Below are 72,089 nucleotides of genomic sequence, written 5' to 3'. Positions count from 1 at the left end.
TGGTTGGTATTGTATTTAATATACAAGGTGTTAATTAAATAACTGAAAACCTCAGACACCCCAAAAACTATTTTTTTATTTTAAGTAAGTTTATTGCATTTATTCTGGAATACTTTAATTATTTCAAAAAACATTCGTGTGCTAAATCAGTAATACTAACTACTTGATTTCTAACTCTACATTCATAATTTATATTTGTCAGTTGCGTTTTGACGTTTTTAGAAGAAAATCATGAGAAAATCAAATTGACAGCAAAACGGCCAGTATTAAATTATACACCTAATGGGTATGCAACCTCGTTAAACATTTAGGTGATTGAAGCGTGAGGTATTCGTAACTTTTAGAATGAGTACAATAAAAAAGGAATTTAAAAACACAATCACAACCTAATTTAAAACATAGTGCTGTCAATTCAGCTCATCCAAATCCGGCGAACTGTTTAAGCGTGAAATAGTAACAAACATACACACTATACTCACAATTAGTAGAATATAATTGTTACTACACGTTCTTGTACCTACGTATTTCTTTCTTCCAAATTTAAATATGCAATAGACTCAAAACCCAAGAGTGCCACATGATATATTGCTATTCTGACCAGCAATCCGTCAGGCCATTGCTTTGCAATTGAGGACGACATGAATTTGCATAATCCCTACATCGTTGATGTGGAATTCTGTTTAGGTATATTAGATACAAGGATTTGTGAGTCAGTTAAGTGAACACGGAGTTTGAAATGATATTCTAGACTTAATATACCATACTATAGGTAGTTGTTCGGTTGTGTCGGAGATTCGGAGACGAACAAAGCTCACCGATATAGCCAAGGTGGACACATATGCCGCAGGAGTGATGGAAGATGGGGGAAGGCCGTGATGGAGTGGAGACCCAGAACCGGGCGGAGAAACGTTTGTAGACAGGAGATGAGGTGGACCGACCACCTGGTCAAAGTGGCGGGAAGTAGTAATTTCAAATGCCTTTCACACCGCATTGCTGGAGTCCAGAGTTCGTAGTCAACAACAGAGAGTTGTACTGGCCAATCTCACATCTGCAGGGCTACTACAAAACTCGAAGTTCGTGTCGTGCGGTCCCTCTGTTTAATACGAGAGCGAAAGGGACAGCACGACACGAACTTCGAGTCTTTTAAATTAAACCACGCGGTTCCAGCGTGCCGTCTTCTCCTCGAGCGATACTTTGAAGAGAGACGGCACGCTAAAACCGCACGGCTAGCCGCTTAGTGTTCTTGCGCTTAGTCGTCTTTTACGATACCCACGGGAAGCCATGGGTCCTTCCTATTCTGAAACAGAGCACGGCACGTACAAACCCGTCATCATCATAATCAGCCATGGGACGTCTACTGTTAGACATAGGCCTCCCCCATTGATCTCCAGTTGCCTCGGTTGGAAGCGGCTTGCATCCACCGTGAAACAGCGACTTTAACCAGATCATCCGTCCATCACGTTGGTGGATGTCTAACGCTGCGTTTGCTGATCGGCGGTCTGCTCTGAGAAAACTAGTAATATTAACATTATAATCCTTTGTTACAGATGCCAAGTTGAAGAATGTGAAGCTTTAAACCACACCAATTGGCTAACTTACGCCATCCCCTTAGATAAAGGTGAACTCTCAAAATGTAAACGATATGGTGCACAAACAAATGCAAGCAACGCGGACACGTGCAATGTAGATGCATTTGATACAGCTGTCAAGTTGGATTGCGATGTGATAGTGTACAGTGGTGAAGACTCAGCAGTTAAAGACGTAAGTATACTTATCAAATTTCCTACTTATATTATAATTATAAATGCGAAAGTTTTTGTGTGTGTGTACGTGTGTGTGTGCTTGTTACTCCTTCATGTTAAAACGGCTGGACCGATTGGGATGAAATTTGGTATGTAGCTAGCTGGACATCTAGAATAACACATTGGCTACTTTTCATCCCATATTCTTGTGGGATAGGCATAAAATCTCGAATTAACAGCCGCTGGGCTTCATCATGATCATCATCAGCCGGAAGACGCCCACTGCTGAACAAAGGCCTCTCCCCCTTAGAACGCCACAATGAACGACAACTCGCCACTTGCATCCACCGGTTTCTCGCAACTCTCACGATGTCGTCAGTCCACCTGACAAAAAAGAAACATGAGAGGTAATGCGGATGAACGATGACCGACAATTGATTTGACAATTGAGCAATTGATTTGACAATTGACCGACAATTAATTTGACAATTGAGCAATTGACAATTGCGGATTCACGACCTCTCATATAGCACATTGACAAAAATTGTAAATGGATAAAATTAACAACAACAATAAATATAATAGCTTTATGTAACTGTCAGCTCTATCTTGTTTTCAATGGATTGACTTACATAGATAAGTTACAATCAGCATACGACCACGCCTTTGCAACACCCAAATATCATGCACGCCCTGGCTCATGAGCAATTCGGGTTTATAAAACATGCCCGGCTTTGTTCGTGTTAACCATTAAATCAGGCATTTGCATTGAACATTTTTCAGAAAGCTACCGTTAGAACGTTTCAACAATCACAAATTGTTAACCCTACCCATAATTTACCCTGATCTATACAAAGTAAACAAAGATATAGTTATGACTTTATGTATAAATTTGAGCTGTCTATCTATTAGGGTTCTTGAGGTACAGTCCTGTTACAGACACAGTATAGGGTTTCGTTTGTCACCCTTCGAGTACAGAAACCTAGAAAGAGTCAGTTTTATTTCACACACACACACACACACAAACATCACGCCTGTATTCCCAAATGGGGTAGGCAGACAGAACACACGAAACGTTACCGCTTCGGAGCGACTTTTAGCAATTTTAGATTTTAAGTTTGACAAAAACGGTACAATAGTGACAGGTTGCTAGCCTGTCGCCTACGGTATACTTTAACCTATATCCTCAGTCGCCTCTTACGACATCCACGGAAGAAATGGAGAGGTGTAAATCTAACCCGACACCACACAGGTACACAGTTTTATTTTAGATGTTCTTAATTAATTTTTAGACAACATGGTTACTGAACTAAACTGTCTAATAACTGGTAGCATGGTGTACGGGTGTGTTAATCTGAAGATGAGCTCTGGTTGAGTTCGAAACGCGTCAGTGTGGTGTGGTGGTAGTGATAGATGGGTTTGTGTGATTTGTGTGTGTTCTTACAGTGTGGAAGTGGAGGAACTGCATGAACACGCATATTTTGCATAAGCTTAGCTATCCTAAGGTCGCGGGTGAGCAAGGAAATTCTTTTAGTTCATTGATATGGACCTCCGCAAAGTAACGCCTGATTCAATAAACATGTTACTGTTTGTGGCTTAGGAGTGAAATCAAAAAAAGGCCGCAAAAAAGCTAGTGTTTAAAATTACATTTTTTCAAAAATCATCAATCTGTAATTAAAATGTGTAATAACGAAATGGAGAATCCATTTACAATATTTATTTTATTTTATATATATTCGCTCCTAGCCGATTCCGGCCACGGCGACTGCTTCACCTCCGTTCATGCGCCCTCATGTGGCTCACGTAGCCAATCTTCCTCAGGAAGGTACGCGCACACAGTGGGCACGTGAGGATACCAATGACCAATAAGGGCTTAACAAAGAGTACATGCAGGTCAAGGATCAATTAGATATGAAGCCGATGACTCCAATGTAAATCACGCTATTTCTCAACAAGTCATCACTGGAGCGATAATTCAATACGAATATGAATGAAAGGAACTTTGCCCTTTGGATTCCTAATAATGAAATTAAATCAGAGCGCAATATGTAGTACGGTCGCTATCAGATACTACGGAGCAACCAAGGTGATCAAAAATATCGAGACATGAACTCTGATGCCTTGAGAATATACTGCATGTTCCGATATTTTTGACCATCTTGGCAGCTCCGAAATATCTCATGGCGACTGTATTGTACCTACTCTGTTTCTACGGCAGGCGAAACAACGTACTATGGGTATTTTCGCATATATGCTCTCAATGTCATTCTGAAATATTTTACAAGTTTTACTGTCTTGGGTGATCACTAACAGCTCGCGCTTTGAAAATTTGTACTAAGAGCAAATGATAAAAAGTGCATCGGACAAAATATATACTTTTTTTTTTATTCGACTGAATGGCAAACGAGCAAGTGGGTCTCCAGATGGTAAGAGATCACCACCGCCCATAAACATCTACAACACCAGGGGTTTTGCAGATGCGTTGCCAACCTAGAGGGCTGAGATGGGATACCTCAAGTGCTAGTAATTTCACCGGCTGTCTTACTCTCCACGCCGAAACACAACAGTGCAAGCACCGCTGCTTCACGGCAGGATTAGCGAGCAAGATGGTGGGAGCAATCCGGGCGGACCTTGCACAAGGTCCTACCACCTGCAGAGATATACTTATTCAATGTTCCGTTTTTCGCCTGCCGAATAAACAGAGTATAGTGCTTACCCGCGTCTACGCACGCGTAGTACATTAAAACATGCAGTTTAATTGATATTGTGGGAATTGTCGAGAATTAATTGTAGAATTTTTGAGATTTTTTCCCGATCACGTATGTATAGGGGAGAGGCAGTAGCCTATAATAATATGTGTTTTACCAGATGTCCAGCTACTCTACATACCAAATTTTATGGAAATCTGTCCAGCTGTTCAATAAAGAGTCTTTGTAATATATTATGTATTTCAAAATTTGACCATTCATTAAAATTTATACCGTCTTGAAATCTTAATCCAAGTAATTTCGGATTTTAGTTTAAATTAGTAAATACAGTTCCAATTTTCACTTGATGTACGATATTCATCATGATATTAATATAAATAATAAATGTTAACATTATGTAATAAGAACAAGATTATAATCTTATTTCTCCTGGCCTTTTTTATGTCTTGAGATCGAGTTTATTTTGTTGCCTATTTATATTTACTAATACTTTAAATTAAGTCTTTGTTTGCCCATGTTCTACTTTATACTCGTAATAATTAACAGCTGCTAAAGTTTACAGTTGTCTAAATACAAACATAATATATAGGCATAAGCTGAGACATATTGCTTACATACTTGTTTAAAAAGGGGACACCAGCACATTGTAAAATTAGTACCTACTAAGTGAACGAATAAATCATTTTTTCATTTTCATTGTTCATTGCTCGCAGAACTTTACTGGTGTTAACTCTTTATACCTACTTACTACAAAAAATACACAAATATAATCGAAAAACATGAAAATACCTGTATAGAGGTGAACTTATGAACCTTTCATGGTGATAGATGGGTTTGTGTGATTTGTGTCTGTTCTTACAGTGTGGAGGTGGAGGAACTGCATGAACACACATTTCTTGCATAAACGTAGCTATCATAAAGTTTATTAATGTGGATCTCCGCAAAATAACGCATAAGTAATGTAATAAACTGATGATGATGAAAACAAGCACAAGAGCTTTTATTTTTATTCATTTATTTCTTATGTTAAATTTATTCCCAGTTCAACCAGTTATATAGTTATTTTTATCGATAAAAGGTCACTTGATTCTGTATTGCATGCCAACTGGGATCCACAAAATAATTAACATCAAGTCACCTTCTATGCAGAGGTATAATATTATGTGAATACGAAAGTTTTTGAGTATTGTATGTGTATGTTTGTTACTCCTTCAAGCTAAATCGGCGTTACAGATTTGGATAAAGTTTGGTATGTAAATTGCTAAATATCTGGAATTATACATAGGCTACTTTTTACCCCAATATTACCACGGGATCGGGATAAAACTGTTGTTTTACGTGTAACGTTAATTATCAAAAATTACACCGTAATTCCGAAACTGCCGGATTTAATGGATGGATTTGGAATAATGGAATAAAGTTTAGAATCCATACTAATATTATAAATGCGAAAGTGTGTTTGTGTATTTGTCCGTCTTTCACGCCGTAACGGAGCGATGGAGATGATTTTTGGCATAGAGATAGTTTATGGGCGCGAGAGTGACATAGGCAACTTTTTATCCCGGAAAAATGCACAGTTCCCGCGCGCCATAACCGAATAACACGCGGGCGGAGCCGCGGGCAAAAGCTAGAACTTTATAAAGTATTGTATGGTTACCGCAGAAGGTCATCGAGGTATCATTACACTACAAGAATGTGGTTTTTCTAGTTATTTGGTCGGGCTAGTATTATTTTTGAAATGTGGTGCTGGCGCCGCCTGTTAAGGATTCCATGGACAGCCCACCGCATTAACATATCGATCCTGGAGCAACTAAAAATAGAGAGTGCTCAGCGTCTGTCTACCACTTGCCTGCAGCGCGTTGAGGGTAAAAGACGGAGCCCAAGACGGTGGTTTGAGTAGATCTCAGAGCAGATCAACCTACCGATCAGCGCTGCACTCCGGCACCAGGCAGCTGATCGTAACCGATGGAGAATTGCTGTTGACAAGCTGAAACGGAGTCACGATACTCAGCAATGAGGGAGCGATTGAGAAGAAGTGTATTATTTACATATCGCGAGTTCGCGTACCTCCTACTTCTATTTAAGTGTAAGACAATCTGCAGTTTTTAATGAGTCACGTTTTGGCCTTGCTCTTGTATTGCTTGAATAAATTCTTAAACAGTTATGAAAATGAAATGATATATGAGTCAAACAAACGTACCTAACGTGCACATGTGTACCGGAGGACCATAGTCAACATATTTATTGATATGACCTCCGAATAATAGCGCCTTAATCAATCTATTTAAAAAAACTGCATCAAAATCGGTTCATCCGTTTCGAAGCTATAATAATAATAAATTCATTTATTTCGGGCAACTTGGCCCATACAATAAACACACAGATAGCGGCCAAACACCCGACTTTTGCGTCGTTAGACAACCAATATAAAATGACCCAACACTGCGTCATTTTGTTGATAAGCAGGGTTCTTCTGTCTGATACTAGATTTTTATAGATAGCTACAAATAGTCCGACACGCAGTTGGTCGGTTTTGTTCGTTAAACCACAAAGTCAGACAACTCATTAACTTGACAGAATAATACATTTTATTATTATCTTGCCTGGGTTGGTGTCCCACTGCTGGGCAAAGGCCTCCCCCCATGTCCTCCATTCCTCCTGATCCAAAGCAGTCAGAGGGAAGTTATCGAGAAACACATCCAGTATAATACAACAGTTTTTTTTTGTTTCAGTTCGATTTAGGATGCGAGAACTGGAAGCGAACCCTAATAGGCACGATACACAACTCGGGTTTGTTCGTATCGCTGCCTCTGACAGGGATAATATCAGACAGATTTGGGAGGAAGAAGGCCTTAGCTGTAGCATCACTCATGAACGGCATATTCGGTTTTGCCAGATCCTTCTCAGTCAGTTACGTGATGATGGTGGTATTGGAGTTCCTTGAAGCTGCTTTAGGTGCTGGAGCATATACAACCGCTTTTGTGATAGGTAAGGCCACTTTCTTCTTCTTCATTTGAAACGAGCTTTACGATGAGGGAAACTGGGTGAGGAAACCTGAACCTGCTAAGCAAATCTATGGCGTATGTGTAGTTCCCACTTGGCACACTTGGCTCGCATGGAAACTTCAGGCAAATCCCTCTTATTTTTGACAAGTCTATGCCCACTATGCATCGTTTCTAACAACTTTTTTTCTATGCAAGGGGGGCGTATGAGTATATTAGACCGAAATAAAAACTCTCTAAATATGTCTTATTATAATTTTTTAAATCAAGCACTGCATAATTTTGTTTGAAAGATTATTACAAAAGCCAGTTTAATATTTTTTTCTTACATTAGCAATAATGCAAACATGTACTTGTGCAATCAAGTAGCAATGTAAAATACTCTTTGTAGACGACATAATTTTGAAAAAAAAATGTATTTCTTTATTTCATTCATGTATTTATATTAATATATATTCATACTTGTTTTTCTTTCTAGCGGTTGAATTAGTGAGGCCAAAGGGCAGGGTGTTTGGAAACACTTTAATAAATTTCGTCTATACCACTGGCCTCATGAGCCTGCCTGGTCTGTCATGGTGGCTCCAGGACTGGCGGAAACAGTTGAGAATCATGTACATACCAGCAATGCTGGTATTCTCCTACATCTGGCTCTTGGATGAGAGTATAAGATGGCTCCTAAGCAAAGGAAGGACACATGAAGCAATAAAAATTCTCAAAAAAGCAGCCAAAATGAACAAAGTCGATATCACTGAGGAACTTAATCCGCTCTATGATCTACAAGTAAGAAGTAAAAGTGTAGAAGAAGAAAAAAGAGGTCAAGAGACGAAAGTTGAAGAGAAAGTAAAAATTGAAAAAACGTCAGTCTTTAAACAAGTGCTCAAGTCGAGTATAATAAGAACTAGAGTGTGCGTGTGTTCGTTTCTATGGATCACTTGTACTTTTGTTTACTACGGACTTTCCATAAATTCAGTCTCGCTAGGGGGTAATAAGTATGTTAATTTCATGCTAGTTGGGTTTGTGGAAATCCCAGCGAATTTTGTGTGTTTCATGGTCTTAGACAGATTTGGAAGGAAGAAGATTCTCGTTGTAACTTATATCTTGAGTGCCTGTCTGTGCATCAGCCTGTCGTTTTTGCCGAAAGGTGAGTTATTTGAGTGCATTTATCTATTGTCTAAGCTATCTAGCTATGTTATTATATTATATTGTTATTAAAGAGCAACATGGTTGACTAAATTACTGGTTAGAATTGTACCCAAATAATATATTTTGTTCGTCAGTCCATCTGTCCATCTGTCTATTACAGGACTGTATCTCTAGTACCACAACAGAAAAACACAACATTTTAAACATAAATCGCTAAACTCTTAATAGACGTCGTGGTTGTTGGATGAGGGTTAAAGCTGGGCGTCCACTGCATCGGAATCGGAGCGTACCTACGAAGCGGACGGATTTGTTGCTTTGTATGGATTTCTATAGTACTGCGTGCACTGAATCGGCATTTCTGCGCCATAGCAACAAATCCGTCCGCTTCGTACGGTGCGTATAGATGTAGTGAAAAAAGTTTATACACAGGCCAAGTCAAAATCAATCCTATGCCAATGTCATAAAGACTAACATGGAAAAACTTTTCTCACTTTAACTATACCCTCCGATTCCGCTGCAGTGGACGCGCAGCTTAATAGTGAAGTTTCATGACGACTTCCTTTGGAAAATAGTGTGATGGTTTCGGTTTGATTACATCATGGACATGTTTGGAAATAATACGGTATTTGACAACTCCTGATTTTGCTATATCTTAATATTATACCATCTTGCTCGCTGATCCTGGCGTGAAGCAGCAGTGCTTGCACTGTTGTGTTTCGGCGTAGAGAGTAAGACAGCCGGTGAAATCACTGGCACTTGAGGTATCCCATCTTAGGCCTCTAGGTTGGCAACGCATCTGCAATACCCCTGGTGTTGCAGATGTTTATGGGCGGTGGTGATCTCTTACCATCAGGAGACCCACTTACTCGTGTGCCATCCAGTCGAATAAAAAAAATATATATTATGAAAATATAGATATACAGATAGTGTTTACCGAAGAGAAAATTTAAATCGGTTGAAAATTGGACTTATAGTGATTTTTTGAAAAATCTATATACCTGTCTCTTTCTCAAACGCTTTTCTCTATGCAGTAAGTATGGCGGTACTGGCGTGTGACGTCACATGCCAGTATGTCTTTCTCTGTCTAATCTTGATTTTCAAACCTTTATAACTTTGTTATTTGTAAAGGTAGCTTAATTATTTTTTCTATTCGATAACAGGCATTGTGTAGTTTTAATTTATAAAACATATACAAAATAGTCAAATACCGTATTCCGATCCGTACCGAGCCTTGACTCTTGACCGGTTTTTTAAATAAATAATAATTAATATCATTTCTCAATATAAGTCCTACGCAGCATCTGTGAGTTCAGCAACAAATAACAAATTACCCTTAAGCACATTTCAAGTTTGTTTAGAACTTTACTAGTTTGTGTTTCCATATCGCTCATACTAAAGCAGTAGAAGGTAGAAGACGTCGTGACGGGGAATTTTGCTCAGTTTACTTAGCGATCGCTGTTTGTACAACAGCCTGAATTAATGGAATATTCAAGTTAAGCCGATTTGCAACCCCATAGCAGGGGTTCTCAAACTTTTTCAGGTTGCGACGCACCTACAGGTTTAATCTTCTGTCATGGCACCATTACAGCTAGGGAGCCTAGCTAAGTGAAATAGGGTGCAATAGCTAGCATTAACGTGCCACCGTAGCTACTAAGAGATGAGACGTACTAGGCCAAATGCATAACCAAATCTTCCGAGTATGCGTCCACAAAAAAACTAGATCCAAAGACTAGGTCTACGAGTATTTCCGAGCACTCTACCCAATAGATAAATTCGTATTTTCGTAAGAAAGCGTATTGAATGTTTAGGAACTTGTAATAAGTACCTAGGAGTATTGTATTTTAGTTAGGTGTAATTAAAATCATCCCTTCATACTCTATAAAGGTTTAGGACTGTCACCTCTTTGATCAAGAGTAAAAAAATATGTATTATAATATGTATATTAATTAATGTAACTGGTGTATATAGAAGTCACCAAGTTACGAGACTTGAGTTGCCCGTTAACATTTCGAATCACCGTACAATCGCCGGGAACGCGTCCTTTGGTGTCCATGATAAAACCTACTCAAATAACCTGTTCCAGTAAATACATCTCACCTCTACTCAACTTGATACCACCAGATGGCCTAAGTTTCTGGGTTAACACAGCACTACGTGGCGCCCTTGGGTTCTACTACGGCACCCGAGGGTGCCACGACGCACTGTTTGGGAACCCCCGCATATCTGTTTGGATGTGGCTTGGACGAGCAATAGATAACACATAAATAATTTAAGTGGCTTTTCGAACTTGCTTCTGTAGGAATTCAAGCTTGTTTAATAAACATTGGATGAATAAATGAATGAGGGATCGGGCGAAGATGTGTGCTTTGAGATTGTACAGTATTAAAGTCATATTTCGCGGACTTAATGAAGAGGAATGTTGCTGTTCTTAATTAATAAATACGTACATTATGGCCCATATCTTGAAGTAGGCAATTGTTGGCTGAATATTGGTTTAACTAAACAGACGAGTTAGCGAGTGTTTCGAATAATACAAGCAAATCCAGCATTTGCTCTTGCGGACGAGGTGAATATACATAGTGCTTTCCTCATCCATCAAAAAGAAATGAAAATCTGATTTAAAATTCTCGTGTCAGTGTTTGTGACCAAACTCCTCCGAAACGGCTTGACCGATTTTAATGATTTTTTTGTGCATATTCGGCAGGTCTGAGAATAGGGCGTAAACTATTTTTCATACTCTACGCGGACGGAGTCGCGGGCAACAGCTAGTATTATATTAAATTGGGAACTACGGCCCAAGCAGATTCATTCTGAGAGGAGGCCTGTGCCCAGCAGTGGGACGTATGTAGGCTAGGATGATAATTAAATTATATCAAAACACTGAAAGCTGGAGCAGCCACACGTTAAAAACGTTTTTGTGTTAGAAATTCGCGTCCTAGGTTGGCTATAAGGACCCGGGTTCGATTCCCAGCCCCAAAATTTCTTTTTTATTGTTTTAAATATACGTCGTCTGTTAGTCAGTCACGTTTCTCATTCATAAATATGGATTATTTTACTGTTTATTTTTTTCAATGAATTATTTTCCCGCAGATTTAAAATGGCTACCGCTCATCCTGTACCTGTCTGGAAAATTCTCGATCACAGTAGCCTACAGTTCTGTGTACATCTACGTTTCGGAGGTGTTCCCGACCAACGTCCGTCAGTCTTTACTCGCCATATGCTCTTCTTTGGGCAGAGTTGGCTCTACTCTGGCCCCGCTTACACCTTTGCTGGTAAGTGTTCTTACACGTAACCGGAAGACGAAAAGTTGGCAGGCCTCCCACGAGATAGGCTGGCGACATCGTGAGAGTTGCGGGCAACCGGTGGATGCAATTGACGAGCTGATGATGATGATGATGATGTAAATTTACATACACTGCATTTGTTTCAGGCGCTATACTACCACAACCTGCCAGCCATTTTCTTCGGCACCCTAGCACTGATAGCCAGTGGCGTGGTCCTCATTCTACCAGAGACTTTGAACGTGCCTCTACCTGACACCATTGAAGAGGCCGAGCAACTAACAAGGAGAAAAAAGAACGAAGAAGCGTAGACTATAAAGACTTACCGCCTGTTTCACCATCCATTGATTAAATTCCGTTAAAATTAATCAATGGGTGGTGAAACAGCCTCTTAGTATAAAAACCATGTCTGTATCTAACTAGAATATCGCTAGATGGCGTTAGTATTATCAGGTCGGTTTGACGTTACGGTCTTGCTGGCGATTGGTTCAATAAGTTAAGCCGGCTACTCACACACCTGCACGGCGGGCAGTTTCAGCTGTTCTCTACACACAAGCCTGCCGTTCAGTGTGTAAGTGATAGTCCCGCTGAACGCACGTCCATGAGAATGGCCCCAGTATTGTCGAAACACAATTTGTAATGTTGATATCGTTTGCGTGTTCGCGATATATTTCGAACATTAATTGGAAAGTTTGATTTCGCATGTCTCTGTTAAATATTGATTGTTTTTTTATCCCACATGTGAGGCCGATCTTTGTACACGTCTATTACCCGTGTCCAAACTTCACGCTGTTTATTGTCCATTGTGACACGTGCGCTCCGCTCAGTTGTATCCAATGAACTCACTGGAATTGCCCCAATTACTACACATGCGGCAACCTAGCAGGGCGGTAGATACAACCTCCCTAGGTTGGGAGCTAGGAAGGTCTTGCGCCCCTGCCGCCCTGCCGTAGGCCCAATGAAATAATTGCCCCTGCTTACCTATCTACACACATCACAATTAAGGAAGCAATTAAGGGTCCAATTCCAATATTGCCCCTGCGGCAGGTGTGTGAGTAGCCGGCTTTAGAAAATCAATGCCAAACGTAACACAAAGTCAAAGGTTGTCAAACGGAGCTCACTTTACTTAGACCTTGTCCAGAAGGGGCGAAGGGGCGAAGTTGTCGAACTAGACGTCGCGTCGCGTCCACAAGCGCGCGAGCGCGTCGCGTGCACTACGCCACTCTCGACTCGCGCTTGTATGAATTCGCGCGATCGCGACAATTCGCCCCTTCTGGACAAGGTCTTAGCGTCAACTGACCCATCACAGAAATCTTCATTGAGGTCATTGACAACAACAACATAGATGTCGATTTTTGATTATTTTTCTTTAATGCAAAAAAAACAGTTTGTGTGTTTAAAAAAGACTTGGTTTTTATCGAGATAAATTGTTTTCTTTCTTCCATCATGTTATTGTAAATGTCAATAGTACATTCCGATGTTTGCTCACTAAAAATTAAGAGTATTTACTCTAAGTCAATTAAGTACATAATGTAAAGAGGAACTGTTTGAACTTGTATGCATTCTAGCGTATGTTATATTCTTATAATGTTAAGTTAATAATTATTTTAGTATTCATAGAATGCCCAAGGCGTTCCAACTCAATGAGACAGAGGAAAAATACCATAAGTAGGGTATTTTGCTTTAAATCATCAACAACAAGTACCTTTTGTTTGAACACTGAACCGTTTTAATTAACTTTTAAGGCACTGAAGTTGGTGAAACAGAAGATAAGAATCAAACAAATAGAAAACTAATTGCAGCCGTGTATTTATTATGATTATGAGCACGCACGGAAAAAGGAAAAAATGTTGCCAAATATATAAATATCGATTTTTAATCTTATGTTGCAATTATTACAAGCTTTGCTTAGTTTGGGGCTGGGTCAATTGGTGTAATTTGTCCCAACATTATATTACAAGCTTTTATTTAGTTTCACTTGTCCCGTTGTCTGTCTGTTTGTCTGTCTGTCTGCATATCAATCTTGCAAGTTAAATTTGACCAACTTTCAGTAGTCAGATCGACTTGAAATTTGGAATATATGTAAATCTGGTGACAATACAATAATCTAGTAGTGACATCCTGGTAGTCCAGCCAGGATCTTCTCCGCAGGACGGAACTCTTCAACGGTTAATAGCATCGACTTGAAATTTGGTATGCAACTGTAGTTTGGGTGACAATGCAAGTACAGTCAACAAAAAGTACAGTCAGCAAAAAATGTTGTATTAAAAACGAAAATTTTATGGTTAGGTTATTAAATCGATAGAATCGATTCAGTTCGCAACAATGTTATCAAACGGTTTCTGTCAAAACATCTGGTTACAATTTTAATTTTTAACTAAACTAGAAGCCGTGGTGGCCGAGTGGTTTGACCTATGGCCTCTCAAGCAGAGGATCGTGGTTCAAACCCCGGCTCGCACCTCTGAGTTTTTCGAAATTCATGTGCGGAAACATTTGAAATTACCACGAGCTTTACGGTGAAGGAAAACGTGAGGAAACCTGCACAAGCCTGCGAAGCAATTCAATGGTGTGTGTGAAGTTCCCAATCCGCACTGAGTCCGCGTGGGAACTACTGCCCAAGCTCTCATTCTGAGGGGAGGCCTGTGCCCTGCAGTGGGACGTATATAGGCTGGGATGATGAACTAAACTTAGGTATTTAGAAATAAACTAAAATCATTATATAATTAATAAGCTTTCCCCTCTTTGTCCCATAGCAATGGCACGTCTTGTATAAAAAAAAAACCTTCTGTGGTTACCGATGATTGTGATTATCTTTAAGCTAAATATCATAAATCTTATTATTTAATGTAAAGGAGGATACTTACTGTCAACATTCGTAACAATTTGAGGTCGGCCATCCTTTTCACGCACATAGTGATTTTTCTTTGCGAGAAAAAGATAGCAAGCCTTCGTTATCCTTTCAAAAGGTGGTCCACAAAATATTTAGAGTTAAATGAATACACGATAGGTATGAAAATCGTGTGAAAAACAAATGCCAAAATTTAATATGTTGTACTTGAGCAGTATTAAAGTAGAAGCTGACTTCTGAAACGTAATTTGAAACAATATTAATAACGCTGTATTATAATATCAATGTATCCGGTCGGTGTCGCCGGTTACCCAAAGCAGTCTTTTATTCAGAAATGGCTCAGGGTAAACGAAAGCACGGCGGTCAGCATCTACGCTACAAGGACGTGCTCAAGACGCACCCTAACGTTGGGAATTGACCACATTGGGAGGCTTGCTTCGAACAGTACCCTTAGTGTAAGTTTTCGGTTACAAAATACGTCTCGATCGCGTTCGCGTTAAAATCTCAATTTGTATGGAAACACGAACATCGCAAACGTTCCGCTAGAGGCGCTGTTCGTGTTTCCATACAAATTGAGATTTTAACGCGAACCCGATCGAGACGTATTTTGTAACCGAAAACTTACACTAAGGGCACAAGTCTTCGTGGCACTCTACCATCTTCAGATCGATTGGCACTTTTAAAAAGAACCGCTTGACAGCACTCGATCTCGAACGCCAAATTTTAAAAGACAGACCCAAGCCCTCCTATACATAAATGTATGATTCACAAGGCCAACTCTATTGTGCTTTCAAAACTAAGTTCGGTCTAGCCATATTAGAGCGCACGCTAGAAAATAAGCTTTTTCTTTGTTCTTATAATTTTTTATAAAATTTTATACAATAAATATATGAAACTATCGTGAGACTTATTCATTAAATGATATTGTAACGGATAACTCACGTCTTAACTCGAGTTTAGCTCGACATGTTTCGGGCTATTTCGTAGCCCTTCTTCTCAGGAGCACGCGACTCGGCGGCTGCCGCAACACGCACGCATGCGAAGGGCTACGAAATAGCCCGGAACATGTCGAGCTAAACTAGATTTAAGACGTGAGTTATCCGTTACAATATCAATTAATACAATAAATATATTTAGTCAGGGTCGCCGTCATCGAAACCGATGTAGAGGACTTAAGGTATGTATCATGGACGCATACACAAGTTAGCAATGAAAATTTGATAGCCTAGATAGACTCTTGCGGCACAAAATTTGGCCCGTTTTACATACAAAATTACCTATTACTTACATCTACATCTGAGTGAGGGCCCAGTTTTCCCAGAGATAAATAAAAAAAAAAAATTAAAAAAAAAAAACACAAACTGAAATATAGATGCACAGAATAACCAGAAAAATAAGACCAGCGCTGGGTTGTCCAGCGGTGGTGTAGCGGTATAGCACACGGCACGGAATGCCGAGGACCTGGGTTCGATTCCCAGCGCTGGTCTTATTTTTCTGGTTTTTCTGTGCATCTATATTTCAGTTTGTGTTTTCGATATAGGTTTTACGGGATGACCGTAAAAGTAACAAAAAAATTGGAATTGAATTAAGAGTTATGACAGTGGACCTTATGTACTACCAATGTCAAATTTAAATTCAAATGTATTTAAACCGCACGATCGTATCGATTGGGTTCGAAAGGGCTACATCCATATATTAAATTCTCTATCATGTGTTCCGCGAACCATTGAGAATGACCTGCATTAACGAGAACTGACCCGTAATGAGGACTCCATGGAACGGCTTGTGGTGCAGGGGAAAGTCGAGGGCAAAAGATCTCGCGGACGCTCTCCGACACGGTGGACAGACCTCATCAAATCTGTGACGCACTCTAATATAAACGATTGCTCCCACTCTGCCAGACATCGGGCTACTTGGCGACGCGTCGCGAGAGCAGCAGTGGCACAGGAATCGATCGACCAAAGCATGACCACGACCACTCTGTCAAGAGTGAACGACTAAGAAGAAGAAGAACGAGAACTAGATGGGTACGTCTGCTCCACGAGCTGCGCCCGCTGCGCGCGCGACGACGTGCTGCTGCTCGTGCGCGCGGCACGGCGCGCCCCGGTGCTGTAATGATGTATGAAATCTCATTACGATACAGATTTCTACGATACAGCCGTGTTCATAACAGAATGCAATGTCGTAATGCTGGTCATTATATATGGTTTTTGAACGCATAATGGAGGATTTACTATATGGGTGTAGATAATAGTATTATATATGGAGGATTTACTATATTGGGTGTAGATAACGTAAATGAAGGCCTGTACGAGTATTCACTAATTTGGGTAAAACAGTGCAAACAAAGTCATGGGAAGCAACCAGTTATTTATATCGGATCGATCGACTTTTGCAATAAATACAACATAGCTTATCTCTTCATAAATCATTTTTAGGGTTCCGTACCCAAAGGGTGCCAACGGGACCCTATTACTGAGACTCCGCTGTCGGTCTGTCTGTCCGTCTGTCACAGGGCTCTATCTCTTAAGCCTTAAAAGTTAGACACTTGAAATTTTCACAGATTATGTATTACTGTGGCCGCTATAACAACAAATACTAAAAATAAAGTAAAGTTACAAATTAAAGGGGGTCGTTATACAAGAAACGTGTTTTTTTCAGCGTTTTTTGGTTGCTAGACGTTATTAGCCGTTGCTAAGGCGACCGAGTCGCCTAGCAACGACTAGCTATTTCGGTTGAATATTTACCTTTTAAGTTTGCGATTTTAATGATGTTTTATAAAAGCTTCGATAATATAATATAGTGACTATCTGATAGTGTAGTTCATTCGTTTTTGTGCAAAATTAATAAAGCAATTTATGAACCACAAAACTCAATGAAGCCAACTTTGATAACGCGCTCGCCAAATCCACACCGTGTAATCACTATGTTTACCTATTCTATAGCTATTCAGCCTCCGAGAGGGCGACAGCCAAAGATGAGATTTTAAAATTATTTTTTATTCAAAATACTTGCACCTAGTGCTTACATTTTGGTGATATGTTTGTATTAACTTGTAATGTATAGTTATGTTTGTTCGGGTGGAATTAATATTTTAACTTAAAGTTGAAGTGGATATCTTCAACCGATTGAGCTGAAATTTTGCATACATGTATAAATCCGATGACAATGCAATATTATTATGACGTAGAGCTGATCTGATGATGAAGTTAGATGTTGGCCATAGGAACTCTGTAATAAAACGACACGACTGCATCGATTTTGGTCTCATTTGATTCGTCTTGACGACTACCTACTTAGGTAACCAGGGGCAAATAGTACCGCCAGCAAAAAAGCTTGTATTAGAATTAAAAAAAACTATTACGGAACTATTTGTTTTTAAAATATTGTACGGAGGTGCGGAACCCTTCATGCGCGAGTCGCTCGCACTCCCATTTGACCGAATTTTTATTTAACTATCATGTCCATATCGCCACGTTAGCCACTGACGTGGCAATGACTTATCATCAACAACAATAACGCTCATCCTGTAAAAACAACATTATTATGTGTGAAGTGAAGTGCTATGACTTACATTGTTGATAGTTCTTACGGGACAGTTTTAGTATCGCTATTCGCTACTGTTGTCTTCAGTTTTATCCTCAGTAGCATTGGCTACTATTACTACCACAACTAATATTACATATATTACCGCTGTAGTTGTCTTTTATAAACGGTGTTTTAAATTTGTTTCGTGTATATTATATAACTGCAGTGTTAATTGTGTCAATGTGGTAGCAGTGGTGTTTTTTTAAATGGGTTCACGTTAAATGTTTGATTCAAAATGACAAAAGAAGGGCCTCCCATTGAATTAGACGTGATACTAAAGCAGCTTGGAGCTTTTGGAAAATTTAATATAATCAATTATGGGTTAATGCTAATTCCAATTTTTTTGGCGGGAATGTATGGATCTGTATTCGTCTTCGAGGCAACTGATATAAATTACAGGTACCGGTGTTACTATGAGAATAGTAAGAGTGATCCCACAGTTGAAAGAAGTTTTGTAAAAGTAATAATTAATGTTGTGTGTTATGGTTGAATTAAAGCACTTAAATACGTTAAAAGTGAAAATAAGTAGATACTTAATAACAAAACAAAAGAAAACTGAAAATTCTTTAGATCTTTTCAAAAATCAACGGTTACTAACTTAATGAAAAATGTGTTCCAGATGTAAAATAAAAGAATGTGAAGGTCTTAACAACAGCGAATGGCTAGTCAATGCCATTCCGGTTAAAAATGATGAATTGGCAAAGTGTAGTAGATATTCTCTAAAAGATAATGCAAGCAGTGATGAATCGTGCAATGCAGATGCATTTGATAGAACAAATCAATTGAAATGTGATGAGTTAGTGTACAGTGATGAAGATTCAGCTGTCAGAGACGTAAGTAAAAATATGTTTTAATTACTAGTACAAAGCGGCGAAGAAGTCATAATTCACAATAAAAGACTTCACGAATATTACAATACTTGATATATTCTAAATCAAACTAAACAGTAATGTTTCAATAAATATCTTATTCATTAATAACTCAAAACCTGTAACAGCAATATTGTATCAAGAGCCTTTTTAAGTGTCAGATAACAGACCAATCGAAATAATTGTCTCTAGGCTATTGGCAATCCTTATGGTGACAAACAAGACCTAAATTGTTTTCTTTGTTGTCTGCTTCAAGTAGTAATTTAATGTAACTATTATAGAGAAGATATCGGTTAGAGAAATTGAGCATGAATTTGTTTGACATCTTTTTTGGTTTCAGTTCAATCTAGGATGCCAAGATTGGAAGAGAACTTTAATTGGGACTGTTCGAAATTCAGGACTATTTATCTCCTTGCCACTAACTGGAATTATATCTGACAGGTTTGGAAGAAAACGAGCTCTGGTCATGGCTGCTCTTATGAGTGGCATCTTTGGTTTAGCCAGATCATTTTCTGTCAGTTACGTGATGATGCTCATATTGGAGTTCTTTGAATCTGCTTTAGGGGGTGGTATCAATAGCACATCTTTCGTATTGGGTATGTTACCAGGCCATGCATTTTTTTTTATCCGGATACTGAAAACTAATGTATAATCATTTAACTCTTTTTCATGTCATCATGATCCACTTACATAGAGCGTAAGGTTCTTTCTAGAAAAACTACCTCCTTTACATGCCTAAATATAGTATAAATATTTTTAATTCATTATGTGCGAAACACATGTTCAACTGGTGTCTACATTTTTATCAAAAACTTTTACGTTTAAGGGAGGGACAGAATTCTTAGTTCACGATAATACAAGTACATCCATACATCCATAAAAGCTTAGTGGTTTGACTAAGGCCTCTCAAGCAGAGGATCGTGGGTTCAAAACCAGGCTCGCATTCTCCGTTTTTTTTAATTCATGTATGATACAATATTCGAAATTTACCACGGTGAAGAAAAACGTTGCGAGGATAACGTAGGCAGGTGGAGAAACTGACCACCTGGCGGTATACAGCCTAGTCCCTACAGTACACTCGCACCTAAGCAGTTCAATGGTGTATGTGAAGTTCCCAATCCACATTGGACCCGCGTGGGAACTCCGAGCTCTATAAAAAGGCCTGATAATGATGATTGAACGCTTTTTTGTTGGAATAACCATACATTACATTACATTTTTTTCAGCTGTCGAACTAGTCGCACCAAAGGGCCGGGTGCTTGGTACTACCGTACTCAATTTGATATCGACTCTGGGCATGATGTCTCTACCTGCATTCTCTTGGTGGTTCCAAGATTGGAGAAAACTTCTGAGAATCATATATACGCCAGCAATTCTAGTTTTTTCTTACCTTTGGTTGCTCAACGAAAGCGTTAGGTGGCTCCTAAGTAAAGGAAGAAATGTAGAAGCTGCAGAAATACTTCTAAAAGCAGCTAAGATGAACAATGTTGATATAAGTGAAGAGCTTAATCCCCTTTACAAACTTGAAGTTAAAAGCGATACTCAAGAAGTAAAAAAAGAAGAAATCGATGATGACAAAGCAAAAGTGTCAACGTTTAAGCAAGTGATCAGATCAAGAGTGATAAGAACTAGAGTGTGTATGTGTTCATTCCTGTGGATTACATGTACATTTGTTTATTACGGTCTTTCTATAAACTCAGTGTCTCTAGGGGGTAATAAGTACATGAACTTTATGCTGGTATCCTTTATGGATATACCGGGTAGTATTTTGTGTTTGATAGTGTTAGATAGATTTGGGAGAAAGAAGATTTTGTCCATATTTTATATAATGAGTGCTTGCTTGTGTATCTGCCAGTCGTTTGTACCGGAAGGTGAGTAATATACTTTGTTGACTTTCTAACAAAATTATATTTGCCAGTATGTACAGCAAAGTAAATTAACAAGGAGGTGTAAATGAAATGACAGCCGACAAATACTTTGATTGTTATTGTCAATTTACTTTGCTCTTCATTGCTGGCAATTATAATTTTGTTAGAAAGTCAACAAAGTCGGAATTTTAGTTTAGAAAAACGTTACTTTAACCTCCCTTAAAAAAAACCTTGCTGCCAATACTGTATTATAATTTGTCACATATTATAATTACTTACCCTGTCTCCACAGATCCAAAATGGCTGTCTCTCGCCCTTTATCTGTCTGGAAAGCTATGTATTGTCGTAGCCTACAGCTCTCTGTACATCTACGTATCTGAAGTGTTCCCGACCAGCGTCCGTCAGTCTTTGCTGGCGACGTGTTCATCGCTGGGCAGAGTTGGCTCTACTCTAGCCCCGCTTACACCTTTACTGGTGAGTACTAAGTAAAATAAACCCTCTTGTTCTGAGAGGAGGCCTGTGCCCAGCAGTGGGACGTATATAGGCTGGGATGATGATGATGATGATGAACCTTATCAAAACCACAATAAGCATTTTATTTATAAAAAAAAAAAAAATTGTCATGCACACCTAGATTTTCAACACAGTAATACCTAGTTACCTAAGTGCAGTGCAAAATAAAGGAAACTCGACGTCGAGTAAAAAACCGATTTGAAACGACCTAATTAGTGCTCGTGTTAGGTTAAACGTAGTCAAAAGTGGAATGGAACTAACTTCTTTAGTAGGGGCCCGCAGTCCTAACAAAGAACCCTTATATTTATAGAATATTTTCGTCATGTCTGTTCGTCTGCCCTTAAAATATTGCAAACTGTACGACGGGCGTCGCTTATCACCACGTGAGCCTAGTTTTGTGGTACCAGGCATTCAGTTCTTGTCAAACGCGTGACCCGTTGAGTTAGCTAACGCGACTTTATATTGCCATTTCGTTGGGGAATGGACTTCCAATGTGTCGATTACTTGAAATTTTTGTTTATATCGGTAAAAACATTCAAAATATCGAACCTAACCTAACCTATGTACTTTAGATATTTTGACCGTCGACTTTTTAACTTTAGATATATTTATTTTCGATATTCAGATACGTCCTCAACCTAACCAACAAAACCCCGACTTTGTCACTTCACTTAAAAGTTCAATATCTCAAAAACAGCTAAACCGATTTTGATGAGACATGTCTAAGAACCATTGCTGCATCGCTGGAAAACTTGATTACAAATAAAAAACCGCATTAATATCGGTCCACCCGTTAAAGAGCTACGGTGCCACAGACAAACACAGACAGACAGACATAGCGATCAAACTTATAACACCCTTTTTTGCATCGGGGGTTAAAAATAGCACGCCGCACCAAGCCAAGCCGTGCATTTGCGACTTGCGGAGCCCCGTAGATTCTATAACTGGTTTCGACACCTCAGCTACATTTCTTTTTTTTTTCAGGCCTTGTACTCTAACAACCTGCCAGCAATACTTTTCGGCACACTGGCCCTAGTGGCCAGTGGCATGGTCCTCATTCTGCCAGAGACCATCAACATGCCGCTGCCTGACACCATTGAAGCAGCCGAACAGTTGGCAACCAGGAGTTGATGGTTACTTTGCGGAGGTCGACAAAAACCTTTTAGGTACAGACACCAGCACCAATATCTGTCACAACAAAATCTGCAAAATTGTTGTAGGACCAGTAGGACGTGTCAGATATTTTTGCACGCTCCGCCGTGGCAGATATTTATGCAGGTCATGTACCTACACTATTTCTTTGCAACCACGTGTCGTGGTTGATAGCTACGATAAGAATTTTTTTAGAACAGAAGTACCGGTTTTGGCCTCCTTAAGCCCGTTTTTGGCCAGTTGACATTTGCAGTCATTTATAAAAAGTTATAATATTAAAATAATATGTTTAGTGAGTTTTCAAAAGTGTATACTGAAACGAATAAAGTTTATAATGATTTATTAATATAAATTTATTTCAAACGTATATTTAAACAATAAATGGCCATAAACGGTACTTCTGCCCTATATAAAAAGTGACGACAAGCACATCAAGTGCTACTTTTTCAGTGATTGAATTATAAGTAATAAAGTAATTAGGTAAGTGCATTGTTTGATGGAATTTGATTCAATTATAAATTCAAAGAGGAAACACTGCCAGCATCTTCGGGACCTTGCCTAAGGGTGGTACTTTAAGCATTTTGTTTTAGTTTTAGGTTTATTTATTATTATTCTTTTTTAATTTATGTAAGTAGTCAAAGATATAAAAGTAGTAGGTACTTAGTAATATCATACCTTGCAAAAACCAACTAATATATATGTTTTACTAAAAATATAAGCACTCAACCAGACAGTAATTTCGATTTAAAAATGCATACCTGTAGCATGAATAACCACTGTAACTGTATCCAAATTGCAAAAGTGACATCAATAAATACCTTGGCATCATGTTGACAAAGACTTTCGTGGCATACATATTAGAGTATGTTAACAACAGAATCAGCTCACGTTGTTATTCAAAAAGTTACGACATATCACACAAATCACTGTTAAATCACTATACACAGTATTAGCTCAACCTATAATGACTTATTGTATTACTGTCTGGGCGGAGCTACAAAGACTAAGTTCCTGGAGGTAGAGAGAGGTCAAAGATTTAATTAAGGTCATGTACTTTAAACCGTATAGTATTTCGACCAATGAACTTTACAATATTTCGGGACTTCTTTCTGAGAAATTATTTTTTCTGTTAACTGCTCTAAGTACACAATCGTTTGGCATTTAAGCCACAGTTATAACTGGTAGAAGAAAGCACAATTTGTCAGTGTCCACCCTGTAAATCCGTTTTGCTAGAACCCAATTTAGATATTGCAGCACGCCTTTATAATAAAATAATAAAGTTAAAAAACATATTTCTTTAATGCTACCTTGTAAAAAGCTTTAATAAAGTGGTTAAAAACTCTAAGTTATGAAGTTGTTGAAAACTATTATTAAATTAGAACTTTTTAAGCACTAATACATTGTGTAAATTAAAAGCTATCATATCAAGTGCACTATCACATAATTATAAGTACTTACTTATTCACAAACACAGCGCGGCAGCACGCACGCCTAAAATCACCACACACACAAGACTTGGGAGAACAATATACAGACACACAACATACTACTGCTTTCCCTTTTTTTGTTAATTGTTAAGTTATAAAATATTTAGTATGTACAAAATAGTATTAGTTTTATTGTTTTGATTCAATTATAAATTCAAAGAGGAAACACTGCCAGCATCTTCGGGACCTTGTCTAAGGGTGGTACTTTAAGCAATTTGTTTTAGTTTTAGGTTATTATTATATTTTTAATTTAATAAATATTTTCATATTTTAATATCATGTTATTTTGTTACCATTAAATATAAATTAAATAACATCAAAAAAGTTTTATACGTGCAAAAATGCAACTAACATGCAATTAGAGGTTATTTATAGTTATTTAACGAAATGTGACTTGTTAAAATATTGTGATTGTGTTTGAGGGGTGACCTGTCGTTTTGCCGAGTTTAATTACGCAGATTTTCGTTTCGCAGACAACTATTGGCAGATTTTTCTTTTAGCCGAGCGACGTTTGATATAATTTCGTTACGCCTATTATTCGTTTCGCCGAGTAGTCGATAGGAAAAATAGCGATATGCAGATTTACTTTTAGCCGATTGTTCGCTTCGTAATTGTTTCAGTTAACCGAACAACTGTTCGCCGAAACACGATAAGCAGAGTTATCACATTGCATCAAAATGTGTAGTGTAGTTAGGCGACAACGAGCGATAGCGAGGAGGAGTGTTAGGTAGAATTGTGACCAACAGAACCGAACTGCTGGCGTTGTGATTTAGTTTGTTTTGACTTCAATATAAAAAAAACACGAATTCGAAAGCGAAAAGTTGTTCGAGCAAACGTTGAAAATGTGTAGTGATTAATCAGCTAAACGAATATCTGTTAATAGTTGTTCGGCTTACTGACTTACAAGCCAACTGAATAGTCTACTAAAAGTTGAGTTACGAAACGTTAGTCTGCGAAACAATACATCTGCGTACAAATTCATCGGCGTACCATTACTCGGCGAAACGTGGTCTGCCAATCAATAATCTGCGTAAAAATGGTCGGCGAATCATTAGGTAACCGTTTTGAGGGTTAGGTATTATAGTATTACCTATATTGTATGCCAGATCTTGGCAGTTGTAATGAGATACTAGTGTCTTAGGTTTAATATCTTTGCACTTACTCATCCTTGCAATAAATGATTCATTAATTGTACTAAGTATATTGTACTTCTATAAAATTTATGGGGTGTTTTCATGTTATAATCAAAGCATATACGATCGAAATTTGACCAATTTAATTGAAATCCCCACCCCGTCCCTCAACCCCCTGCGCTATGGCAATGCATCATGGAGTTCAACTATTGTTTCGCATTTATGAAAGCGCACCCTATACTTCGTTTTTAATTAACATTAGAAAGAAGGTAGCGATCTTGACGTGTTTTTATTGAAAAACACTTTGCAAAAGAAGTCACAGCAAATATGGTAACAATAAGCAAGGATATATGATCATTTGCATGCTTTTGGTATCATAAATAATAGTTACCGTTTTTTTAAAAACGTTTTTCTACAAAAAGACTCGTCAAGATTGTTTACCCTTTGTCTGATGCTAAAAAAAAACTAAGTATACCTATAACTTTGTGAAACCGCTGTAGAGACGCCTAGTGAAATTTTATAGCAGAAATATTTAAGAGAGTGAGTTATTCCTAAATAATAAATATAATGTAAATTACTTTTATAAAGAACTATAGACACGCAATAACTCATTGCTTATAACGGTGCTAATAATCTACAGAACTGTCTACAGACAGCAGTGTCCTTTTCCTTTGACAATAAAAATGCATAAGATTTTGTCCGTAAAATTTCTCTGTTTGATTTAATTTCTCCAAATTGCAAAAGAAGATTTAGAAATTCGATTGGAAACGAAAATTACTTACAACCAAGTTTCTTGCAGAGCATTTCTCTTGACAATTACTTATTTTAAAAAATGCCCCTCGCAATTTTATTTACAAGATTGACTATGACTATTTAGTCTAGGTACCTACTTATATAAACGAAACTCTTACCTACCTACTCATCAACGAATTTCAACACAAGGTTTTCGATAAACGGTTGCAATTTAAACACCATGCAAAAATTCACCACGATCTCGCACAACTATCGCCACGACATAAATTTTTCTGTTCATTGCACGGTCAAAATGCCTATCAAACAATAGTATATTGGTAACGCACGCAATGATTACAAAATCACCCTCGTCGTCGATATGCATAGACGTGCTCGTTTCTTTACACCGCCTTTGAACAACTACAAAGCAAGCATCTTGATCCCAGGAATTGCTAATCAAGAGTGCCAGACACTTTTATTGGTTCTTTGATGTGCAACGTCTGCGTATAAATTAAATAAATAAAATTATACAGTTTTAAGAGGAGCAGTGCAATAATTTATTGAATCAGGCGTTACTTTGGGGAGGTCCATTATCAATGAACTAAAATAATTTATTTGCTCACCCGCGACCTTATGATAGCTAAGTTTATGCAAGATATGCGTGTTCATGCAGTTCCACCACCTCCACACTGTAAGAACACACATAAATCACATAAACCCATCTATCACCACCACCACAATAAACTGACGCGTTTCGAACTCAACCAGAGCTCATTTACAGAGCAACACAACCGTACACCATACTACCAGATGTTAGACTCATTTTACCAGATGTTAGGGTCTAACATCTGGTAGTATGATGTACGGTTGTGTTGCTCTGAAGATGAGCTCTGGTTGAGTTAGAAACGCGTCAGCGTATTGTGATGGTGGAGGAAATGCATGAACACTCTCTTCTTCTATAAACTTAGCTTAGCTTCTTCTATTAACGTAACTTGCATAAACTAAGCTATCATAAGGTCGCGGGTGGGCAAATAAATTATTTTAGTTCATTGAGCAGTGTAATCTTTTGTTTATCACGTACTTTCTCTAACACATTAATTTCTACGCCTCTAAAACAATACATCATCATTAACATCCTCATATCAGCCATATTCAGTCAGCAGGTCATCCACTGGACCTAGGCTCCCTTCATACCTCCAGTTGCTTCGGTTAGGAAGCTTGCATTCACCGTGAACTTGAACCCGCGGCTTTAACCAGAGGGGCTACTATGATATTCGAAAATCGAAGTTCGTATCGTACCGTCCCTCGAGTACTGCCTTTCCGCAACGTAACGTTTGGCATCCTGTTTCATTTCGCAAACTCTTAAACTGTAAATATTTCATGATTTATTTCAGGGCCATCGTGTAGAACCCCTTAGGTTAGATTAGGTTAGTTTTATAAAAATCCTGAAATATTTACAGTTTCAGAAATATTAAACAGTTGGGAAATGAAAAGTTGCCAACCGCCAAACGTTATTCGCCGAAACATTAGTAAACCCGTCCCTCTCACTCTCGTATTAAATGATAGCGTCAGCGGGACAACAAGATACGAATTACGAATTTTGTACTTCGAAGTGTAGGGCCAGGTCATCCGTTTCTCGTCGGTGAATGTCCTGCGCTACACTTGCTGTGGTCTCCAATCGAGATCTTATGTGCCATAATGGCCATCTGTTGTCCGTACTAAATGGCTGAAGCTGTTCTGTTCTCCGTACTAAAGGCTCTAAGGCTTCATAGGAAAATAGTAAAGAGGTAAGTCGACGTTAAAAAGGAAGGTAGGTACAGCTGAAAGCTTCTTCTGACAAAAAATTAGCTTAGCTGTTGAATGTAAATAATTTGATTTACTTGCTAGTTCCTGTTTAATGCATTGATTCTAACGCCAATTTAAATTTGTATTTGAAATCGGGCTTAAATTTTAATTATTTACGAATAGCATTTTATCCAGGCTTGATTGCAAAATAAGTCCCGAAAAATTATAATGTTTCGGCCCACTTCCGTGTAGGGCCCTAGATCGCCTTTTATGACATTCTCGGGAAGAAATTAATCCTCCCTGCTTTTAAACATGGCACAGCACGAGCTTAGGTAACAAACAACGGGCTTCTGTTTGACCAATATTCTAACATCCTCCAATCACTCAATAAAAAGAGTACTACAAAAATTGAGCAAATAAACAATCCAATAATAATGTTAATCACAATCCTCTGTAACACCACTCCAATTTGACCTTTATTCCGAATTCAAATCCGAGCCAGTAATCTCCTACAGTTGCTGAAAGCCGGGTCCACACCGACCAGACAGGTTCGCCAAAGTCATCAAACAATTAATTAAATCTCATGCTCTTAATCGCAAGCACTCGAGCACTGCTTGCACCAAAGCATTGATAAACCTGGTGAAGTTAATCGAATTAGACTTTACTTTGAAGAACTATCTATATTGCCTACCTTCCTCTGTGAACAGAGTGGAGTCTGTACGGACTTAGCTTAACGTATGTATTTATAGGCTGCAAGGAAGGCTTCAAGCAAAATTATTAAATAAAAAAAAGATGGAGAGACATGCACACGGTTTTTTTTGCGTGATAGAATCTGGAATGTAAAAATTTAGTGAGGAATATCTAAGTGGAAATGACAATGGGTAAGCCACATCTCTCGAAGAACAGATAACCGTTGGAGAGAAAGTATCTCAAGTGACGACCACAAACTGGAAGACGCAGTTTTGGTAGGATCGACATCGTGAAAGTGACGGGATACTAGTATGTTCAAGTACCAAGTTGTCATGCATTCATAGTGGCGATCTAAGTGATCTTTTTTCAAAAGCGGACATCTTCCAACTGACGATGATGTTACTTATATATTTAACGACCGCATAGCTCCTCCTGGCCTCTATTTAGAGCGTATACTGTCAGAGCTTCTATACGTGTGGCCTGTGGGCTAGTTTCAGGCTGAAGACAGATAATACCCTGCGTATTCAGTACAATAACATTTTCAGGATGCCGTTTGGGCTTCCTCAATTCTGCAGCTCTTCTGGAATTGGAGCTTTGAGTGTTTAATATGTATTTAAGTATGTTTATTCTTATTAAGTTTGTTTATATGATTAGCTCAGTTGGTGTCAAGTGTATGATATTTTGTTGAGAATATATATCTCAACATCTCAAATCACCACGGTTAACATAGACCCGGTTAAAGAGAAATGAATGTTGTCGGACAAATAGGTACGACCGACAGCCGGACTAATCAATCACTGTCCGCAAACACACGTTAAAAACAACCAGCCGGATAAAAACAACCGGATTTGCATAAGGTCGCGTTGAGAATCCGAATTGAATTAACAATCGAAATTATTGATGTATTGAGAACTTTTGGTAACATTTTCGTCAGAAATTTCCGCTTTGTACATGATGTGACATAGATGGAAAAGTATGCAAGTTGAAGTGGCAACGGGCGAGCCACATCGCTCGAAGAACAGATAATCGTTTGGGGGAGAACAGTCAAGTGGCTACCTCGAACCGAAAGACGAAGCGTTAGTAAGTCTCTAACTAGGTAGATTGACGACATAGTGAAAGTTGCAGGCCGATGGATGCAAGTGGAGAGTTGTCATTCATTGTGGCGTTCTGAGCACTTTTAAGAAGTTCCATCACCGACACCCAACACTAACAACGTCCGATCGTCCCTTCGAACATTCACCCCGACGCCGACACTTATTTATAACAGGATTCCACGAAGATGAAAGCTTATATTCATCGTCCCGGTTGAAATTTTTATGCTTTTTTATTTCAACCGCTTCACGTACCATTCTTGAGTATTGAGTGGGGTGACAAATAAAAATGAACATGTGCGGTCGAAGGACTCGCGCTGCTAGGCAGACTTGACACCCCACATTTCAGTCTACTCTTGACCACGGCCACTTTAATGTGGTCGAAACGTCGAGATAAATTTTACTCGTGTGTGTTAGCGTGGTAAGTCCCGTTTGTGATATTTTGAAATATGGATTTATCATCGCCATATGATAGTTATAGAAGAGCCTATAAAATCACAAAGAAACAAGAAAAAGCTTTGTTTACCTTATAGTCTTAGCTTATAGTCTCGCTATGCTGGAGGGGAGTTGGGCCTCCGGTCTCCCACTCACCGCACGAAAAAGTGCTGCTATCTGGCCGAAAGACGTCGTGTTCCGCGGTTCAGGGGCACCATGGCGCAGATGACAGCGACGTCGGGGACGGTGACTCAACGGGGTCACGCCGTTTTGTCACCAAATTAGTTTTAAATATTATTGATTATAAATATGTATGTTAGTCTGTAAGGTATTTATTGTATGGGCCAAGTTGCCCGAAATAAATGAATTTATTATTATTATTTCGAGACTTTATCCCTACCCCGTGGGAATATGGGGATAAAAAGTTGCCTATGTGCTATTCCAGAAGTCCAGCTATATACGTACCAAATTTCATGATTCTAAGCCCAGCGTTTGTTATTTCGAGATTTTATCCCTATCCCGTGGGAATATCGGGATAAAAAGTAACCTATGTGTTATTCCAGATGTCCAGCTATATACGTACTTACCAAATTTCATGACTCTAGCGCAGCAGTTATTATTTCGAGATTTTATCCTTATCCCGTGAGATTATTGGGATAAAAATTAGCCTATGTGTTATTTCAGATGTCCAGCTATCCACATACCACATACCAAATTTCATGACCTTTAGCCCAGCTGTTGTTATTTCAAGACTTTATGCCTATCCCGTGAGAATATCGGGATAAAAAGTATCCTTTGTTTTAATCCAGGCTTTAAACTAACTTTTTACCAAATGTCATCCAAATCCGTTAAGCCGTTTCAGCGTGAAGAAGTAACAAACATACTCACTCACTCACTCACAAACTTTCACATTTATAATATTATATACTTAAGTAGGATTAACATCAAACAAAATACAATGCTCAACAATAAGTCGCCGTACTTCTAAATACTCATACGCAAAAGACGCCCGGGCGGGAACGCGTACTTTAGCGTCCATGAACGCGTACTTTAGCGTCCATGATAAAACCTGTTCCAAAATATTCCATTAAGTAAGTCTCATCTCTACTTGTTCGGTATAAAAACAAAAGGCGATCGGCGGGTACGCCGAAATTTGGCCGAATAACAATATATCGTTGAGCAAAACCTGTCCTCTGGGTGCTATCGATCGTTGACCCTGCCAATGCTTGTCCGATACCACCTTGATGGCAAGGCGTGAGCGATAGAGATAAGGATGCCTTCCAGCTCAAAATTTATAACACTGGTCAGTTTTTAGATAAAAATATTGAAAAAGAAAGAAGGTCCCGTAAGCTGCTTCAACTTTGCCCTCTGGCCCCAACCCAACATTGCTTGATTTGATTTAGAGTCGATAACTTAGCACCCGTGTATCGGTTTTTAAACTTTTATCTATACGGGAATTATTATTACGGGGGGGATAAAAGTTTAGAAACCTATACGGGTGCTAACTATAAATCAAATCAGGCAATGTTGGGTTGGGGCAAGAGGGCAAAGTTAAAGCAGTTTACGGTCCTAAAGAAAAAAAAAACAGGCGAGTACACTGAGGGTTGCGTGGAGTCTGCGGTCCCTTGCAATCGTGATAAAAATAAGTTTTTTTTTTTAGGTTTAAGATTCTTTATTCCCATTAAGAATTTAACAATTCACTTACATGAGAACTTAAAGTTATTTAATACATTACTATTTTATGGAATGAGCGAAAAAAGAAAAAACAAAACGAAAAAAAACAGCCGATAACTTCAACATAAACAAGGTAATAATTAGTGAGGTGATTCCGGTTCTGCCAGTACTCCTAGTGGTACTAGTGGTTTAAAATTAGGGTCGTTATGATCGCTTCTTTATCAATCACTGTATATATGTAAAGTACAAGTAACTCACCGAGTTAAGATGATTAGAAGCGACAACACGTTTAGAAAGGACGTAGATGGAGGCTTTCTCCAACTTGCTCGGAAATGTTCTCATTAATGTTGGAAAAATCGATCGGGAAGTCCATCGTTATATGCGTTGATGCGATAATAAATTTAAAAAAAAGTAGCATTACCTCCCGGACATGTCAGGGAAATGATTATTATTGTGCAGGTTTTTTACTTTTAATTCCAAGACCGAAAATTCACCAAACAGCCAGCCAGTTTCATAAATAAATTAATATTTTACGCAATAAATTAGTGTTTTATAGAATTAATTGTTTTATTTCGTAGTTATAATTATTTTAGTATGTGACGAGAAAAATTTGGTTATCAGATATTTGATAATTACTAATTAAATTCACAGATATTGAATTTCATTCATATTTATTTCATCAGATATGCTATTTTATGCTTAACTATCAGTGTAAAACTTATATTATTATAAAACATTGAAATAGTTTTTTTTTCGTGATATTTTTTATGAAATCCGGGAATTCGCCAAATTAATTCGCGGGCGGCCATGACACTCAACGGTATTTTGAGATAGACCCGGGAGCCGGTGCTTCGGTACTTCGCGGGCTTTTCGCGGGACGCCGGGAGCCGGTCGCTTGACACCCGAATGGCTAAGTTTTCTTTTAATTTATTTTGATTACTATATTTTATGTGGAACCAAATATAGGATTCGGACCCAAATCTTTAATATCGAAATTGAGGCGGGAAAGTGAATTTCATTTTTTCAAAGATTTTCTGTCGTTTTATACACCACAAACTCTTAATTCGTAGCGCAGCATCTTTTATCAGTAAGGTTTATTTCTATTAATATTAAAGTGTTAATTTTGTTTAGATTGTAGGTAGATTGTTATATAAACATATTGTGTCGAATAAATTATAATGTTTTCATTTTATTTCCTCGCATATTTGGAGACAAGCAGTATACAGGCCTCGGCAGGAATGTAATTTCGTGGATGAGTGAGTATGGTATACGAATCCACGAAATGACTTTTCTCACCCTCTGCAGTACCTAATAAGTATACTATTGTCTACAGAAGATACCTACAAATTTTTAAATGAGTTTTGAAACAAATACTATGCTAATCAAAATCCGAGTATTTCCAATTGTCTTTTTTTAAGAAGTTAGTATGATTTCCCCGTGATTATCCCCGTGTGGTGTCGGGTTGGAGTTACACCTCTCCATTTCTTCCCTGGATGTCGTAAGAGGCGATAGTATAGTAAGATAGTATAGCGTAGGCGACAGGTCTGCAACCTGTCACTATTGAGCCGTTTTTGTCAAACTTAAAACCTAATATTGCTATTAAAAAGTGGCTCCGAAGCTGGGAATACAGTACCCTTAGTGTAAGTTTTCGGTTTCAAAATACGTTTCGATCGCGTTCGCGTTAAAACCTCAACTTGTATGGAAATACGAACATCGCAAACGTTCCGCTAGAGGCGCTGTTCGTGTTTCCATACCAATTGAGATTTTAATGCGAACGCGATCGAGACGTATTTTGTAACCGAAAACTTACACTAAGGGTACTGGCGTGATATTTGTGTGTGTGTGTGGTATGATGTCACAAAGATAAAGATAAAGATAAAAATATTTATTTGCACAGCACAAGTAATGGAGATTATTCTAAAATAACACTTTTATTTACGTAAATTACTATGTGGAATACTACGAAATATAACTTTCGGGAAACCTTAAATTAAACAAACAAAGAAACACACAAATAAAAAGGCTTACTGTAATTCGTACCAAACTTAAAGAAAAACATATAGTATGTAATGTGGCAAAAAGGTAACTTCAAAAGAAATGTTTTAAAGTCGGGTATTTCAAATAGAATCACACCAAGCGAAGTAAATTTTCCAGAAGTAAAACACATTTTTGAATAAATGCCAAGTGCGAGTCGGACTCGCGCACGAAGAGATCCGTTCCATCTATACAGCATTCATTAGACATTATTAGCAAAAAAACGTCATAAAATCATGCTGGTTGTATATGGGAGCCCTTAAATATTTATTTTATTCTGTTTTTAGTATTTGTTTTTTAGCGGTAAAATTTTCATAGTTATCCATAGGTACTTAATATTATAAATGCGAAAGTGTGTGTGTTTGTGTATTTGTATGTTTGTCCGTCTTTCACGTCTAAACGGAGCGACGGATCGACGTGATTTTTGGCGCAGAGATAGTTTGTGGGCCAGAGAGTGACATAGGCTTCTTTTTATCCGGAAAAATAAAGAGTTCCCGAGGGAACAGCGCGCGATAATCGAATTCTACGCGGGTGAAGCCGCGGGCAAAAGCTAGTAGGTACATAATCTGTGAAAATTTCAACTGTCTAACTATCACGGTTCATGAGATACAGCCTGGTTTCAGACGGACAGACGGGCGGACAGCGAAGTCTTAGTAATAGGGTTTCCGTTTTTACCCTTTGGGTACGGAACCCTAAAACATAAAATCGTAAAAATCAATTTAGGACAGATATTACTTATGAGGTTTCTGTAATACCCGATTCGATCAATGTCAATAGTTACCGATCCATTATTAGTTTATAGACAAACTTACATTGATCTTTGTACGACTTCTTTGACATTCAAACACTTACGTTAGAGCCCCACCACACGACGACTTTTACGGTGATGCAAATGCGCGTAGAGCATGCGATTGTCGCGTTTGACATTCAACTTAAAAGTATCGACGGAATGATGGATAGCGAAGTGAATCTGTAAAGCAGTCTTTATTAGTCAATAAAGACTGCTTTATAGAGCCCTCCCAGTTCTGTTCATGATCTAGGTAGGGTGACTGGGAGAGCTCGACATACCCTAAAAAAATATTTGAAGTCGAATAAATACATTGCATAAAAGATACATGCAAAAAATACTTAATATTTGGTAAGTAGGGGCGCTTTAAATCAAAAACAGCTAGGGGTCTAAGATACCATCAACAAATCATGATCCCTGGTGGAAGCTTTTAATAGTCAAAATCTCACTATAATTTCCTTGTCAAATGTATGATATGGCAACATGACATTAGTTGTAGCGCAAAGGTTCCATCCTGGGTCATGTAACAATTTGTTCGACTGTACCTTTGCTATCATCATGGGTTCTTAAATTTCGGGTGTACCGCCTTAGGGATCGTAGCGTGATTCCAGAGGGACGTGCCCTTAGTAAGTTTTCGGTACAAAATACGTGTCGATCGCGTTCGCGTTAAAATCTCAATTTGTATGGAAACACGAGCATCGCAAACGTTCCGCTAGAGGCGCTGTTCGTGTTTGCATACAAATTGAGATTTTAACGCGAACGCGATCGAGACGTATTTTGTAACCGAAAACTTACACTAAGGGCACTGGGGCATAAAGAAATGTTTTTCAAACAGGCAAAGTGACCCCTTGTATTATGCAATTAATTGTAAGCGCATTATTATGAAAGGCTAGCCTGTTACCCGTGACTCCGTCCGCGTAGAGTTCGGTTTTCACTATCACGCGGAAACTACTATTTTCCGGAATAAAAACTATCCAATGTCGTTCGCAGTGACGCAAACTATCTGTATACCGAATTTCATTTAAATCGTATCAGCAGTTTAGACATGATGAAGTAACAAACAAACAAACGAACAAAAACTTTCGCATTTATAATATAAGTGGGAGGGATCGGTACTAAACCCGGGTTTTTTTAATGAACTAAAACAATTACTTTGCCCACCCGCGACCTTATGACAGCTACGTTCATGCAAGAAATGCGAAAGAAATGTGAAGAAATTAGTTTTTGACAGAGTTCCGTATCTGAAGGGTAACAAGCACCCTATTGATGTGGCTACACGGTCTGTCCGTCTGTCCTCGGGCTGTATCTCAAGAAGTGTAATAGATAGACAGCTGTTTATCACAAATGTTTTGATATATCTACATATTTGTACAGAACCCTCTGCGCTCGTGCGCAACTCGCACTTGGCCGGTCTGATTATGATACGGGACGTTAAATAAAATTGCGATTTTTTTTTAAAGTCGACGTGTGTACACTTCTTTTAACGAGACGGATATATTTTTTTTATAATGAAATGTTATAAACACGTTAAAAATAAACTAAAACTCTTTATCATTAACCGCTTTGACCCTAATAAGATAAAACCTCTGATACATGTAAGAGATACGAGGTTATGACTCAGTTCTACAGTCTGTCTTTACTCAATGGTAGACTATACTAAAACTAATAGGTATTATAACAGCAAATGTATTTTGTGTTTGTTGGTTACGCTTTTACGCCTAAAATACTTAATCGATTGTGATAAAAAATTATATGGAGAAAGTGTCAGACCCTGAAAAGGACATAGAATATTTTTATCTCGGAAGGTTGTACTTTCCGCGGGCACGCGATAAAATGAATTTTTCGCAAGCAGAGTCGCGTGCAACGTTAGTTGACTAAAGGTAGCGAGCGACTTTAGTAACAAGTGAAGCTAACAAAAAAACCGTGTTAAATTCAACAAATGAAAATGAAACTACAAAACTGTTTACATTTTGGCAAGTTCAGTTGGCTACTACTTCACTTGATTATCATGGGTCAAAATACCTTGAATGTGCATTGATTACCGACACGCCTTGGTTCAGTCAGCCATATATTATTAATATTTGCATTTGTCTAATTCCAAGCCGACGAAAAATTTAGATTTACTCAACGCTAGCCGTTACCCGTGACTCCGTCTGCATAGAATTCGTTTATTGCTATCCCTCGGGAACTATGCAATTTTCCGAGATAAAAACTATTATGTCCTGCCTCAGGACTCAAACTATTATATAACATAATATACCTACTAATTTTACTTTGATTTTTTATTTTTTATTTATCTAATCAAATACACTCATCAAAAGTGCCTAGGGGTAGGTATTTTTTCCTTGACAGTTTTGAACACTTCAATATAGGCATCTTACATAGATCTATCCAGTCATCTATTCTTCATTGATTGCGGTGATTGCTTCCCATCTGGTGATTTGTATGCTCGTTTGCCTCTTCTTATACAAAAAAAAACCTTTTCATAAGATATTTTGTGATATTGTTGAGAAGTTGGGACTTTGTCACTATTTTTTATATCTTTTTATAAGACTATATACAAAAATAAGTTAATTTCCATAAAGCTTTTCATTAGTGTGCTATTTATAAAACATTGGTTAGTTGAATAACCGACGTGATTTACATACCAACGAGGAAAATATCCATAATTATGTTATTTTTGCACCTACATTTATTTATTACACCGAAACTAAAAATTCATAGCAAAAACAATATTTATATTGTATGTAAGAATGAATCTCTCTAGAATGGATGTACAATTTAACAACTACAAATTAAATAGCATGAAACACATGAAATTAATAGTTAAAAAATAAGACAAAAGAAGTAACCTAAGATACATTAACTAAATATACGTACATTGTACTATAAATAAATATATTGTGCAAACTAAAAATATTTTTATATAGTGCAGTCAAGCACAAAATTATGAAACTTAAGTAATAACCAAGATTTCAAAATTTAATGTATACTTACGTATATTTGACTCTATGGTTGCATAATTATTCGTGCCCCCAATTGTACGTAATACTTAAATAACTAAGTAAGTTACCTACCTAAGCATTTTGTTTTGTTACTAAATGATTTTATTACAGTAGAGTTAATATTAATTGCTCTACTTTTCAGAAACTTACTTAGTGCTTATTTATATAACAATAAACAGCTGTTTATTGTGTCCATTACGATACGCATGACGCATTTCAATTATTAAAAAAGCAACACAACACCGTGTGAAACTTCAACGCATCAGCTTCCTAAATAAATAAAAAACCTCCAGTTTATCTCAAAAAATTACTCGCACATGTGGTGCATTCCTTTACCGTTCATCATGCAAAACTGTCATAATTAATATTCGCAATCCAAAGCTCTTTCGAACAGAGGAGCTACAATAGCAGTTGATTCGTAAGCAGTAGCGTACATCGTGCGCTTTATAACCTCAATTCGTTTGGAAAGCGGCGTGTACGCAGTCGCACGATGGCGTGATAAAATATGACATTTCACTGCGCGCTACATCGTGGTCGAGAGCCAATCCGGTGCGCTCATACGCGCAGAGACCGAACACCGGCCGGCCGTCTACCACGCGAATAACCCATTTAAAAAACTACGAACATTCGTAAATCGAACTCGTATCCTTACGAATATTGACTGAGAATCTATCAACCGTTAATAAGTGAGCACGTGTAAATAATTGTGGTTAGAAATTGAATTCTTCTTTGGACTGATATGAGTGATTCCATGAAATAGGTCATGGCATAAAATGATGAATTAGTGTTGCATTGTGCTGTAAGTATTGTTTGAATATAACTTTATTTTATAAGATTAACGTAGGTTTTAATTTTAGGTTATGTTTTAATATAGTCGTTTTAACGCTAGGTTAATTTCATCCTTAGACGGCGCTTAATAAAATTCAGTATTAGTGATTGAGTTGCGCTGTCGGAGCTCGGTCATGGACGCATATTTAAGTCCGTTTTGTAAGTCTTCTAAGTCAATTATAACTTTAATTCTTATACCTAGCAAATTATTATAAATATGCCTCACTTGCAATTTATTTTACGTTTATTAAATATAAAGTGCTCGAAAGTCAGTTTATGTTTTGATTTAAGTGTAATAACACTTGATGTTTATTTTAATGACTAATGTGTGAGTGAAACGACGAGTTAATTATAATTAACTTCATCTCGTTAGCCGGAGGTCGTTGAACTTAACTTTCTTCGCTAACTCGGCATTTTTGCGGATGTATACATCAAAGACTTATTTGACAATAGCTGTTATCTATTGTTAGAATGGTATCGTCGTAAATAACAATAGAACTTTGCGTCCCATGGGGTTGGGGTTACTGCAAATTTTGATAGTATAGGTACTTACAATTAGTTTAGTTATGTTCCAAATAAAGGGCATTTCAATGATGGTAGAGTCACCATCGTGACTGAAGTTTTAACAATTAAGTTGTTCACATTCGACCTTTGACCATAAGTAGCTCCTCTTTCATAACTTAGGTAGGTACAATGATTATGATAAGTTTAAAATGAGCGATAATTTATTTCAAATACAATGTGTTTCAGTAACTTCCTTCCTGAAGTAATGTTTGATTCTAAAAATAAAGAATAGTCTATTTTTTGTTACTTTAAGAGGCTGTTTCAACATCCATTTATTAGTGTTAACTGACGGTTAAATGTGATGACGTCTCCCTCTATTCGAACAAAACAAATAGAGACGACATCACATTAAACTGTCAGTTAACACTAATCAATGGATGGTGAAACAGCCCCTAATTCTTACAAAATTAAATATTACCTCGATAAAATTCGTCTCACTCCATACCAGCTCGTATGCCTTTGTTAATAAGCCTAATGGCACCTGAGGGTTCGATTCACGTGGGAAAACGAATAAGCAGGGCTACTACGAAACTCGAAACTCGAAGTTCGTATCGTACAGTCCCTCTCGCTCTCGTATTAAATAGTATAAGTATCAGAGGGACCGCACGACACGAACTTCGTAGTAGCCCTGCTGGCCCCATACTACGAAGTACAAAATTCGAAGTTCGTATCGTGCCATCCCGCTGACGCTTATATTATTAAATACGAAAGTAAGAGGGACGGTACTATACGAACTTCGATTTTCGAATCTCGTAACAGCCCCCGTATCCTTAGTAGGTCCTTTCATCGACTCGTGGACATAGGCTACTAACTTTAATCCGCGGCTTTAGCTGCGTAGAAAATTGACGACGGTAGGTAGTAACATTTTTATAACACAAAGTATCTTGGAATAACGCCATCTGTTGATTGAGAGTTAAACGACAAAACCGAGGTAGGGCAGAAGTACCGGTTTTGGCCACCATAAGTCCATTTTTGGCCAGTTGTCATTTTTAGTCATAGGTATAAAAAAGTTATAGTATTAAAATAATATGTTGAGTGAGTTTTCAAAATTTTATACTGAAACGAATAAAGGTTATAATGATTTATTACTATAAATTTATTTCAAAAGTATTTTTAAACAATAAATGGCCACAAACGGTACAGTTGCCACAAACGTCACTTATCCTATCCTACTTCCCCTTTTGGCCAGCGCCCTCTATTTTTGTTAAAAGTTAAACATGGTTATCCCGCGGGAACGCATTAACGATGTATCTTATATGTTAATTCAGATCTTTGTCGATCTGTACGCCAAGTTTCATAATTAGAAGATGGGATTCAAATTGCGTGGGGAAAAAAATCCACACTTTAAAAGATCCTTTGACCATAGCCAATTAAACTATAAATACTTTATTATGTCACAGATAATGATCGATGCTGTTTGCGTGCAAACCTTAGCTTTTTAATGATTGACATTGATTTGTTAGCTGGCTTAAGATACAGGAATATGGTATTTATCATCTATTTAAGGACATGTAACCAATAATATACAGGGCTTTAGTTTTAACACTTTTTTTCATGTGCAGAAATATTCCGGATTATTTTTTAAAGATTATAGAATTAATTTACTGAGGCATATTTAACGACCAAAACTAAAGAACAAACTTTCGAAGATATTAGGTAAGAGTATTTATTAGCGGCATTTGTTATGTTTTTATTGTAAAAATTAACACAGTTTTTAATAGTTTCGTTGCTTCGTTTAAAAGCGTGTGCAAATTTCACCGTGAAATCCGAATGTCAAGATAAATTGAGTAGGTATAGCAATATGAGAATGATTATATTAGGATCACATTGTACAAACAAATTTTAGAGACTCCTTAACTCAAAAAATCTTTTTAATTTAAGTTTAGAAGCTAAGGTTAATCAACTAATTATGCAATTTTTTATTGAAATAAACAGTTTAAAGTTTAAGTTTTAAGTTTATACAAATATCTCAGATAAAAAACGTACTTTTTAAATGCTAAAATGTCATCAACAAAGGTTGAAACCTGAAGGAAGAAAACAGAAACATTTAAAAATTCTACAGCAAATAAAGAGGAAGCCAATTACATCGGTAATATTGCCAAAATTTTGCTTGAGCAAGTCTCGGCTGCAATATTCAAATTGTACATACGTACGTACGTAGGAGTAGAAACCGCAGTCAATCTACTCGTATCTACGAGTATATAACTGTCCAACGTAGCCAATATTCAAACCAAAGTCTGTTATTATAGGTTGTCTGAATCGAAGCGTTTGAAGTTCTATTTTTACACTCAGGTTAATAAACTTGACAGCCTTGAAACAGTTTCGACGGTACTTTTATGTGAGGTTATTGTCATTAAGATAACTGTACCTATATTATAATTGCTAATAGCATCGGCAGACTTTAATGAAGTACTGATGAAACCCATTTTACTTCTGTAGCGATGATTACCAAGTAATTGAATAATGTTTTGAGATTATTATTATAATATCGTGGAGAATTAATGCAATAACTAAATTGTAGTGTGTATCTTTGATTAATACAAAATTGTTGTTACTTAGAGTTATTTATCTAGCCATCTAAAGCATCTTAGGTATAACAAAACAATTACTCTACTATACTTAAAACATTTTCTTTAACATATTGATGCCAAAATCTTTGCTCTGAATCAATTAAGAACGCAAACAATTAGTTTCTTGCGGCACCCTATGTGGATGTCATATTTGGAAGTCATAAATATCGAGGCATTAAAAATAGAAATATGAGTAACAATCCCTTTTGTTATTCAAATCTTATTAGCTCTACGTGTGATATTGACGACCGGTTTGACGGCACTGTTAAACAGTTGTTATGGAGAATTGATAATATACTTAGCCAAGCGAGACAAATCAAAAGGAAAATTCTAAACGAAATTTAAATACCTGCTTTTGTTGAATAGAAATGATAAATAACTTAACTTGAAGAAAATTCAAACTCATTTGAAGATGTTATCTCTAATACGCCTAGCCAAGAACAAAAAGACATATTCTGAGCTGATCGCCAACTTGTACTATTTGGAAAGGCACCGTGAGAAGAAGAAGAATATACGAATACATAAAATGGGTCAATTCAAGATGATTCTGACTTTGTATATAATTCCAGAATCAACCCAAACATATTAACAAACAAATTTACAATGACCTGTAACGTCAAAGTCATGATACTTGTTTTCCTGGCGTCAATCGAAGAAAAACAAAGATTGATCAAATCAAATTCGTGTTTAGTTGAGTAAACAATGAATTCTACGTTTTCTTTTACTCCTCTACCGTTCATCATCTTTTGCACGGTTCCATCTTTTCTAATTAATTTTTCTATATCTGGCTGTCAGTAGTCATCTACATTCATGTTTAAACTATGACCTACAATAACAGCATCATCATCAATTCTATTACAGATGTGTCAAACACTACTTTGGTTGATGCGTAAGAGATAACTTTTTAAATTCGCTTCAAATCACATAATTTATATAGCTTAGTAATCGAATTCCACTCAGCGGCAACAGAAGCGCTCTCTTATTCATTAATTTCCATCAGAAAAAATCATCACTATCATCATTCATCATCATCACAGCCTAAGTACGTCCCACTGCTGGGTACAGGTCTCCTCTCAGAATGAGAGGACTTGGGCCGTAGTTCCCAAGAAAAAATAATAACAAATTTTCAATGACAAATCGTTAGATGTAACCAATTCATATGGATCAATTTGAACGTGACGGCAAACCAGTTTTATTTCCTGAAACTAATCCGAATAAACTATGAAAATGCCTTGATAATGAAAATCTAAACGATTGGTCTTGCATTCCGGCGTATAAATATGCTTTTTAGTTCTGGCCAGTGGTTCCCATGCTTGGATTTAGTACAGATTAATTCGGCTTAAAACGAGTCGGTTTTTATTCGAATTTTAAAACTTTTTGCCGAATGAACCTTCGGATTTTCCTCTTGTTTACGAAGTTTTTCAATAGTTTTTTAGCTATATGATATTAAAAAAGAGTGAACAGATACAAACTGCGGAAGTAGAATATACCTACGATCCTACGATACGGTATACGATGACCATTGTTGTTTGAGTTTTTCCTCTCTTAGGGTATGCAAAAAATCGCGTGTTGAATTTGTGAAGATGACTCATATTAAACAAGCGTGTCGACCCAGACATGAATATGACGTCGAAATGATATTTAAAAGTGCCATCCGTCAGCTTATCTCTAATCTGAGGATGGTGCCATGTATATATTGTTTGATAACATTTGTACTTTTTACTAAGTTTGTATGTGTTTGTTTGTGTGTGTTTGTTTGTGTTTGTATGTTTGGCGAGTTGTCGTTCATTGTGGCGTTCTAAGGGGGAGGCCTTTGTCCAGCAGTGGACGTCTTCGGGCTGATGATGATGATGATGATGATGATGACTATATTTGTAAAGCTGATAGTCTTTGAGATAAAAAGTATCCATTAGTAATGGTGAATGTTAGACGACTCGTTTTTAGGCGACACACAAATTGGTCTCGGAAACTTAAAAATACGTTTAATGAATTACAGAAATAAAGGCACCAATGAACAAATTCCGTTATGCACTGCACATGCTTAAGATTTGTCACAAGACATGAAGGAAAATTTACTGGAATTACTCATAAAGGAAGCATTCGCGAAATAGTTGTTTAATTTGATAACAGCACACAAAGTTTCTTTGTCCTCGTTATTATAATTATAATAAGCAATTGGTGCTTAGATTCAACGATTAGTGTTATTACGATACACGTTTCAGATACCTAGTTAAATAGTAAGAAGAGGATTCATTTTAAAAGTTGCTTACTCTAGTTAGGTCATAATTTTTGAACATGTCCGTTCTAACCTTCATTTGTAACATCCAATGCACATTGTCAGTTTATTTTTAATGCCAATTGAGACTGCCAATTCGATATAGTATAATGATTTTTATAGTAAATATTAATACTTTTGAACTCTTGATATTAGGATCACGTTCTCGTCCGAATTTATTAAGCTCTGATTAACATACTAATAATAAGCTTCCGCATCGTCACAATGAGCGTCCCGAGTACAATGGCACACGAACGTATATTGTCCTTTAGATCACTTAGCGCTCTATTGCCAAGCTAATTCGTCAGACTTGTACCTGAACTAATAAATAAAGGTTCAGCATTTCAACTGCGTCACGTGATCTCTGTGGGTGTAAAATGCATATTTAGTTCTGTCGCAGATATAAAATATAAAGTAGTACCAGGCATAAGGGCACTCTTTGGTTGAATTAGTACATTGGCTCCCGAAGTTGCGGGTAATGCACCCTGAAAAGGGGTGATGCCATCTTTCGTGAGGGGTAACGAACAAAATGGAAGGATCACACTGCACTTATTTAAAGAGATAACGACAACTACCTACAATTTTCCGGGTTTAAAAGAATGAAAAGAAAGGAAGTGACAAAAGAAAGTGAAGAAAGAAATAATGGTGTACTTCTTCACAAGTACAACTTCAAAATTTGACTTCAAAGAACTATTTTCTACGCAGGCAAATTCTGGCGACTACTGTTTAAGTTATAGGTATTAGTATCGCTATTAGCTGGTTCAATATTGGGTACGGGGATGTATAGAATACTGAATGTTAATTATTGAAAAAAAAATGGTAATCTGACTAGAGAGCAAGACAAATTGTTAAAGAAAAGTTTTTTATCTATGAGGAAATCATTGTACCGATATTCTCCAGTATTTCAAGGGTCAAAAGTAGTTAATTAGTAACCACTGGCCTAACACGTGTTACCTTCCAAATGTCCAATGAATATGCGACAGTCTCTCACCTTATGACTCCCAAAGCAATTTAGATTCCACCATTAAATGATACAAATTAACTTATCACGACTGGCTTCTGTCTTCAACCATGATCAACAATACGAAGGTCATTTCATCATCGATGTAAATTTTACGAAATTTCGACAGTGTCATGCGACGGCAGTTGCTAGGTTGAACCTTTACTTGGAAAGCCGTGGTCACCTAGTAAATGACGATCTATCAAACAAAGGTTTTTCAATTACACTCTGGCCGCGGGACTCTGATATTGTCGCAGATGTTAAATGTACGACCAAAAAGTACGAAGAAAAGGTCCAAAATCACTTTTCATAGTACCATTGAGTGAAATTACCAGCAAACCCGATCGTAATGTAACTTCAGAACCGACTATCGCTCACATTTTGCCGAAATCACGTGATCAAATTTCAGCGTAATTACATCTGCAATACTGTTTTACGGTGCTGTTCCTACCGCTAGACTTTTAGAGTGTATCCAGTCTTGACTAGTTCATAAATTTACGATCTCCTAGAATATCGGGGGGAATCGGGGCACATGAAGCTGCGACGTGGGTACAGCTGGACTCTTCTTCGTCTACACAAATTATCCCCTGGCCACCGCTTCTCTGGCGCATGTGTCCAACGCAGATGAGAACTTCCTTTCTTTTGCCATTGAGCCTTCCCTGCACCATAAGTCGCTCTACAGAGTGCTCCCTACGTCAAATCACATGTCCGAAATAGCGGAGAATACGAGATCACACTATGATGATAGCTGGATAGTAAATGATTTGATCCAGTCAGCGCTGTGTCGCATTGATTCCAACTGGTTCCATTGTGTTTTAAGATAGTAGAACAGTCAAACCGTGGCGGAATCTCAGCGGTTTCGCTTTGATTTCGCGGTTGAGGAGTACAGGCACAGTATGTTATGTTTATCCGTCCACAATGAAATCAATCCCACAACCCGACACCGACCTTGGGCGACCACGGTATCTCGGAAGCGCGCTCCACTGCCCGCCAACAATGTCTCGAGTGATGACACTTTAAATGCTTGTTTTGATACGAATGTTCTGGCAACACTGAAGCACATCGGGCAAAAGGATTGAAATGAAATTATTACAAGCTTTTATTTAACTTCACGTGTATGTTACTTGTATGTGCAGTCGTGGAATTTGAATCGCGTATCAAGGAACAATTTTACGTTACGTTACGTGACGTTGCACTCGTACAGTACGCTAAGTTTGCATGCAAGACACTTATTATTTTCGTTTTCATTGTTTTTGTATATCGTTTAAATATACAAACTACAAATTCGGAACGATAATCGAGTTAAAATATACTACATAATCAACAAATAATAAAATTGGGCAAATATAAGGAAAAGTTTAAATCTTTCTTAATTTTCTCTGTCAGCGGCAATTAAAGTAGTTAGTTTGATGTTTAGAGATCCGTGGAACCCTCAGTGCACGAGTCTGCAAACCGATGACATACTCCTTCCACAATATTTTTATTGAAAATGCAATATAAATCTTGCCAATTGTATCAGAGCTTAATTCTAAAATGACGGCACAGCCTTGTAAATTGCACATAAGGCGCGATGTGGAGCAACCATTGGTCGAGATGACGTCACACTCACGACAGCACTATGTGTCTGCGTGCTGTCTAGTGTTACCAGCCGTCACAAATTACCCGGACTTGTAGGAAATTTTGGCAACCTGCCAGAGAACTAGAAACACTGAAGTGGTCAGGATTTTCAGAGCGTACGGCGTATTTTTAGTATTTTCTAGTTTTTTTTTTATATTGACGAGTTTTATATTATTTTTAAAATTTAATTTTGAACCGAACTAACTTTAGTTTGTATGTTGTGTACTAACAAATAAATGAATCCATGTTGTCTGATGAAATAAATTAGTATTATTATTTAGTTACAACAGGTCGACCCAATTGCTTTACAATAAAATACAATTACTCATTATTGGACACATAAAAAATACACTACAGTGCAATCTCTGCCAGACAACCGGTAGAAACGGAAGCATACAAAAAACAAATTAATTATTTTACTGGCAGATTGTTTTTTTTTGGTAAATTGTAGGTTAAATATCGTTTAATGTTTTAAACCGTAAAAAAATAATAGTAAACCCGGGGTCGACCTTACCACATCCAAGATTCCGACAAAATGTCAGGCAATTTACTGAAAATCTGATGAAATTATCGGGAAATATCTTCACTTATTCTGGTAGCCCAACGAAGTACCAATACACCAATACTCGAAAAATCATTAAATCACATAGTATTTTTACCGTATACCTTTACTTGCCCGAAATTCACTTGCCATACCAACGTTTGCCATAAAATATATAGAACCGTGCTGTTTACAGGATTTTTTTAAATGACATCTTATAGAATGTAGTAGGTTATGTTAATAGTTTACTATCAACTCTAAAGAAAATACTATTTCAGATATAAATTACTTTATGGCAAATTAAAATTATGGAAAACGATAGATTATTGCATATGAAATTCGGGCAAACGATAGAGAACCTATTTTTAAACGTGTTTACGATTGCTTAAAACTAAGTAAATCGACTTTGCTCATGCTAGCCCATTATGCTGACGCTTATACGAGTACTACATGCGTTGTCACTTACTCTTTGACATAGAAAGACATACAGATTTTCCGTTTAAAATTATCGCGTCGATTTTATGACGTTAAGCTGTCGCAATAATAAAAAAAATTGCATCATAAAAATGTATTCATATCATCATGTGGTGTGAATTCGAATCAGATAACTTCGGGTCCATATCGACTCGCATAATTCTTGAAAGTCATAATTTAATGTTTGGCATAATGGTTTATTTCACGAAAGCGCTGATCCGATTTAGACGAAATTTGGTATAGAGATAGTTTGAAATCCTAGAAAGGATAACGATAGGTTCCTACGGGAATGCGATACACAAATTCTTGCCAGATGAAAGCGCCAACAGCTGTTTGGTAAGGGGATAGTTTGCGACCATGTAAGAAGGACATAGTATAGTTATATCCCGGAAGATTTTTCCCGTGGGTGTGCGATAGACGAATTATTTCTAGATGAAGTCGCAGTCTATAAGTCATCATCATCATCATCATCATCAGCCGGAAGACGTCCACTGCTGGACAAAGGCCTCCCCCTTAGAACGCCATTATGAACGACAACTCGCCACTTGCATCCATCGGTTTCCCGCAACTCTCACGATGTCGTCAGTCCACCTGGTGGGAGGCCTGCCAATGCTTCGTCTTCCGGTTCGTGTCGCCACTCGAGGACTTTTCTCCCCCAACGGTTATCTACACTTCGAGCGATAAGGCCTGCCCATTGCCACTTCAATATGCATATCTGTCCAGCTATGTCAGTGACTTTTGTCAGTATCTTCGACGAATTTCCGTATTCCGGATTCTATCGCGCAAAAAAACTCCAAGCATAGCTCTCTCCATAGCTCGTTGCCTGACTCTGAGCCTTTCTAAAAGGCCAACAGGCAAGGACCATGTCTCAGCGCCATAAGTCATCACTGGCAACACACACTGGTCGAAGGCTCTGGTCTTCAGGCTATAAGTCATATTGTTCCTCAAATTAAACTTGTTTTTTGTAGTTTATCATGCTTCTGAAAAATATACGTCGCTTACATATGATTCGAACTCTACGTACCAGCAAGCGTTTTTAAGAATGAGATCATCAATACCTGAGTACTTTAGTCCTTAGACTTTACATCTGTATGAAATATAGCGAAGGATCAAATGGTCAATTAAGAAACCGACTGTTCGCTAATCGAGCATATCTCGAATTAACCCCTTCGACTTATTCAATTATCCACTTAAGAACTGAGAAGCCACAAGCCAGTGAATAGACCGCAACCAGTAGCTTTTCTCCCATTAAATAACCGCTTTGAAATGGTAATCAACCCTTTTGTCACATCACTATTATACTAACGATGTCACTCTTCTAAATCGGACAGTCTTGATACTTAGTGATCGTGGTCATAAGCCATGGGCATACCCATCATTGTGGTCGCTGCCTTCGCGATCCTTCTCCACTGGTCTCGCTTGGTGACCGCTTGGCGCCGCTTGGTGTCTGTCCGTCGGTTTGGTGAGCGACCACGTGGCATCGTGCCTTCAACGCTGCCCTGCCTTTTTTTTTAAATATTCTAGATATAGGTAACGTTATCTATGTTTGTTCTGGCGTCGTTTTAAAATCCATAAAAAAATCTGAAGAAATGGAAAACGTGTGTTCATAATCTGTTTCGAGAACAAAACATTTTTAATGTAAACGTATCTAAATATTTGTGCCACAGACGGCACACATCGTAGAAATCATTTGCGGTACAGTTTAAACTAATTTGCATAATTATTCTGAGGATATTGTAACACTTTTTTGTTCTTTAGCACAGAACAGAGTGACACCTAAAAACCGAGAAAAGCGAGTCGAATTCGCATGTACAATAAGTTTACTTCATTAAAATATTTTAATAAAGATACTTTTTTAATTGTGCCTTTTAAGGAGTCGCAGGGAAAAACCTCTAAAATTGTGCACTTCCTCTAAAAATTCACTTTCCACAAAATACATATTTTCCCGTTTAGGGCACTTTTTCTAAAAATGCACTTATGGCTTTTCAAGACTAAACTAGAAAGACTGTTAGTTTTTGGCGAGCTTATTGTCAAAAAAAGTGGGTCATAATTAGGCAACATTTGCAGATATCCATATTTTATGGACTACACACACACACACAAACATCACGCCTGTATTTCCAAATGGGGTAGGCAGAGCACACGAAACGTTACCGCTTCGAAACCACTTTTAGCAATTTTAGGTTTTAAGTTTGACAAAAACGGCACAATTATACAATACAACCATTAAATAATAGGGTACACAAATACTCAAATCCGTTAAAGATTGTAAATTTCATTCCCTTTTTTCAAGTTAAGTTTTTTCGACCCATGCCCTCGAATATGAATGTAGTTACTATTTTCCAGATCATTTGAAAACTCTTGGACAAAATCAAACATGGAGGTGCAGAAAGAAATCAACTTGGATTCCGTCTTGGAGAGCCTGGGCCCTTATGGACGATACAATATACTCAATTTTGTGTTACTACTCTTCCCGATTTTGCTGAGCGCGTTCTTCGAATGCGGATTCATTTTTGAAGCACAGCAGCAATTTTACAGGTGAGTTAGAAGCTTAAGTGGTTTTGTAATTTACTTGGTTTTGTAGGTTAAGTTGGCATAAGGCGGGGTTTCTGCTGCGAGAAAAGCGATCCCTTTAAATGTACCAGAGTCTATTTCGACGTTTTTCGGTATTTTAGTAATTATTTTTAATACAGATGCTTCGAGTTGAATTTTTATTAACCCGTGACACAAAAAGACGGGTATTATAAGTTTGAAAACACCAACCGCCGCACCGTCTGTCTGTGGCATCGTAGCTCTCAAACGAATGGAACAATTTTGATTCAGTTTTTTACGTGAAAACGAGTTTCTTTCCGGTGGTTCTTAGTTATGTTTGATAAAAGTCGGTTGACCCGTTAGTTAAATAGGTTAAGAAAACAAAAGACTGCCGAGTGAGAAAAATTTGACTAAACTTGTCTTTCTGTTGTGGTAAAAATTGTGAGTGAATTAGGCAGCTTACAGACGCCCGTTGTTTGCAACGGACAACGGAGCGTTTTTTTGCCGGACTTGCGGCGTTTTATGGCTTATAATGACACGGTGACTGTGTCCGGTGACTTAGCCATACAACACCGCAAGTCCGGCAAAATAACGGTCCGTTGTCCGGTTGTTTTTTTTCCGGACTCGCAGTGTTGTATGGCTTCGTTTTCCGATGAAAACAACAGACGTCTACAAGCGGCCTCCGGGTTTTTAATCCGCACGCACGCACCGCGCGGCGCGGCCATAATTTTATAACTACAAGGTATAAAGAAAAAATACTGTGACGTAAATTAATTTTTACTCATTCAAATACTATTTCTATAATAATAGCTTATAATGCAAGATTTGTGCACAAAATCAGTGTCATAAAATTTAAACACTAAAGTATCCACGGACGGGTTGAAGCATTTTGGTTTTAGTTAAAATGCTATCGTCGAACCGTCAAGTGGTTATAAAGTTTAAAAAACATTTTTGGGGTTTCTTAGTATGTAAATGTCTTATAACACGTAAGAAACACATAAATAAATACCTATTTGCTACGTGTTAATTGCAAACAATACACTGTGTGGGACTTAGTCGGTTTTTAATCGAAAATTCCACTGTTTGATTATCCTTAAACCTACGTGTTTATAATTTAAATGGTTGTTCTCAGAATGGAGTCGTTTGGTTAATATTTATGTCGTAATAGTAACTCCTTTGGCACTGCTATAGTGCATGGCCTTATATGGGTTGGCGCCTTCAAGCAAAGGCATGTAGGTCGATTGGAATGTTATTTTGTTACGTGACTGTGATTTTCTACACTGTGTTAATTTTATCCTACTAATATTATATTGTATATGAATATGCAAAAGTTTGTGAGTATGTGTGTCTGTTTGTTACTTCTTCAAGCTAAAACGGCTGGACGGATTTGGATGAAATTCGATTATGTAGGTTTATCTCGATATTTCCATGGGACAGGGATAATATCTCGAAATTCAAACTGGGTTTTAGAGCCATAAAATTAGGCATGGTTATTTTTAATACAACGCGTCAATGACACACAGGTATGAACACTAAAAACGACCACTCGTGCCTAAAAACGATAATAAGCCTTATCCGTCGCTATCTAATCATATCACATAAACATTAAAAGAGATAAGTGTGCATCAAAATCTCCAATTTGACCGATATTTTTTGACTGGTTTATTTACACACACGTGCACTGTTACTTTTAGCCATTTCATACAATACATACTTAATTATTTTTGCTTTCAGTACCAGCTTTTCTTTCTTCTTTCCATAGTTCAGCAAATCTCATATGTAAAATTTAAGGGCAATTTAAGGTCCTTCGAACTTTGAGATTGCTGGCTTGGCAGAAGCTAGAAACGCTTTTTCAATTACTGTTTTTAAATCTAAGTGTATAGGTATCGTTCAGGTTTGTATAAAAAAAATGCTTTATCCTTACTTCATTAGGCTTACGTTATTTACATAACGACGCCTGTGCCGAGCAGTGGGACGCTTATAGGCTGGGATGATGATGATGATGATGATTTACATAAAACTGACCCGTAATGGACCCCTATGTCACCTGACGAAAAGTGCAGATGAGGCCAAAAGTGTATCTCACTGGTCCAGTAACAGCCTTCACTCTAGCTATTTGAAGAGTCCTAGCTTGTATCATGCATCCTATTTTCCACCGCAGATGTGAAGTACCAGGCTGCGAGCAAAGGTTCAACGACACCTCCTGGATGACTTATGCCATCCCAATAGACCATGAGAAGAACAAATCAGAGTCCTGCAGACGCTACGCTCCTATTGGTGAAACGCTCGAGTGTTCTGCTGCAGAGTTCTCCAGCAACAAGACGATTGAGTGCGACAAATACGTCTATGAAATTGACAAGTCTCTTGTACAAGAGGTATGTACGAACGACTTTTCTTAACATTACATCCTACTATTACTAACCGGACGCAGATACCTAAAGTGGCTCTTGGTCTCCAACACCAGACTACGCCTGCTTTTCGATCTTGGGCCAGGTCTTGCCAGCCTTTGACCCCAAGATCCAAAAGGTCTCTCTGGACTTCGTCCCTAACCTCCAGACAAACAATATAGAGGCATGCACAAGGGAAGGATTATGGTTAGCAGCTAGCATTTGTACTAAAAAAAACAAATTCAAAAAGTTTAACGTTTTTTTTATATAAGTAGGTAGTACCAGCGCTTTTGGAATGACCATGATTGCCAAGAATAAAGCACCGCAAGAAACTAGGCAAAAGTTATTTAAGAAAATTGTTACATGACATCAGCAAAGCCGGGTTATAAAATTAACAGTAAATCATAATTATTTTAACCATCTTTACTACAGCGACTTTGGCAAAAACTTCAAGGGAGCTATCATATTTAATTGGTTTTTACTTCAGTTTGACCTAGGCTGCCAGGAGTGGAAGCGTGCCTTAGTTGGCACGATCCACAATTCTGGCATGTTTGCGGCCATGCTCTTCATGGGCGCCATCTCTGACCGTTACGGGAGGAAAATCGCCGTCGGTCTCGCCTCGATTGCTTCGTTCGTCTTCGGAATGCTTCGGGCCTTTTCGCCGAACTACACCATGTACGTCATCATGCACTTCTTTGAAGCTGGCTTTGGCGGTGGACTGTACCCTTCGGCCTATGTTTTGAGTGAGTATACTTTATTAACATTTTTATAGACCTGATGAGAGACGAGGATGGGAGCGCAGAAAAAGTGGAAGGAACGTGAAGTTATTTCATTTTGAATTCAAATACAAATTAATTTATTTCACTTGATTTCAGGTACAAAAAGATTACATAAATTGCATTGAGTTTCACTAAAATCTACCGGATAAGGCATGCGAAATTTAACAAAATAAAAACTTAAATCTAATAATAGTTTAGAAAATCCTGTACACTATCGTACAATTGCTTGTTGAGGCTCCGTTTCAAACAAAATTAAATTACACTTGATTTCAGGTACAAAAAGATTACTTAAATTGCATTGTAGGATAAGGCATGCGAAATTTAACAAAATAAAAACTTAAATATAATAATAGTTCAGAAAATCCTGTACACTATAAAAGCACTTTTCAACCAGTCACTTTTTTAACAATATCCTTAATCTACTGAATGTTTTGTCTTTTATTGTGTCAGGTAATTCATTAAAGATCTTTATAAACGTCATATCGTCGGGTGACAAGCAAAAAGTCACTGAGTACCAAATACCTACGTACAACAAAGCTGGTATCTCAGTATGAAATTACTAACTAGATAAGACTTTTTGAAGAGCAGTGAGAGAAATTTTAGTGAGTTTTGCTTGTCAGCCGGCGATATAGCTGTTTTTTGCTACAAGCGACCATTTTGCCATCGGTACATATAATTTGTTGCTATATTGAGATTGTAAAGGTTTTTATAAATTTCCTTAGCGTGACGAAACAGATGTGAATGCGGAATAAAAAAAAGATGTTGGGAAGGCCTCGTAGATGTGACTGCTCACTTAAAAGAAGATGTACGTTTTCGTAATTAAAAATAAACGGTTATTTAAAATGTCGTTCTAATGTAGCTACATGTGTAATGCTTTACCGCATTGCCGATATAAATATACCCATACACTGACATTATGTTCTAACGAGCAACGACATGTTTTGTTACAAATGGGGTAGGAGGGCGTGAGAGTCCCACCAGCCTCTTTCTTTTGTTTCGTGGTTTCCATAGAAAATGAGAAAAGTAAATACTCAGAAACGTTAACGTAACTGTTCGTAAAACGTTATTCAAACCGTAAATGTTTCATTGTACAATTTTTTCTACTGCGAAATAATTTCACATAATAAATTGTAACTAGTAACGTTACTCTTGAAAGAAACTTGAAAACGAACGATACTGCTAATTGAACTCATGCGAGCAAACGATAATAAAATACATTCAGTCTGTAAATAAATCTAATTATACTGTGACTGAGTAATCGCTGTACCATAAGCGCCTATTCAATTCAAATTTGTTCGCAGTTGTGGAGCTGGTTGGCCTTAAACAGCGGGTCATCGTCTCGGCTATGTGCAATATGGCGTTTGTCGTCGGAGTTGTCTTACTAGCCATCCTAGCCTGGTTCGTAGACAACTGGAGGACTTATGTTTTCATCCTGTACTCACCGGCTATCATCGTCGCGTTCTATGTATGGTTCATGAACGAGAGCGCCCGCTGGCTCCTCAGCAAAGGGCGGAGAGAAGAAGCAGTCAAAATACTGAAATCAGCAGCTAAAATCAACAGATTAGACCCTAGAAAACTAGAATTAGATAACCTTGGTGATCCACTTTTGAAGCCAGAGAATCAAACCGTGGATAAAATGTCGCAGTTCTCGAAAGCGATACGTTCGAGTATAATATGGAAGCGACTTTTGATCTGCTCGTTTTTGTGGATGACATGCTCGCTAGTGTATTACGGACTGTCGATCAACTCTGTGTCGTTGAGTTCTAATAAGTATTTGAGTTTTATGTTGGTGACGTTAGTGGAGATACCGGCGTATATTGTGGTGGCAATTGTGTTGGACAAATATGGGAGGAAGAAGACCTTAGTGGTGAATTATACGACGTGTGCCGTGACTAGCTTGCTGTTCGCTTTCTTGCCAAGATGTAAGTATAATTGTTTTTTTTTTTACTTTTTTAAAGTTGTAAATCGCGTTAAATTAATTGAAATCATACAATAGATCTTTATGATGACAACAATGAAAAAATGTTGACGCAAAATAGGACTTTTTAAATAAAAAATAAGTTCCGCGATTAAGATTACACGCTCGCTTGGCTTCGGCCTATCCTTTGTCGTGGGTAGTACATCCCATTCTGTACCATCTGAATTTAATGCTATTTGATTCAAATCTACCCTCAATATTACACAAGTTGCTCGATAATATCTTACTTACCTAAGCTTTCATGAGTAATTTGAAACTGTGAAACTATGCACGTTGCCATTTTTTTAGTTAAAAAGAAAACTTTAAGGGTTCCAAACATTTTCAAATTCAATTTCAACAGAGAAATTAACTTGACGGCGTTCCATAAATTCAACAATAAAATATGCACTATTTCTACGGCCCCATTTGTACAAAATAATTTGTTCCACAAATGTAATTCCATTCACGCCTGGCAACAATAGTTTTTACACACAAAAGGTGTGTGTCAATATTAAATAGGTACAACGTGTCAGTATTGCTACAAACATAATTGTGTTCACACAATGCTGGTGGACACGTGATCTCCAATTACCAATAATAAAGCGGTCATTAACAGAGGTGATTCAGATTACGATTTTACATTATGCAACAGAACTTATTTTTGTCATAGTTTCATGTATGACTAATAGGGTCTCCTGATAATTAGAGGGTAAATCTATCTACTTAGCTCACACACTGTGCTGTCACGCGTGTAAAAACATGGGAGTAAACATGTTTTTCTATCTGTGGAAAAAATGGCTCGAACACATAGGGAAATTGTGCCGTGTATAGTAACCGCTGTTTGCAAGATTTGACCCGCACATAATATAAAAACATTGCAAGTTAAATAATAATAATAAAAATAAAAGCTTGTAATCATATCCACCATCTTTGAGATAATAAACAAATATCATGGGACACTTGAGACCAATTAACGTAGTCTTAAAGTTAACAAAACTTGTTTTAAGGGCACTATGCAACGGATTAACATACCGCAGATAAATTACTTGATGTAATTTTGAAAAACCCACGTGATATTTTCTTGTTTAAATTTATAACCTAACCTAACCAACAAAAAGCTGGAAAACCCCCGACTTTTTCACTTCAAAGTACAATATCCTAAAAACGGCTGAACCGATTTTGATGAAACATGTCTAAGAACCATCGCTAGAAAATCTGCTTTCAATAAAAAAACGCATTCAAATCGGTCCACCCGTTTAAGAGCTACGGTGCCACAGACAGACAGACAGACACACAGACATACAGACACCCAGACACACATAGTGGTCAAACTAAAAACACCCCCTCTTTTTGCGTCGGGGGTTAAAAAAATAGGTTGTCTTATCCTTCTAAATTAAGTATCTGTTAGCTAGAAGTAGTTCTAACAATAACGTTAAATCGGCTTAATAATATTCATAAAGACGATAGTTTTTTATCACACTTTTTACAGAACACTAGCTTTTACCCGCGGCTTCGCTCGCGTAAACCATTAGATCTAGCAGGCTTTTTATTTCTTCATAAACAAAGTGTTACAGAGAAAAATATACAAAATAGAAGAATAATAACCATATTTTATCCTTGTCAAAATTGAATTACGATTCCAATTTGATTTGGGGATTTCTGTTTCAAGTTTAAATTTGCAAAAACACCTTAGATTATTTTTCACGTTGTTTTCCTGTTAGTTTTTTTGGTCTACATCAATAAGGATAACAGTCACTTTTTAAAAGGTTTTATTATCATTAAGCCAAGTTTAGACTTGCAAGAAAAATCGTGGAAGTTGCATTATATTGCTGGGCCGTAAAGCCAACGAGTTTGTAGTGGTCAGTCGAGCCCCGCAATGTAATGCAACTTGCACGATTTTTATTGCAAGTCTAAACTTAGCTTTAGATTAAAACTTGATTTAGACTTTATGAGCAAGGTGCGTGCTGCATCCGAATGCAAATGCGCTGACGTTCGTGATTGCATTCGCCATCTCTTTCTACCCTCGTCTTATCCCGTGCGACAGAAAGAAGCAGCGAAAACGATTAGGATACCAAGTGTGTTAGACATTAAGGTTCAGTTCAGAACTCAATTTAAATTAAGCAATAAGCAGAAAGAATTTTAATAGTACGGTATTTGACCACTCCTGAATTTGCCATGTCTGATATATATTTATTATGAAACTATAGATATACAAATGCACTGGCTTAACGAAGAGAAAACTTAAATCGGTGGAAAATTGGATTTATTGGGATTTTTCTATGTACCAAATAATCTACACTTATACCTTTATACCTGTCTCTTTTCTTCACTCTCTTCACTTCGGTAATTTAAAAAAAAATAGTTTTGAGCCTATTTTAACCGACTTAAAAAAAAGAAGTTGTGAATACGAATGCATTCTGATACAGAGCGCGAGCCTCAAGTTAACTTGGGTGGTTAAATTAATGAATGATTGTTTTTTTTGGAGTCTTTTTGTATTTTTATTTCAACTCGATAAATTAATTCATTCCGAAAATATCATAAGAGACAAACTTAGTGAAAAATTTAAATTATCTCGCAACTGGCCTATGTCCAACAGTGGCCGTCCTATGGCTGATATGATGGTGATGATTACCGGCATACAACAGCAAAGAGGCCTTGGTGAGGATGGAACATTGTATATGTTAAAATCTCGTTTATATTTACGACCTAACAAATCATTTTGAAATAAAACATAATTTAAACTTTACATAAGTATATACGTCATTTTAACCTTTACCATTATATAGTGAGGCATTTAACTATGGCCATGAGTATTGTATGTTTTATACCGTGACTTAACTATGATTAGCTTATCCAAATTGCCAATAAATAAAATTTACTACAGAATAAAAATCCACATAGTCGTATTTGTAACTTTTTCACTGAAAAACCGATTTTCGATCATGATGATCATGTGTATCTGCTTCTTTAATCTTTAAAGACGTTTAAATCTTTAAAAACTGAAATATACATATGAATTAAAAGAATTTCTTTGCTCACCCGCGACCTTATGATAGCTAAGTTTATGCAAAATATGCTTGTTCATGCAGTGTTTCCACTCACACTGTAAGAACACACACAAAATACACAAACCCACCTATCACCACCACCACACTACACTGACGCGTTTCGAACTCGACCAGAGCTCATCTTCAGAGCAACACAACCGTACACCGTGCCGTGTTAGACTACACCCTAACGCCCAACGCAACGCTAAGAAAGCCTAAACCTACGTAGCGCCTGATTCAATCAATTATTTGAAATATACATGTTTATTCCTACAAGGCCGGCAACCGACCAGCAGTCGTAATAGTGCTGTAAGTGGCAATGGGCGGCGGCGATCACTACCATCAGGGGAACTACATGCTTGTTTGTCGTAATTAGATTAGTACAAAGAAAAAATAAATAAGGATGAATTAGATACATGCTAAATTCACACGAACTAGAAAATCTGGAAATTAAGTACGGATATGGTAGCTTGGATTACATAGATAAAGTCATCAAAAATTAGACAGCAAAAAAGTTGTAATCAAGATGAACGTATGTAAAAACATACCTACTAGTTGATAAGACTACAGTCAAGGGCATAGATATCGACACGGCCAAAGTTACAACAATATGTATACCTACACGACCTTAATATTAAGTACATAAAGACGTGTATACATATTTTTGTAACCTTAGCCGTGTCGATATCTTTGTACTTGACTGTACCTAAAATAATTTTAAGTTAAAAAAAACCCTTGATCAGGTAAGGTAAACGTATGTACGAGTGCACGTCACTGTGCCAAAAGTTGCCATTTTTAATGTTACCTATGGTATTAGCAATAGAGATGACAGCAAGGTGTCATCTATTGGGCATTAGCATGTCAAGCACTGGGACATTTACCTTACTGGTTCAATTTTTGAAACTTAATTTTAGCATCATTTCGATGGGTATTTTTTAAATATTTTAAAGTAAGTATGTGATTATTAGTAAATTTGGATAAGATCAGCTTATAGGTACTTTAATTATTTTTAAACCGCTGATGTGACGTAAACAAATAATTTTGAAAAATTCTCCCTGCTATAAAACAGACAGATTAACTGCGTTGACGTTGATTATGATTACTAGCAGATGTAGATAAAAGCAATTAGCCTATATTTACATTGTGTACCTACACGGGTTGAAGTTGTATTTAGCTTATCGAGAGTAAAGATCAAAATATTGTTTCCCGTGCTTATTATATGTTACCTAATCGTTATTATAAACATGTTATGTTTACTTTTTGTCTAGTGTGAGAGTATCAGTAGAGTACAAAGCTATATTTATATATTTTTACCTTATAGGTACAAAAATGTGAATATTTATTTGTACTTGACTTTGTAACGACTTTATGTTTGAATCCTTAAAAAACTTCAAATGTAAATGGAATTAAAATAGGGCAATCTTTTTGCAAATCGTCCAATGAATCGATAAACATACTTATAAGTAGGTACATTCGGGAAAAAAATCCAAGTCATCTTATTATTCCTAATGAGATTTCAAACTTCGCTAACCTAATCTGTCTGTTAACAATGTCACGAAATAAGTGCTAAAATATCTAACAGTGAACACAGTCATAAAGTAGGTATATTCTACAATCTGCTAACATTTATGTATGTGTGTGTATCTGTCACTAATGTACGAGTAGAATAAAGAATCCTATTTAGCGATGTATAGTAGTGTGTCCGTCTTTTGCTACCATCTTGCTTGCTCATCCTGCCGTGAAGCAGCAGTGCTTGCACTGTTGTGTTTCGGCGTGGAGAGTAAGACAGCCGGTGAAATTACTGGCACGTGAGGTATCCCATCTTAGGCCTCTAGGTTGTTTATGGGCGGTGGTGATCTCTTACCATCAGGAGACCCATTTGCTCGTTTGCCATCCAGTCAAATAAAAAAAAAAATCTTAATACACATAGCCTCACAGAAGGCGCAAACAGCATAAACTATATTTCATAGCAAATTCGTTGTGCAGTGGGCTGGTGGCCGTCAACACTATAAATGACATTTGCTTTGACGTGGCAGCACAGTGACATCTATTGCATTAGTTGTCAAACACTAGGACATTACCTTAATTATATCAATGGATTAGTCGTTGACAATGCTATCTCCTATTGAAAAATAAATTTTCGACGACGACCGTCAAAGTCAAAATATGTTTATTCTATTTTTGCCATAACATGAACTATGAATGTCAAAAAATACAGAGCTCTGGTTTGATAAAACCTTTGTTGAGAAGAATCTGGCAAAAACTGAATGTTATATAATATTTTTTTATATCACAAGCATCCATCTATTGTTTACCACCATCTTAATACACATAGCCTGACAGTAGGCGCAAACCGCATAAACTATATTTCATAGCAGATTCGTTGTACAGCGGACTGGTGGTCTACGGGGCTGTATCTCGTCGGCAAGTGGAGTGTCACGCTGGCGTATAGCTCCGTCTACATCTACGTGTCGGAAGTGTTCCCGACGAATATGAGGCAGACACTGATCAGTGTGTGCTCCACTGCGGGGAGGATCGGCTCGCTGATCGCGCCACTGACGCCTTTACTGGTAAGATGTGTTGATGTCTCGTTTGTCTGCTATTAAATAAAAAAAACCGGCCATGAGCGTGTCGGACACGCCCATGATAGGGTAACGTAGCCATTACGAAAAAAATCAAGTATGTGCGTTATAACACAATTAAAACACTTACTACAGTCTTAAAATCTATTACCAGAAAAAGCGTATCTTCACGGCACTAACTTCGTCTTTTTGTTAAGAAGCGCAGTTTGTCGGCAATAACTCAAAAACGGTAATCCGTTCATGTTAATACCAATTTTCGTTGAAAGTATTTATTAAGCGTTACCTTTCCATATTTTTTGCATATTTTTTGGACAAACGGTTTACAAGATAGAGGGCGGGACACAATTTTTGCTACTTTGGGAGCGATTATTTCCGGAAATCTTCACTTAATCAAAGAAAGTTTTTGAGAAACCTTATTAACTTTTCAAAAGAGCTGTCGAACTATGTGCCACACGTTGATGCGAGTTAAAAAAAAACAATTTCTGTTACGTGTATGGAGTGCCCCCCTATAAATATTTATTATTGTAATTTAACTACAAAATTAAATAGCGGCTTTGACAAGACATCTGTACTCCAAATTTCATTGATATAATCTTGTAGTTTTCGAGTAAAATGCTTGCGACATACGGACGGACAGACAGACAGTCAGACGGACTTGACGAAACTATAAGGGTTTCGTTTTGCCATTTTGGCTCCGGAACCCTAAAAACAGTGTTTAACATGCAGACTAACTTGGTTGCAACCCCCTAAATAAAACCGTTCGTTATTCCTTATTTTCTTGTCTTAAGATACATTAATTATACAGCATTATGGTTGACCAGGATATGAACCTGGTTATGGGAAGCAATCGATTTTTTGTGCACAACAGCTGTTTTCCTCTTATTGTGTACATTAATTAATCATAAACATGATTTTCTTGTTTACCTATTCGTACTTGAGCCAGGCTCTAATTAGTCATAATTTTTAATTATGCTGTCAAAAAATTCAAACATTGCATAAACGTCTACCAGTCCAACCTTTTCGACGAAAACATGAATCATGAAATAAAAATGACGATCTCGTGTTAATTATGTCCAAGCACGTAATTTCCCTAAGGTGTCATTACATTTGCCCCCTAGGGGTTCTGTTAAACATTAGCTTACCATGAAGCTTGCCTATGTCAATAACTTAATGTGCAAGTATCCCTAGAGATGTCATTGTTACAAGAGGTCTCGTTTGTTGTCATTAGAACAAGGTTTTTTACTCTTTTTTTATTTTTTCATCGATCAAAATAGGGTATCTACGCGCTGCTACAAGAAAAAACTCATTACCCTGAGAACTTTATTTTCTTTCTTTAATAGTTGAAGGCAAAACCGTTTATAATGACATCTAAGGGCTAGCCATATTTGGTCGCCGATATAACCAATGTTATTTTGGTTTGATCGTGATACTTTTTCTTGGTCGTTACATCTGATGTCTTTACAACTGTCACTATGAACAGTTTTGACTGTAATTTTATTCCGCCTAGTTTACCGTACATTTAATTGAATTTGTGTCCAATTTTATTTTCCTTTTTTTCCAGTCGTTGTACCACAAATGCATGCCGACGGTGATATTTGGCGCAATGTGCATAGTCTCTAGCCTGCTGGTCCTCATGCTGCCAGAGACGAGGAATGTGCGCCTACCTGACACAATTGAGGAAGCAGAAGCACTCTCTGGAACAAAGAGAAAAAGTGATATCACTAATTCTTAGTAGATAAATTGACATGTGGGAGCTTTGTCTGTGTCTGTAAATTGTGAACAGATTAAGGCATCATACAGGCACGTACACCTTTTATCTTAGTTGGAAAGTAAAAAAATAGTGTAAGCGCCAGTCATGGTGCTTGTGACACACTTAGTAAAAAATTCAACGGCATAGCACAAAAATAATCGAATAGTAAAGATGTTTCAAATCTAAGGTAAAGGTCAAATTTTTCCAAAGTTTGAGCTACTTGTATTGAAACATACTGATTTTTTACTTAGTTTTGTGAAATATTTGTTCGTTTTGCAGAAGTATTGAATTTTTAGACACGAATCCTTTGACTTCAAAAAATATCTGCTATTTTTTATCTTTTATACTTACCAGTTCACGTCGATCGATTTTGATCTAAAATAAAAAAGTCTCTTAATTTGCAGTGACTTTTAGCGTTGGTATTGAAAAGGTTCTCTATTCATCTGTAAAAATAGTAGTTCTTCTTTAACCGGGCTTCGAATGTTCAATCATCCACTTTACGAGTACGGTACAAAAGAAAGGACTATTCAGCCAATTTGTATGAATAGGGCATTACAGTAAAAGTTTTCCTCCAATCGTAAACCGTAAATAGGCATTGAGAAGTTTTTTATAGCTTCATCACTTCACTTGGCTGAATCTTCACAATACGCTATTGAACATACATTGTACGGTGTCTTGTTTTCTAACATTGTTGCTTAAGTAGCTGTCATAATAGATGGCTTAGAAATTTCCAAATGCTGTACCTTGCGTACCTACAAATGTTGTTTCTTAAAAAACAACTTTTCAGCCTTAAAATAAAAAGAATATTCGTGTCACTTAAGCTTCTTTTGTAGAAACTGATTGACGTCGCATAATACGTGATAATGATTATACTTAATTTTCCATATTAAATGATAAAATTTTCCGTGAATTAAGTTATGCCAAATTCAACTTTGTTTATCAACTGCTATAAAAATGTTTAAACTTTGGTAGATAGGATACTTAATTTTACTTAGTATTTTATACCTTCAGGTATAGAGGTATATTTACATAGTATTGATATTTAAGTTGAAGTAGACATTTTGTTACACTGATGGTTACGTCCTTGTAACTATTTCGAAAAATACCAAATGTAATATTGGATACCCAATTACTTAAGGTAGCATACTTAGTTATTGGCTATTTTTGTTACCGAAGTACTTAAATTATATTCGGATGGGAATGCATCTTTTAAATTTTATCGGAGCTAAAATGGATGTAGGTAAGTATATTATATTTATAATTATAACATACATCCCAAAATTTTATTATGATTTGCTGAAAACTCTTAAATTTTAAAGTTTATTTGATTCAATTATTACTAAGTGTAACGTGACTTGAGAATAACTCGATTACTTATGCTCTATTATATTTTTAAATACACGTACTTATTTATTGCACTGACACTTAATTTACCAGTTTATTTTAGTGTTTGAGTCACTTTTGCCTACTTATTTATGCACTTTCTCTTGTATTAATATAGGCACAATGAGGGCAACAAAACATAACAAAAAAAGGGAAAACAAAAATACTGTTAGTATTGGTGCTTACAATGTTTTGAGTAAGTACGCTCTATTCTACCGCATTTTTTTGAAAATTATTTATAGTTTGTACTCGCACAGTTATTAAATTACTATTTATTACCAATTTTGATACCTGACGCTTAGCATAAATATAATTTTAAACAAAAAAAAAACAAAATAACGTAACCTTGAAGTTGTTTTGTAAAATCAAGAGCATTTTCATTTTCCTTTATCGTATTTTTTATGATAGAACTCAAAAAATATTATTTATAATAATCATATTATCTTACTTTTACCTGTGTCAATCAACAAACAGTAATGATCAAAAACGTTAAAACAGCTGAAAAAAAATACTATTCAATCAGACATATTATGTTCAAACATTTGACTAGGTACAGGTATAATATTATTACATTTCAAGTTAAATCAAATAATTCAACATGTTACGTGGTTAATCTTCGATTTGAAAACAGTTAAAAGATTTGCACTTCATGTACATTGTTTACGTAAATTTACATATTGGTTATATCTGTGTAATTTAAGACCAAGCCTTCATTGTGACCTAAATACTTACTTAAACTATAACATCGCAATGCGATTGTCAGTATTTTAGTTTTGTAAACTTCTTACATGTTTTTGTGTAGAATTAGCAATAAGATTTTAAAGGGACCAATGAAACTTTTAAGAAAGAATTTGTTTGCATTTTCGATCAGAAACTGAACAGGAACATAATATGGAAGTTTGGGGTAATTTGTAAAATGAGGTAAATCCATAACAACACAACCCTATCAAACCATAGATGGAACTGATTAAATCTTTAACACTACAGTTATTAAATAAATCAATAAATAAAAAATAATGGTAATAAACGTGCTGAATGTTTTTAATTTTGTGTAATAATTAATGTGTATGTTTTGGTTAAGTTATACCATATCTCAGTCTCTGCCTGCAATAATATTTTATTTTATTTTAAGATTCGTAATTTTTATAATTTTATGGAACTGAGTAGCTTAGTTTAATCAATTTACCCCAGCATTGTATATCGTGTTATTTACTCCATGTTCAGAGCTACCCTGAAGCTTCTTCCTTATTCTCTATTAGTTATGCAGTACAAACCAACGCATTATGGAAACTCACAATTTTTACAATAAACTTTTATAAATAAGTTTAAGTATTTTTCTTACCCTAAAACTCAAGGTAAATGAGCCAATGCTCGTCACTGCCCCAATAGTGGTCATCTGTAATTTTATGCCATTAGCAATACAGGTGACAGCAAGGTGTTATCAATAAGGGTTTTCACAGAGGCGAAATATCGCTAGATGGCGTTAGTATCGTACCTAAGGTCCGTTTGACGTTAGCTCGTGATTGGTTAAAAAACTAAATGAGCCAATCGCAAGCAAACGTCAAATAAACTTCACGATACTAACGCCATCTAGCGATATTTCGCCTCTGTGAAAACCCTCATTAGCGTGTCGCGCACTAGGACGTTTACCTTATACATACAATACGATACAAATATTCTTTATTGCACACCATAAATCAGTACAAGAAACTTATAATATAAACACTTAGATTCAGGGTAGACAAGAGGCGGTCATCGCTTAAGCGATCTCTTCCAGACAACCATTTGGGTACAAGAACTTATGGTTATGTCAAACAAAAATAGGTGGCGGAAACAGAAACAGAAAACAAGAACAAAAAAAAACAATAATATTAAAATAAATACAAATGATAATTATATTCGACGACCAGATGGACTAGTGGTTAGAGAACCTGACTACGAAGCTTGAGGTCCCGGGTTCGATTCCCGTGTCGGGGCAGATATTTGTATGAAAAATACGAATGTTTGTTCTCGGGTCTTGGGTGTTTACTATGTATTTAAGTATGTATCTATCTATATAATTATATTTATCCGTTGCTTAGTACCCATAACACAAGCTTTGCTAAGCTTACTTTGGGACTAGGTCAATTGGTGTGAATTGTCCCGTGATATTTATTTATTATTTATTATTATATAAATACATACATACAATACTTATACAATACATATACTACTAACATAAAAAAGCAATATAAATCAAAATACACACACACACAACATACATACATACATTTTAATCGGTAGGTAAATGAATTTAGATTACGATTTTACATAATTCAATAAGAGAAAAGTGTAGATAAATAACAATGGGCATATCTTGTTCAGGGTGCCGTAATCCTACAACGAACCATTATAGTTTCGGTACTTGTACTATTATCTATTCTGTGGTTTCGGCCTGTCCGCAAGGGCGTCGCCAAGGGGGGGCAGGGAGGGGCAGCTGCCTAACGTAAACATTGAGCATTTTTTGCGCGCAATCGGATCCAATCGACGATACAATGTGTCGAAGTTTCGAAATTCTTGCGTTTTGAGGTACATGAAAACACGTACGTAGCAAGTGGAAGGATGTAGTCTCTGCCTACTCCGTTGGGAAAGAGGCGTGATTTTATGTATGTATGTATGTATGATGTACATGAAACGTCGACATAGATCGTTTGAAAATGTCTTCTTAAATGTGCTGTTGATTCGCATATTCGTGCGAATAAGAATACCTTCTCAGCTTTACATGCCACAATATTTGACTTCCATTGCTACTTGCAGGGTTGATTTCGAAGGTTGCCGAAACAAGGATTACTTTGTATGGCTTGTGCCAGGACTTGTATTTTAGACTGTATTAATACACGTTAAGCCATAATTCCGGAATACGGAAATTCGATCAAAGTTACCGACATAGCTCAAAAAATATGCAAGCAATGGGCGGGTAGCATCGCTCGAAGAACAGATAACCGTTGAGGGAGGAAAGTCTTCGAGTGACGACCACGAACCGAAAGGCAAGGCGTTGGTAGGCCAGGCCTCCCACTAGATGGACTGACGACATCCCGAGAGCTGCAGGCAACCGGTGGATGAAAGTGGTGAGTTCTCGTTGAATGTGGTGTTCTAAGGGGGAGGGGCCGATGAACAGTGGACGTCTTCCGGCTAATGAGGATGATGATCTGCTCATATACCCTAATCTGCAAGAACTCAGCGCAAACGGAATCTTTGAAACCACAACAAAAAGTGCGGATAACTTACTCCGGGTAAAGTGTGTTTCCTCGTCCTCTCAGAACTATTCTAGACTATAATACTATAGTTATAGCACTACGTTCAACTTCGTTCTTTTTTCGCTAACTCGCAGCATTGTTTCAAGTTTTTGTGGCTGAGTTTTCTGTGTTTCTGTCTCTTAAATCATTTATCGTTGGAGTTGGTAATATTGTGGAGTGAAGCCTTTGTTGCTATAGTAGGTATTTTACGTTCAAAGAGTTTTTTATAAGCCTTAATATAATTTTCAATGTTTCATTGTTTGTTTAAGTCAAATGTTGCAAGTCTTTCATGCACTTCTAGTAAAAGTCTAGTGAATGTATTGAGAGAACCAGGGTTTTTTAAAGTGGGGTTCGGGGTTATCAGGGGTCCGCAGTAGGTCAGTTTGTACTTAATAAACATTATTTATTAGGAAATTGTGTATCAACTCGACGAGACGCATTGTCGTTGTCGATTGCCAAAAATACTTATTAACAGGGGTCCGTGCGAAATTGCTTAAACTGTGAAAGTGGTCCGTGACTGCAAGAAGTTTAAGAAACCCTGTTCTAAACAAATGTGGTCAGGTGATACTGTCATTCCTAATGATGATGTTTTTTTTTTAATTTTAAATATTTTATTATTAAGGCATATCTAGGATTATCCTAATCCTAATCTTAATCTTGGGACTGACTGACTGACTCGTAGGATTGTGGAATAATTTACTATAATCTAAGGGGCTGTTTCACCACCCATTGATTTATTTTATTTGACGGATAAATGTGATGCCGTCTCCGTCTATTCGAACAAAACAAACAGAGGCGGCATCACATTTATCCGTCAAATAAATTTAATCAATGGATGGTCAAACAGGGGATATTAATAATTAAAAAAAACTTCAAAAAAAGCTTACTTATAATTACAAATTAATGCATTTATGATATGTTTATAGTTGCGATAGAATTCAAGAAAATACAAAGTTTATTTATATAAATTACGTCTACGATCTACGAGTATATTTAAGAGAAGTGAGTACCTATGTCTATGTGTTTATTACGTTTGAACAATAAAAAAAAACATTAAAAAAAACAGTTAAATATCAAAATAAGTTTTTGTTAAAAACTACATTTTAATACAAGCTTTTTTGCTGACTGTACTTTTTGTTGACTGTACTTGCATTATCATCCAAGCTACATTTCCGTACCAAATTTCATGTCGATGCCATTATCCGTTGAATAGTTTCGTTCTGCGGAGACGGCCCTGGCTGGTCTACCAGGATTTCACTACCATATTATTGTATTGTCACCAGATTTACACCTCTTTTGATTTGACCTCTAGAAGTGGGTCAAATTTAGCTTTCCACATTTGACCCAAATAAACAAATAAACAGGGCAAGTTAAAGAAAAGCTTGTAAAAACATTCTTACCTACTGATTAATACTGGAAAAAAAAACAATCGTAAGCACTTTCGGGTAAATGTAGACAGAGTTTTTTTCATCATCATCATGTCAGCCGAAAGACGTCCACTGCTGGACATAGGCCTCCCCCAAGGCTCTCCACTCAGACCGGTCTTGTGCTTTCCGCATCCACCGCGATCCCGCGATCTTAACCAAGTCATCGCTCCATCTTGTTGGAGGCCTACCGACAGCTCGTCGCCCGGTCCGCGGACGCCATTCGGGAACCTTCTGGCCCCATCGTCCATCAGTCCTGCGAGCAATGTGCCCCGCCCACTGCCACTTTAGTTTCGCAATTCTTCGGGCTATGTCGGTAACCTTAGTTCTACTGCGGATATCATCATTTCAAATTCTATCCCGCAGAGAAACCCCGAGCATAGCCCTCTCCATAGCCCTCTGACTTTGAGAGTTCTTTTAGTCTTGGGATATTTTCTCACCCCCCACTATTAAGCTGAGTGACATTATAGAGTAGTGCAATCCTTAACCGTTGACTTTCAATCACACAAAGAGCCCCCTGCAGTGTCAACTTGTAGTGATGGGAAATAACTATGTTTCACTTTTAGTTCCGCAATATAAAGTAAATAACAAATACGTTATTCATAGTTGTAGGTATTTATCTGCGCACTGCCTAACTTTATTTGTACAAGGTAAGTATAAGGCACTTGTCCCACCGCCGACGATGAGCGAGAAGCGAGCAGAGCGAGTAACTACAAACGAGTGGGCGAGCAGTGAAAAGCGAGTGTTCGAACACGACGGGCGATTACTCGCTCCACTCGCTCGAGCCGGGCGGCCGCCAAGCTAACAGCGCTGAGCGCTGAGTTTTATAGCCCTTGTCGCTGCGACAAAAGATGTAAAGCGAGTTCTCGCCGGCAGTGTGAACCGCCAGCGATCAACTATTAATATATATGTCTCTTTTACTCACACAGGATCTTATATCTTTTGATCGTTTCTTGAGCGAGAAAATAGTCGATAGCCAATCGTTTCCTCGCCGGCGGTGAGACAACTGCCTAAGTAAGGATATTCGATTATTAAATGGAAAGACGTATTACTGGTATTAAGCTATATTTGCGACTGTACTTACTAGGCGGCGCAACCGCCTCTAAGTAATATGATATGGCATTAAGTACATAGGTTTTAGATGACATGTATACCTACAATGGTATAAAACCGAATAACTCACGTCTTAAATCGAGTTTAGCTTGACATGTTTTGGGCTAAGCCCTTCCTCTCGGACCACATGCCACGGCGGCTGCTACAAATCGCGCCCTGCGCGACACCGCTCTGCTCGCGCGATTGCTTAATGAACTAATACTGGCACACATCTACCCACGTTTTTATCATCATTTTTGTTAGTACCTTCAAATGTAGAGTAGGACTAACAACACTACACTTTTATTTCACTGTGTGTGAGTCTCCCGATAGTGTTATGTGTTTAAATACATTATTACAAATAACCTAACCTAACTAACAAAACGTTGGAAAACCCCCAACTTCGTCACTTCAAACTTCAATATCTCAAAAATGGCTGAACCGATTTTGATAAAACATGTCTAAGAACCATCGCTAGAAAACCGGCTTTCAATTAAAAACACTTTCAATTAAAAGGACTTATAACACCCCTCTTTTTGCGTCGGTCGGTTAAAAAATAGAGAAAAAAATAGATCTAAAGCTTACTTACTTATTCTAAACCAAAAATCTATTCCTATTTACATATTAGTTACTATTACTAATTCCTAATTAGTTACTATTGGACAAGGCGCCCATAAGGCTGGCTGTGTATCCTTGTTGAGCAATGCAGTACTTTTACCGAGGCAAGAGCTAGTCCTATGGTCACCTGTGAAACGGTGAAGTTACTACTTTTGTAATTAATAAATAATTTGAGCTTCGGAAGAGTTTTTTTATTGTTTTCAAGCATTTATTTAGCGTCCGTAGTTTAATATGTTCGCAAGCGCGTGAAGGTCAATGGATGGCGACAGTGTAAACATGGCAAAAAACCTCACTAGGATGACATGTTTTGCACCGTTATTTTTTATAAACAACTAGCTTTTGCCCGCGGCTTCACCCGCATGGAATTCGATTATCGCGCGCTGTTCCCTCGGGAACTGTGCATTTTTCCGGGATAAAAGTAGCCTATGTCACTCTCGGGCCCATAAACTAAATCTATGCCAAAAATCACGACGATCCGTCGCTCCGTTACGGCGTGAAGGACTGATAAACATACACACAAACACACACACTTTCGCATTAATAATATTAGTATGGATTGACATGTCAGACTGATTTAATATGTGAAGTCAAATATCAAGATATCAATTGATTTACAGATTTTTAGCACTTATAATTTGAAGCCATTAGTAGGGTAAACCTTGGCTTATCGGTGATACTTGGTAATTAGGTGATACTGCTTTATTATCTCACACAGATCACTTCACTACCACGAAATGCAAACTATAAAAAGCATGGAAGTTATCAGTTTTTAATCCCCGACGCAAAAAGAGGGGTGTTATAAGTTTGACCGTTATGTGTGTCTGTCTGTGACACCGTAGCTCTCAAACGGGTGGACCGATTCGAATTTAGTTTTTTTATTTGAAAGCAGGGTTCATTAAAATCGGTTCAGCCATTTTTGAGATATTGAACTTTGAAGTGACAAAGTCGGGGGTTTTCAACTTTTTGTTGGTTAGGTTATCATGATTGCAATCCGGTTGGCAGCGATTTAATTGCTTGCATTTCACTATTGTGAGCTCAAAGATAATAACGCAGTATCACCGAATTACTAAGTATCACCGATAAGCCAAGGTTAGCCCTAGCACTGGCGGAGATTTACCCCCTATTTCACCATCCATTTATTAAATTTATTGGACGGTTAAATGCGATGCCGTCTCTGTTTGTTTTGTTCGAATAGACGGAGACGGCATCACATTTATCCGTCGGTTAAAATTAATCAATGGGTGGTGAAACAGCCCCTTAATGTGTGTTCATATCAAGCCTGTCAAGCACCAGCAGATGTTCCTGCGCTCTGACTTCTGGCCGGAGGGTGTGGTGTACGTCGTTTTAGGGTAACGACAAAGACGACATTAAAAAATACCTAAGTAAATTTAAAAATTGTGTTTTTTACATGTCATTTTTGTGTGTCCTTATATACGAGTATGTATAACTGAATTTTACAGCGCATTAGTTATATAACTGTAATGCAAATAAATACACATAAAACAGAGAATCGATACTTAGACAGTCTCTACCTGAACCTTAGCGGTAAATTAAACATCTTTAAAGTCTTACGCATCGAGTTAGGGCGTTTATACCTGCTGAGCTGGCAACGTTGCATTTTTGTTAGTTTTTCCCGATTATTTCATAAAAATTGAATGAAAATTAAAAATGTTTTCTGATAGAACACTTCTTAATATATAAGTTAATGTGTCTACTCCAATAATTATTCGAGATAAACTTTTATATTCCTTAAAAACGAATTAATGTTTATGACCGGTTTTTAAAGAAAATAAAAGTCTATAACGAATAATTATTGGAGTAGACACA

At 37.3% G+C, this 72,089-nt stretch overlaps 3 protein-coding genes across 5 annotated transcripts in view; all 3 read left to right on the top strand.

Moving 5' to 3' along the window:
• The window catches only part of LOC141439832 (organic cation transporter protein-like), a 52,996-nt gene extending 39,932 nt beyond the window's left edge, over nucleotides 1-13,064 (top strand). The window contains exons 2-6 of the mRNA XM_074104213.1: nucleotides 1,548-1,761; nucleotides 7,183-7,438; nucleotides 7,931-8,593; nucleotides 11,686-11,867; nucleotides 12,026-13,064. Coding sequence (XP_073960314.1) covers nucleotides 1,548-1,761; nucleotides 7,183-7,438; nucleotides 7,931-8,593; nucleotides 11,686-11,867; nucleotides 12,026-12,187 — 1,477 coding nt within the window. The 3' untranslated portion in view covers nucleotides 12,188-13,064. The remainder of the gene's footprint in view (nucleotides 1-1,547; nucleotides 1,762-7,182; nucleotides 7,439-7,930; nucleotides 8,594-11,685; nucleotides 11,868-12,025) is intronic.
• A 5,133-nt stretch (nucleotides 13,065-18,197) lies between these two features.
• LOC141439545 (organic cation transporter protein-like) lies at nucleotides 18,198-23,381 on the top strand. The gene is made up of 6 exons (XM_074103835.1): nucleotides 18,198-18,711; nucleotides 18,932-19,145; nucleotides 19,522-19,777; nucleotides 20,408-21,052; nucleotides 21,342-21,523; nucleotides 22,547-23,381. The coding sequence occupies exons 1-6, from the start codon at nucleotides 18,548-18,550 to the stop codon at nucleotides 22,691-22,693; spliced, it is 1,608 nt and encodes a 535-aa protein (XP_073959936.1). The 5' UTR covers nucleotides 18,198-18,547; the 3' UTR covers nucleotides 22,694-23,381.
• A 14,702-nt stretch (nucleotides 23,382-38,083) lies between these two features.
• On the top strand, nucleotides 38,084-65,177 carry LOC141439833 (organic cation transporter protein-like). Of its 3 annotated transcripts, XM_074104214.1 has the most exons (7): nucleotides 38,086-38,366; nucleotides 49,783-49,974; nucleotides 52,130-52,343; nucleotides 52,843-53,098; nucleotides 54,436-55,056; nucleotides 60,530-60,708; nucleotides 62,282-65,177. In XM_074104214.1, exons 2-7 carry the CDS (start codon nucleotides 49,814-49,816, stop codon nucleotides 62,450-62,452), a joined length of 1,602 nt encoding a protein of 533 aa, XP_073960315.1. In that variant the 5' UTR covers nucleotides 38,086-38,366; nucleotides 49,783-49,813; the 3' UTR covers nucleotides 62,453-65,177. The 3 variants fall into 3 exon arrangements, with proteins under 3 accessions (XP_073960317.1, XP_073960316.1, XP_073960315.1); XM_074104216.1 differs by lacking the exon at nucleotides 62,282-65,177 and having other exon boundaries at nucleotides 38,084-38,366; nucleotides 60,517-60,680; XM_074104215.1 differs by lacking the exon at nucleotides 62,282-65,177 and having other exon boundaries at nucleotides 38,084-38,366; nucleotides 60,514-60,680.
• Nucleotides 65,178-72,089: the final 6,912 nt, after the last annotated feature.

Source organism: Choristoneura fumiferana, chromosome 21 (assembly GCF_025370935.1).
Source record: "Choristoneura fumiferana chromosome 21, NRCan_CFum_1, whole genome shotgun sequence".
NCBI lineage: Eukaryota > Metazoa > Arthropoda > Insecta > Lepidoptera > Tortricidae > Choristoneura > Choristoneura fumiferana.
Note: the sequence above shows the minus strand (reverse complement) of the source record. Positions and strands in the feature narration are given on the sequence as shown.

Excerpts from the sequence above, each read along its gene's own strand:
- LOC141439545 (XM_074103835.1), top strand. The coding sequence starts at position 18,548 with ATGACAAAAGAAGGGCCTCCCATTGAATTAGACGTGATACTAAAGCAG. Across the intron at positions 18,712-18,931 it reads GCAACTGATATAAATTACAG|ATGTAAAATAAAAGAATGTG; the intron begins GTACCGGTGTTA and ends AATGTGTTCCAG. Across the intron at positions 21,053-21,341 it reads CCAGTCGTTTGTACCGGAAG|ATCCAAAATGGCTGTCTCTC; the intron begins GTGAGTAATATA and ends CTGTCTCCACAG.
- LOC141439833 (XM_074104214.1), top strand. The coding sequence starts at position 49,814 with ATGGAGGTGCAGAAAGAAATCAACTTGGATTCCGTCTTGGAGAGCCTG. Across the intron at positions 52,344-52,842 it reads ACAAGTCTCTTGTACAAGAG|TTTGACCTAGGCTGCCAGGA; the intron begins GTATGTACGAAC and ends TTTTTACTTCAG. Across the intron at positions 55,057-60,529 it reads GTTCGCTTTCTTGCCAAGAT|CGGACTGGTGGTCTACGGGG; the intron begins GTAAGTATAATT and ends TTCGTTGTACAG.